Raw genomic sequence first — 60948 nt, 5'->3', positions numbered from 1 at the left:
ATATAAGTGAAATAATGTTATTTTTCTTTCTTCACCAGACTTTTTCACTGAGCATAATACCTCTAGATACATCCCAGTTGTTGCAAATGGCCGGATTTCTTTTTTGTGGCTGAATAATATTTCATTATGTATATGTACCACTTCTTCTTTACCCATTCATCTATTGATAGGCATTTAGATGTCTTCCATATCTTGGCTATTGTAAATAATGTGGCAAATAACATAGAGGTACTTATATCTTTCCAAATCAGTGATCTTGTTTTCTTTTGTAAATTCTTAGAAGTGGAATTGCTGGATCAAATGGTATTTCTATTTTTAGTTTTTTTGAGGAACCTCCATACTGCTTTCCACAGTTATACCAATTTACATTTCCACCAAGAATGCAAGAGTGTTCCCATTTCTCCACATTCTTGTCAACACTTGCTATTTATTGTCTTTTGGATGGTGGCCATTCTAACTGGTGTGAGGTGATATCTCACTGTGGTTTTGATTTGCATTTCTGTGATGATTAATCATGTGGAGCATCTTTCCATGTGTCTATTGGCCATCTTTGTTTTTTGTGGGGGAAATGTCTGTTCAGGTCTTCTGCCCATTTTTTAATTGGGTTATTTGGACTTTTGGTGTTGAGGTGTGTGAGTCCTTTATATATTTTGGATATTAACCCTTTATCGGATAAATAATTCATGAATATATTCTCCCATAATGTAGGTTGCCTTTTTATTCTACTGATGGTATCCTTTATTGTACAGAAGTTTTTAGTTTGATGTAGTCCCACTTGTTCATTTTTTATTTTGTTCCTTTGCCTGAGGAGATGTGTCCAGGAAAAAATTGCTCATGCTTATATTCAAGAGATTTTGCCTATGTTTTCTTCTGAGAGTTTTATGGTTTCATGTCTTACATTCAGGTCTTTGATCAATTTCAAGTTTACTTTTTGTGTGTAGAGATAGACAGTAATCCAGTTTTATTCTCTTGCATGTAGCTGTCCTGTTTCCCCAACACCAGTTATTGAAGAGGCTGTTTTTCCCCCATTCTATATTCATGGCTCCTTTATCAGATATTAATTAACCATTTATGTGTGGGTTTATATCTGGGCTCTCTATTCTGTCCCATTGATCTATGGGACTGTTCTTGCATGAGTACCATACTGTTTTGATTACTGTACCTTTGTAGTATAGCTTGAAGTCAGGGACCATAATAACCCATCTTTATTCTTTTTTCTCAGGATTGCTTTGGCTATTTGTAGTCTTTTGTGTTTCCATATGAATTTTAGAAGTATTTGTTCCAGTTCATTGAAAAATGCTACTGGTATTTTGATAGGGATTGCATTGAATCTGTAAGTTGCTTTGGGAAGGATTGCCATTTTGACAATATTAATTCTTCCTATCCATGAACATGGGATAGATTTCCATTTATTGATGTCTTCTTTAATTTCTCTCATGAATGTCCTATAGTTTTCAGAGTACAGATATTTCACCTCCTTGGTTAGGTTTATTCCTAGGTATTATTCTTTTTGATGCAATTGTAAATGGAATTGTTTTCCTGATTTCTCTTTCTGCTAGTTTGTTCTTAGTATATGGGAATTCAACTGATTTCTGTATATTAATTTTGTATCCTGCAACACTGCTGAATTCAGTTATTAGTTCTGACAGTTTTTTTGTGGAGTCTTAAGGGTTTTCTATGTATAATATGTTATCTGCAAACAGTGACAGTTTAACTTCTTCCTTACCAACTATAGATGCTTTTTATCTCTTTCTCTTGTCTGATTACTGTGGCTAGGATCTCTGGTACTATGTTCAATAAGAGTGATAAGAGTGGACATCCTTGTCTTTTTTCTGATCTTAAAAGAAAAGCTTTCAGCTTTTAGCCATTAAATATTATGATATCTGTGTTTGTTGTATATGGCCTTTATTATGTTGAGGTACATACCCTCTATACCCATTTTGTTGAGAGTTTTTATTATGAATGGATGTTAAATTTTGTCAAATGCTTTTTTTGGCATCTATTGAGATGATCATGTGTTTTTTATCTTTCTTTTTGTTAATGTGGTGTATCACACTGATTGATTTAGGAATATGGTACCACCCTTGCATCACTGGAATAAATCCAATTTGGTCATGATGTATGTTCCTTTTGATGTATTTTTCAATTTAGTTTACTAATATTTTGTTGAGGATTTTTGTATCTATGTTCATCAACAATATTGGCCTATAATTCTCTTTTTTGTGGTGTCTTTGTCTAGTTTTGGTGTCAGGGTAATGTTGGCCTCATAGAATGAGTTTGGAAGTGCTCCTTTTTCTTCCACTTTTGGAATGCTTTAAGAATGATGGGTATATGCTCTTTAAATGTTTGGTAGAATTTGCCTGTGAAGCCATCTGGATATGGTATTTTGTGTTGGGGGTTTTCAATTACCAATTTGATTTAATTGCTGGTAATTGGTCTGTTCAGATTTTCTGTTTATTCATGCATGAATCTTGGAAGGTTGAATTTTTCTAAGAATTTATCCATTTCTTCTAGGTTGTCCAATGTATTGGCATATAATTTTTTCTAGTATTCTCTAATAATTCTTTGTATTTCTGTGATATCTGTTGTGACTATTCCTTCATTTCTGATTTTGTTTATTTGGATGCTGTTTCCTTTATTCTTGATAAGTCTGGCTAGGGGTTTATCTATTTTGCTTATTTTCTCAAAGAACCAGTTCTTGGTTTCATTGATTTTTTTTCTATTGTTCTATTCTTCTTTATTTTATTTATGTCTGGTCCATATTGAGTCCCTCTTTCTACTGCCTTTGGGTTATATTTGTTCTTCTTTTTCTAGTTTCTTTAATTGTGAGTTTAGACTGTTTGAGATTGTTCTTGTTTCTTGAGGTAGACCAGTATTGCTATGTATGTCCCTCTTGGTACCACTTTTGCAGCATCCCACAAATTTTGGACTGTTGAAGTTTTGTTTTCATTTGTCTCCATGTATTGCTTGATTTTTGTTTTAATTTATTCATTGATTCATTGATTTTTCCTTTCTCATTTCTGATTCTGTTTATGTGTGTATATTCTCTTTTTTCTTGCTAAGTTTGGCTGGGAGTTTATTTGTTTTGTTTATTTTCTTGAAGAACCAGCTCCTGCTTTAATTAATTCTTTATATTGTTTTATTCTTCTCAATTTTATTTATTTTTGCTCTAATTTTTATTATGTCCCTCCTTCTACTGACTTTGGGCTTAATTTGTTCTTCTTTTTCTAGTTTCATTAAACATGGATTTAGACTGTTCATATGGGATTGTTCTTCTTTCCTGAGGTAGGCCTGTAATGCAATATACTTCCCTCTTAGCATGACCTTTGCTGCATCCCACAGATTGTGCAGTTTTGAATTATTGTTGTCATTTGTCTCCATGTATTGCTTGATCTCTGTTTTTATTTGGTCATTGATCCATTGATTATTTAGGAGCATGTTGTGAAGTCTCCATGTGTTTGTGGGCTTTTTCATTTTCTTTGTGTAATTCTAGTTTCTTACCTTTGTGGTCTGAGAAGCTGGTTCATACAATTTCAATCTTTTTGAATTTAGCAAGGCTCTTTTTGTGGCCTAGTCTATGATCTATTCTTGAAAATGTTCCATATGCACTTGAGAAGAATGTGTATCCTGTTGTTTTTGGATGGAGTGTTCTGTAGATGTCTGTTAGGTCCATCTGTTCTAATACATTGTTCAGTGCCTCTGTCTTCTTATTTTCTGTCTGGTTGATCTGTCCTTTGGAGTGAGTCATGTGTTGAAGTCTCCTAAAATGAATGCATTGCATTATATTTCCCCCTTTAATTCTGTTAGTATTTGCTTCATATATGTAGGTGCTCCTGTGTTGGGTGTATATATATATACACACACACACACACACACACACACACACACACATATATATATATATATATATATATATATATAATTGTTATATCCTCTTGTTGGACTGACCCCTTTATCATTATGTAATGTCCTTCTTTATCTCTTGTTACTTTCTTTGTTTTGAAGTCTATTTTGTCTGATACAAGTATAGCAACTCCTGCTTTTCCCCCTATTTGTTGCATGACATATCTTTTTCCATCCCTCCTTCACTTGTAGTCTGTGTATGTCTTTGGGTTTGAAGTGAGTCTCTTGTAGGCAGCATATAGTTGGGTCTTCTTTTTTTATCCATTCAGTGACTCAATGTATTTTGATTGGTGCATTCAGACCATTTATATTTAGGGTGATTATCAATAGGTATGTACTTATTGCCATTGTAGGTTTTAGATTCATGGTTTTACCAAAGGTTCAAGGGTAATTCCCTTACTATCTAAAAGTCTAATTTTACTCACTTAGTATGCTATTATAAACACAACCTAAAGGTTCTTTTTTTTCTTCCTCCATTCTTTATACATTAGGTATCATACTCTGTACTCTTTGTCTATCCCTTGATTGACTTTGTGGGTAGTTTGATTTGATTTTGCATCTGCTTAATAATTAATTCTAGTTTCTTTACTGTTGTTTTATTTCCCCTGGTGGCAGCTATTTAGCCTTAGGAACACTTCCATCTATAGCAATCCCTCCAAAATACACTGTAAAGGTAGTTTGTGGGAGGTAAATTCTCTCAGCTTTTGCTTATCTGAAAATTGTTTAATCCCTCCTTCAAATTTAAATGATAATCTTGTCAGGTATAGTATTCTTGGTTCAAGGCCCTTCTGTTTCATTGTATTAAATTTAAAATACCACTCCCTTCTGGCCTATAAGGTTTTGTTGAAGTCTGATGATAGCCTGATGAGTTTTCCTTTGTATGTGATCCTTTTTCTCTCTGTAGCTGCTTTTAAAAATCTGTCCTTATACTTGATCTTTGCCATTTTATTATATGTTGTGGTGTTGTTTTCCTTGGGTCTCCTGTGTTGGGGGATCTGTGCACCTCTGTGGCCTGAGAGACTATCTCCTTCCCCAGATTGGGGAAATTTTCAGCAATTACCTCCTCAAAGACAGTTTCTATCCCTTTTTCTCTCTCTTCTTCTTCTGGTACCCCTATAATGCAAATATTATGTCATTTTAACTTGTCACACAGTTCTCTCAATATTCTTTCATTCCTAGAGGTCATTTTTTCTCTCTGTGCCTCAGCTTCTTTGTATGCCTCTTCTCTAATTTGTATTCCATTAACCCTCTCTTCTACTACATCTAATCTGCTTTTAAATTTCACCATTGTGACCGAGGGGCAGAAGATGGCGGCGTGAGTAGAGCAGCGGAAATCTCCTCCCAAAACAACATATATCTATGAAAATATAACAAAGACAACCCTTCCTAGAATAAAGACCAGAGGACACAGGACAATATCCAGACCACATCCGCACCTGAGAGAACCCAGCGCCTCACGAAGGGGGTAAGATACAAGCCCCGGCCCCGCGGGAGCCAAGTGCCCCTCCTCCCAGCTACCAGCGGGAGAAGAATAGGCAGAGCGGGAGGAAGAGGGAGCCCAGGACAGCCGAACACCCGGCCCCAGCCATCCGGGCCAGAGCACAGGGCCCTCGATACGAGGAAAACAGAGCAGCAAGAACAGTGAGCGGGCACTGGAGGCTGGGCGCCAGAGGACAAAAGAAAAGAGCGCGACCATTTTTTTTTTTTTGCTTTTTTGCTGTTTTGTTTTGGGGAGCGCTTTTTGGAAGTCTTAAAGGGATAGAGACCCCAATACTAGGGAAAGAGGGAAGAAAGACCAGTGAGCAGAGGCCTGAGCCTGGCACCAGAGAATAAAGAAAAATGAGCGACCACCTTTTTTTTTTTTAATTAAAAACTTTTTTTCTTTTTTAATTAAAAATTTTTTTTCTTTTTTTTTTTTTGGTGGTCGTTGTTTTGTTTTGGTGGGTGCTTTTTGGAAGTCTTAAAGGGGTAGGGCGGGTCACTTAATCCAGAGGTAGGGAATCCGGGGATCTCTGGGCACCCTAACCCCTGGGCTGCAGGGAGCAGGGAGGCCCCTTACGGAGATAAATAGCCTCCCAGCAGCTCCTGCTCCAACGCGACTCCACCACTTTGGAGTAGCTGCCCGAGCCAGGCCACGCCCACAGCAACAGCAGAAATTAACTCCATAGCAGCCGGGCAGGAAGCAGAAACCCTGTCTGCGCGCAGCTGCGCAGCACAAGCAACTAGAGCTCGCTATTCTCCCAGGAGAGGAGGGCCACAAACCAACAAGAAAGGAAGTCCTTCCAGCCTTCACTTGTCCCAGCTCTGCAGACTATTCCTATCACCATGAAAAGGCAAAGCTACAGGCAGACAAAGATCACAGAGACAACACCAGAGAAGGAGACAGACCTAACCAGTCTTCCTGAAAAAGAATTCAAAATAAGAATCATAAACATGCTGACAGAGATGCAGAGAAATACGCAAGAGAAATGGGATGAAGTCCGGAAGGAGATCACAGATGCCAGAAAGGAGATCACAGAAATGAAACAAACTCTGGAAGGGTTTATAAGCAGAATGGATAGAATGCAAGAGGCCATTGATGGAATTGAAATCAGAGAACAGGAACGCATAGAAGCTGACAGAGACAGAGACAAAAGGATCTCCAGGAATGAAACAATATTAAGAGAACTGTGTGACCAATCCAAAAGGAACAATATCCGTATTATAGGGGTCCCAGAAGAAGAAGAGAGAGGAAAAGAGATGGAAAGTATCTTAGAAGAAATAATTGCTGAAAACTTCCCAAAACTGGGGGAGGAAATAATCGAACAGACCACGGAAATACACAGAACCCCCAACAGAAAGGATCCAAGAAGGACAACACCAAGACACATAATAATTAAAATGGCAAAGATCAAGGACAAGGAAAGAGTGTTAAAGGCAGCTAGAGAGAAACAGGTCACCTATAAAGGGAAACCTATCAGGCTAACATCAGATTTCTCCACAGAAACCCTACAGGCCAGAAGAGAATGGCATGATATATTTAATACAATGAAACAGAAGGGCCTTGAACCAAGGATACTGTATCCAGCACGACTATCATTCAAATATGACGGTGGGATTAAACAATTCCCAGACAAACAAAAGCTGAGGGAATTTGCTTTCCACAAACCACCTCTACAGAACATCTTACAGGGACTGCTCTAGATGGGAGCACTCCTAGAAAGAGCACAGCACAAAACACCCAACATATGAAGAATCGAGGAGGAGGAACAAGAAGGGAGAGAAGAAAAGAATCTCCAGACAGTGTATATAACAGCTCAATAAGCGAGCTAAGTTAGGCAGTAAGATACTAAAGAGGCTAACCTTGAACCTTTGGTAACCACGAATTTAAAGCCTGCAATGGCAATAAGTACATATCTTTCAATAGTCACCCTAAATGTTAATGGGTTGAATGCACCAGTCAAAAGACACAGAGTAACAGAATGGATAAAAAAGCAAGACCCATCTATATGCTGCTTACAAGAAACTCACCTCAAACCCAAAGACATGTACAGACTAAAAGTCAAGGGATGGAAAAACATATTTCAAGCAAACAACAGCGAGAAGAAAGCAGGGGTTGCAGTACTAATATCAGACAAAATAGACTTCAAAACAAAGAAAGTAACAAGAGATAAAGAAGGACACTACATAATGATAAAGAGCTTAGTCAAACAAGAGGAAATAACTATTCTAAATATATATGCACCCAACACAGGAGCACCAGCATATGTGAAACAAATACTAACAGAACTAAAGGGGGATATAGACTGCAATGCATTCATTCTAGGAGACTTCAACACACCACTCACCCCAAAGGAAGATCCACCGGGCAAAAAATAAGTAAGGACATGGAAGCACTGAACAACAGAGTAGAGCAGATGGACCTAATAGACATCTATAGAACTCTACATCCAAAAGTAACGGGATATACATTCTTCTCAAGTGCACATGGAACATTCTCCAGAATAGACCACATACTAGGCCACAAAAAGAGCCTCAGTAAATTCCAAAAGATTGAAATCCTACCAACCAACTTTTCAGACCACAAAGGCATAAAACTAGAAATGAACTGTACAAAGAAAGCAAAGAGGCTCATAAACACATGGAGGCTTAACAACACGCTCCTAAATAATCAATGGATCAATGACTAAATCAAAATGGAGATCCAGCAATATATGGAAACAAATGACAACAACAACACTAAGCCCCAACTTCTGTGGGACACAGCAAAAGCAGTCTTAAGAGGAAAGTATATAGCAATCCAAGCATATTTAAAAAAGGAAGAGCAATCCCAAATGAATGGTCTAATGTCACAATTATCGAAATTGGAAAAAGAAGAACAGATGAGGCCTCAGGTGAGCAGAAAGAGGGACATAATAAAGATCAGAGAAGAAATAAATAAAATTGAGAAGAATAAAACAATAGCAAAAATCAATGAAACCAAGAGCTGGTTCTTCGAGAAAATAAACAAAATAGATAAGCCTCTAGCCAGACTTATTAAGAAGAAAAGAGAGTCAACACAAATCAGCAGTATCAGAAACAAGAAAGGAAAAATCACGACAGACCCCATGGAAATGCAAAGAATTATTGGAGAATACTATGAAAACCTATATGCTAACAAGCTGGGAAACCTAGGAGAAATGGACAACTTCCTAGAAAAATACAACCTTCCAAGATTGACCCAGGAAGAAACAGAAAATCTAAACAGACCAATTACCAGCAACGAAATTGAAGCGGTAATAAAAAAACTACCAAAGAACAAAACCCCCGGGCCAGATGGATTTACCTCGGAATTTTATCAGACATACAGGGAAGACATAATACCCATTCTCCTTAAACTTTTCCAAAAAATAGAGGAGGAGGGGATACTCCCAAACTCATTCTATGAAGCTAACATCACCCTAATACCAAAACCGGGCAAAGACCCCACCAAAAAAGAAAACTACAGACCAATATCCCTGATGAACGTAGATGCAAAAATACTCAACAAAATATTAGCAAACCGAATTCAAAAATACATCAAAAGGATCATACACCATGACCAAGTGGGATTCATCCCAGGGATGCAAGGATGGTACAACATTCGAAAGTCCATCAACATCATCCACCACATCAACAAAAAGAAGGACGAAAACCACATGATCATCTCCATAGATGCTGAAAAAGCATTTGACAAAGTTCAACATCCATTCATGATAAAAACTCTCAGCAAAATGGGAATAGAGGGCAAGTACCTCAACATAATAAAGGCCATCTATGATAAACCCACAGCCAACATTATATTGAACAGCGAGAAGCTGAAAGCATTTCCTCTGAGATCGGGAACTATACAGGGATGCCCACTCTCTCCACTGTTATTTAACATAGTACTGGAGGTCCTAGCCATGGCAATCAGACAAAATAAAGAAATAAAAGGAATCCAGATGGGTAAAGAAGAAGTTAAACTGTCACTACTTGCAAATGACATGATACTGTACATAAAAAACCCTAAAGACTCCACCCCAAAACTACTAGAACTGATATCGGAATACAGCAAAGTTGCAGGATACAAAATCAACACACAGAAATCTGTGGCTTTCCTATACACTAACAATGAACCAACAGAAAGAGAAATCAGGAAAACAACTCCATTCACAATTACATCAAAAAAAAATAAAATACCTAGGAATAAACCTAACCAAAGAAGTGAAAGACTTATACTCTGAAAACTACAAGTCACTCTTAAGAGAAATTAAAGGGGACACTAACAGATGGAAACTCATCCCATGCTCGTGGCTAGGAAGAATTAATATCGTCAAAATGGCCATCCTGCCCAAAGCAATATACAGATTTGATGCAATCCCTATGAAACTACCAGCAACATTCTTCAATGAACTGGAACAAATAATTCAAAAATTCATATGGAAACACCAAAGACACCGAATAGCCAAAGCAATCCTGAGAAAGAAGAATAAAGTAGGGGGGATCTCACTCCCCAACTTCAAGCTCTACTATAAAGCCACAGTAATCAAGACAATTTGGTACTGGCACAAGAGCAGAGCCACAGACCAGTGGAACAGACAAGAGAATCCAGACATTAACCCAGACATATATGGTCAATTAACATTTGATAAAGGAGCCATGGACATACAATGGCGAAATGACAGTCTCTTCAACAGATGGTGCTGGAAAAACTGGACAGCTACATGTAGGACAATGAAACTGGACCATTGTCTAACCCCATATACAAAAGTAAACTCAAAATGGATCAAAGACCTGAATGTAAGCCATGAAACCATTAAACTCTTGGAAGAAAACATAGGCAAAAACCTCTTAGACATAAACATGAGTGACCTCTTCTTGAACATATTTCCCTGGGCAAGGAAAACAACAGCAAAAATGAGTAGGTGGGACTATATTAAGCTGAAAAGCTTCTGTACAGCAAAAGACACCATCAATAGAACAAAAAGGATCCCTACAGTATGGGAGAATATATTTGAAAATGACACATCTGATAAAGGCTTGACATCCAGAATATATAAAGAGCTCACATGCCTCAACAAACAAAAAACAAATAACCCAATTAAAAAATGGGCAGAGGAACTGAACAGACAGTTCTCCAAAAAAGAAATACAGATGGCCAACAGACACATGAAAAGATGCTCCACATCGCTAATTATCAGAGAAATGCAAATTAAAACTACAATGAGGTATCACCTCACAGCAGTAAGGATGGCTGCCGTCCAAAAGACAAACACAACAAATGTTGGCGAGGCTGTGGAGACAGGGGAACCCTCCTACACTGCTGGTGGGAATGTAAACTTGTTCAACCATTGTGGAAAGCAGTATCGAGCTACATCAAAATGCTCAAAACAGACTTACCATTTGACCCAGGAATTGCTCTCCTAGGAATTTACCCTAAGAATGCAGCAATCAAGTTTGAGAAAGACCAATGCACCCCTATGTTTATCACAGCACTATTTACAATAGCCAAGAATTGGAAGCAACCTAAATGTCCATCGATAGATGAATGGATAAAGAAGATGTGGTACATATACACAATGGAATACTACTCAGCCATAAGAAAAGGGCAAATCCAATCATTTGCAGCAACATGGATGGAGCTGGAGGGTATTATGCTCAGTGAAACAAGCCAAGCGGAGAAAGAGAAATACCAAATGATTTCACTTATCTGTGGAATATAAGAACAAAGGAAAAACTGAAGGAACAAAAGAGCAGCAGAATCACAGAACTCAAGAATGGACTAACAGGTACCAAAGGGAAAGGGACTGGGGAGGATGGGTGGGTAGGGAGGGATAAGGCGGGGGGAGAAGTAGGGTGTATTAAGATTAACATGCATGGGGGGTAGGAGAAAAGGGAGGGCTGTACAACACAGTGAAGGCAAGTAGTGATTCTACAACATTTTGCTATGCTGACGGACAGTGACTGTAAAGGGGTTTATAGGGGAGACCTGGTATAGGGGAGAGCCTAGTAAACATAATATTCATCATGTAAGTGTAGATTAGTGATACCAAAAACAAAGCAAAACAAAGAAAAAAAAAAGGCAGTTCCTGTGTGGTAACCTCCAATGAGTTCTACACAAGGGTATAAAGGGCATATAAAAGTGTAGGCAAAGGGTCTGTTTGTGTCTATACAGAAGATCAAAGCCTAATTGGGCTACCCCGAAAATGAACTAAGATACGATATGAAAGAGAACTTCCAACATCAGCACTCTCTGGAAGACTCATGCCAGAAGATGATCATCAAAAAACCCCAACAAAGATCCACGCACTGCTACAGCTGTAGATGCACTCATCCCACCAGTTCCTGGACTTGCCATGGGAATGAGGAAGGAGATATCTAAGCTGGCTTGTGCATACAGTAAAACAACAAATTTGACTGGATCTATACTGTTGGAACTCAACCAAGCATTAGGAGAAGTACTAATTGTAGCGCTCCAAAATCTTACAACTACAGACTATTTACTGTTAAAAGAACATATGGGATGTGAACAGTCCCCAGGAATGGGTTGTTTTAATTTGTCTGATTTCTCTCAGACTGTTCAAGTTCAGTTGGACAATATCCACCATATCATAGATAAGTTTTCACAAATGCCTAAGGTGCCTAACTGGTTTTCTTGGTTTCACTGGAGATGGCTGGTAATTACAGATATGCTTTGGTTATGTAACTATACTCCTATTATGTTAATGTGTGTGCGCAATTTAAGTAGTAGCTTAAAACCTATACATGCTGAAGTACTCTACAAGAAGATATGTCAAAGAAATAATCAATCTTCCCATGCTTTCTTCCGCCTGCTACTTCTATAGCTTTTCTTCTTCCTTCCTAATTACAACCCTTAAATAGAATTCGTGCCTCATATCAAATTTACAGAGTATCATAATTCTTCCAAGTGGTAAAGATACCTCAAGACAAATGCTGGGCATAGAAGACACAGGGCATAAATATGCAAAGAAGTAAAAAGCTAACCTTTTCAAACAATAAGGCTTCCCTCTCACTTACCAACTTCACATTTCCCTGTATGGCCCCGGAAGATGACTGGTTAGCCAGAGACGGGTAAGATTCCTCAAGGGAGGAACAACCTAAGACAGGCACAGCACAGGGGGGCCATCAGGTGAGAAATTGGGGATCAACAGAGGTGGGCTTAGAACCTCACCCCCCCTGTTCTGAGAGAAATCTTCTGCATACGTGGATGTTTTATTGCCCTTGTCTAGCTTGGATTAACACATAGTCTACAGGCACACACCTGATCTCTTACATTTGCTCTCTTACAACACTAAACTATGGTTTCTACCTACCACTTCAGCATTTTATTAAAAATAATAATAATAAAGAGAGAAATGTGGTATCCACATTAAATCAAGTATAAAAACCAAATGAGTATTCATATTTGAACTGTTTATAGTTCATAATGCATGAGCAAAACCGAAAGTTTCTGTGATGACTGCCCTTGTACTGTTCACTATGTAACTTATTCATTATGTAAGAATTTGTTCTACGTGTAAGAACTTGTTTGTTATGCCTCAGAAGATTGGAGACTGACGAAAATTAGCCTTGGGGTGGATTAATGATTGTGCATTGAGCATTGACTCCCCTATACAGAATTTTATTGTCATTAACAACCATTTGATTAATAAATATGAGAGATGCCCTCACAAAAAAAAAAAAAAAGCTACTGACTGATCAAGTGATTGCAAGAAAAATCTTCAAAGTTGTGACCTCAGCAACATTTGGTAGTTTAATCAGTAAATAATCAGCTAACAAAAAAAAAAAATTTCACCATTGTATGTTTCATTTCAGATATGGAATTTCTTAATGATTGAATCTCCATCCTAAATTCATCCAAGTTCTTGAATATTTTTCTGTACCTCCATGAGCACTTTTATGATTTTTATTTTGAACTCTCTTTCAGGAAGATTGATGAGTTCAGTCTCACTTGGCCCTTCTTCTGGTGTTTATGGGATTTTGGTTTGAACCAGATTCCTTTGACGGTTCATATTTCTATGTGGCGCCCTCTAGTGCCCAGAATCTCTAGTCTCTGAGCTGCTCAGCCCCTGGGATCATGTTGGGGGTCGCAGGGGAGTGGAGCTTGTGCCCTGTTTCATGAGATCTTCTCTTTTCTCCAGGCGTATGCAATCTGGCACAGCCTTCTTCCCTGTTGCTCTTTTAGGATTAGTTGTATTAACTATATTTTCATACTATATGTGGTTTTGGGAGGAGTTCTCTGTCTCACCTCTCATGCTGCCATCTTTAATCTTCTGCTTATTACTTTCTAACTTCTTGTTTGCTGCTTTTGTTACTTTTATTTTTGCCTATTTAATAATGAAAGCATTTGTTACTTCGAATTTACTTCTATTATATCTTTATCATGATCTTACAAGGTTGCTAAGTAGTAGGCTCATACTACTTTTTCCTAAATATCCTACTGTTGCATTTTGGTTTCATCTTTGACAACAGAGTTATTTAGGAGAGAATTCCTATATTTTCAATGGGGTTGAGTATTTTTTTTTGAGCTAGTGTAATTAATATGATTAAGAAAACTGATTACCTCCACAAAAATTTGGAGAATTCTTGAATAATTTGTGACTTAAGGAATTTACTAAAATTTTTTTGTTGAATAATATGTAATTAATTTCAAAGTAATCTATATTTTGTAGAAAAGGGGAATACAAATGTATTTATTAAATTGAGGTTTGATTAGATCATTCATATTTCCTATCAACACTATCCAATAGAAATATATGTGAACAACATATATGATTTAAAAATTTCCATTAACTGTGTTAACAGAGTAAAAAGGAAAAGGTGAAATTAATTTTAAATAGCATATTTTATTTTAACCCATTATATCTAAATATTATCATTTCAACATGTGGTCAGTATAAAACATTAATGAGAAATTTTACTATTTTCACACTGGTCTTCAAAATCCAATACATATTTTACATTTATGGTACATCTCAATTCATATGCTAAACTGTCATCAGACATAGTTGATCTATACTCAGATTCCATAAAATATACAGTTGAAAATGTTCTAAGCATTCCATAAAATTCATAGTTGAAAATATATTGTTCTAACCATCCTTAAAAATCTGTCAGTAATATCAAGGATCATTTAAAAATTAAATTTAAATTAATTAAAAGTACAAATACAAATCCAATTTCCTGGTTACACTAGTCACCTTTCAAATGCTCAACAGCCACATGTCAGTACTACCAGCTGTACTGGACAGTACAGCTTTATAACCTCATTTATTTTCACCTGCTATTATCTGTCAAAAGAGATGTACACAATGTCCAACTACTTTTAAGAAGTTACTGTTAATTTTTTACATGTGATAGTGGTATTTCAGTATTTAAAAAATTTTTTTATTGATATATAACATTATATTAATTTCCAGTATAGAACATAATGATTCATTGTTGTATATATTGTGAAATGATCACCACAATAAACCTAGTTAATGGTCATTACTATGTGAGTATTTTTAAAGCATCCTTATCTTTCACAAATGCATGTTGAAATATTTATGAATTAAATTATATGATATTTGAGAATGGTTTCAAAACAATACAAGAGAACAAAAAGTCGGTTGGTCTGTAAGTGAAAAAATACCGGCTCTGAGTTGTTGAAGCTTACTGAGGAGTACATGGAAATTCATATACTTCTCTGTTTAATATTTTACGTTTGGTCCTTTTCATAACAAAAAGATAAAGATATTCTATACAGTCTGGAGTAAATGATTTTTCCATTTATAAATTTTTTCTATCAAATTCTCCCTGTATATTGCTTATGTATTTCAATGCTATACTGTTATTATTTTTACAATCATAACTGAAAAATTAAACATGTATGACAAGTTACAGGTAATCAGAATGCAAATTTATTTTTTGGTCCTTAAATTTTTTTCACTGCAAAGTTCTTTGCTTCCTCACAACAATTATTTTTAAAGTCACTCTTAGAATAAAAAAGGCTTTGGTACTTGCTTCAGTAGCACATAAACTAAAATTGGATTAATACAGAGATTAGTGTAGCCCCTGTGCAAGGCTGACATGAAAATTCATCAGGCATTCTATATTTTTAAAAATGAAAATTGAGAAAAATCTTAGGATCACTCTAAGACACAAATGTATTGTGGTAGATTAAAGACAGCTGAATATTCTTTGCCATTCTTCCTGTGGAAAAGTGGAGTCTATTCCCCTCCCTTTGAATTGGAGCTGCCCTTGCTTTGATCAAGAGAAGGTGGCAGACGCGATGCTGTGTAACTCCCGAGGCCGGTCCTGAAGAGAGCTGTGGCTCCTGCCACATGACACCCACACCACATGGAGCGGCCCCATGAACGAGAACCAGGCCACTCTAGCTGACAGCCCCAGCTGAGCTCCGGCCAGCAGCTGTGCGAGTGAGCCATCTTGGACATCATTCAACTGGCTGTCAGGGTGGAGTGCGGTTGTTTCTCAAACACAGCCGTTTCCTCTGCTGCCATCAGTCACTTTTCCCCAGACATCATCAGTTGGGTAGAAGTCTATCATGTCCCCAGAGCAGAGCACTCCCACCTCTCTCTCTGAGGGTTCCATCGAAGCCACCTCAGCAGACCCGAGTGAGGGCGGAAGTCTAGCCATGTTGGACTGGTGTGCAGACAGAAACCTGTGAAGGGCTGGGGAGCAGGACTTGATGGTCACAGCCAGCAATCCTGGGCTTCAGCCTGGGCTGCCAACAACTAGGCCTGCCTCTGCCTAGGTCTTCTGCTCTGCCTAAAAAATGGTCACCTAGTAATGTCTTCCCTCCCCCACATCTAAGTTCTTAATATTTCCCACATCTGGCAATGAGCATCCTTAGTAATAAAAGATATTTTCATGTCAATCAGGCTATCTTCAATGTCTTATTTTTCAATTGATTTCAAATTCTGTAATTCAAAAAAGGTACTCCAATGAAGTGAAGAATATAAAACACAACCTCAGCACCAATGGGCAGATCCCAGAACCCTTTTGGATCCTATGTAACTAACCTGAGCCAAATGAGAAGGATGATATTACTTCATGCAGCATAATCTATGCTCTATTCAGAGACCATCCGTTAGCCAGTACCGGAGGAGGAGGAGGATTTATTCTGCTAATATAACACACTGAAGACAGTAAGCTGAAGCTCATAATTAAATAATGCTCTCCTGGTGGACCTGTTGGTTTGTTCCACCATTCCAGGCAGGAAATAGGAAATGTATTCTCTGGATTTAAACCAAAGGGGTTATGGTAAGAGCTGATGGTAAGAAACGAAATAGGCAGTAGGTACAGAAAAAAACATTAGACTGAAGTGAAATTCTATACTTTGGGCCAGTTGAGTTCTGTGTTAGTTATCTAGTGCTGTGTAACAAGTACCCTCAAAATTTAGTACCATGAAAACAACCACCATTTCTATTTGTTCACAATGTAGGTCAGCAATTGGGATGAGCTTCTTTGGGCTGTGGGGATAAAATAAATTTCCACCATTGCGTGGACCCAAAAAGTTTCTTGGGTAATCCAGGTGAACTGGAGAGTAAGAAATTAAAGCATGAACTCAAGAAAATACAGCTTCCATACTAGGAAAGCAGCAAAGCCCACAATGATAGCTGGTTGAAAGGCAGAGAAAACCACTCATCCATACTGGGTCAGGAGAATAAGAGTTTTTAAGAGAAAAAATATATATAAAGGAAAGAAAGACACCAAATGGTTTTCAGGCACTTTGGAGCAATTGGAGGAAAAAATATATAGGTATATGATGTCAATGATGTAAACAATTATAAAATAATGCCATTCCACTATTTTGTCCTGCAGTTTAGCAGTTATATAATCATAATAATGTAAATATTACCGGTTTGCAAAATGGGTGGTAGTGGGGATGTGGTATGGGACCTGAACCTCATTTACTGAAAAAGGGGTGAATAGATGCATAAGAAAAGCCCATTATAATCGTATGATTGTGAAGCAAAATATCAAAAGAAAGCCCTACAGTCGTTGGAAAGGTTTCCTTCTGGGGAACTAGACAGGAACATGGAGAGGGGTGGGGTAAATGACAGTATTGACTCTGCAACTATTGGATCTTTAACCTGCACAAAAGCAATGTGCAACCCTCTTTTAAACCCATGCCTGACTCTGTGGTCTAGACTGGGACTGGGAAGTGAGCCTCTCCCTGGAGGAGAGCAGGAGTTTGTTTCTAAAACATGAAGTGTTCTTTGCATCCCAACTGGCCCCTTGTCCAGTTCATCCTAATCATGAATCCAAGGCCAGTTCTGGCCTCCATGGCTTGAGGTGATATCAGCTTTTATAATTTGGTGTTTCACTTTGGAAATACCCAAGAAAGGAAATTGCAGGTCGGCATGGGAAGTGTATCATCTGGTACAACTGCATGCATGTTAGTTAGCCGTCTCTATCTTGACGCATGACTATATGCTGAGAGCATTTACAGTAAACCAATCCTGGGCTAATTATTTATACACATTACCCCATTTAAAAAGTCATAGGAAACAATGTGTTACTGTCCCATTTTCCAGAAGAGGAAATTCACGTTGAGAAAGGTTAACAGGTTTGTTAGTAAATGACAGAGCCCCAAGAGGAACCCAACTCTCCCAGCAATCCCAGCATCAAATTGTGTTGATTCGACCTTCTGCACATGCTTCAGCTGTCTCAGAGAGGACATCACCAATCTGTAATCTTTCTGCGTACATGTCTTAATTTAACTCAACTCTTCCTTAACAGTTTATTTGACCTGCATGGGGTGGTGGACCAGGCTGGCTTCTTGGGCATGCCACTACACAGGACCCCATCCTGAAAAGGACCTCATCTTTGGCTGAAATACTCTATTAGGGTCCTGAATTTTCAAACATTATCTTTTAACAGTTTTGTTAGCAAAGTCCAATGGCACAATGAAGCTTGCCTGTGAGCACAGAATGGACTCAATGTGCTCACTGTTCTCTGCCACTGTTCTCAATCACATAGAGCAATGTCCCATGTGAGAACAGAATTCCAGTAGACCCACAGCGAGTGGGAGCTGCAGTAAGACTCAAAGACAAGTACAACACAAGTGTGTTATGTCCGCACCCGAATAAGCTGGGCACTGACAGCCCTGAGGACACACTTTCCATTCAAACCACAACTTTCTTTGAATGCAGTAAAATGACTAAGGAGCCCCATCACATCCTTTCTCACTTGCTTTACTTCCCTGTGCTGGCCATGCACTTAGGCTGACAGCGACAATAACATAGGAGGCAAGGGCAGCCCGTACGTCTGGTCCCTTCCATGCTGCCTTGCTCATCAGGAAGGTAGAGACGGCTGGTAAAATGTACACACAGCGAGAAGAAATAAAAACAGCTGAGCTCATTTAGACCAATGTTCCTGCTGTTCTGGTAGAAACAAAATAGATGCTATTTCCACGTTACTTAGAATAGCATTGAATAGAAGACATTTTAAAACTCTGAGAGAAAGATGGTGGAAGAAAGGAAAACTTCTATTTGGTGCCAGTGATGGTCCATTTCTTCTGCTTTTTGAACAAGGGGCGACATAGCCATCCCTGGTGCTGCGGTCCAGGTAGTGATGTTAGGAGAGGGAAGAGACTTCACATATCTGGGAAACAGATCCAGGAGGCCCCTATTTCCTTGTAACTGAGAATAGACACTCCTTTTGGGTTTGATTGTTTTATTTCTCCCTTCCCACAACCAGTAAAAAATAAGGTCAAAGCAAGGAGGACGGTCCAATTTTTAAACAATCACCAGAGTGTAGAGGGCCGCAGCCCCAACCAGGTTTAACTTACATATTTAGAGGGTGTGGTGGGGGCATGGCTGCAGAAGCAGGGTGAAAAGGTGGCCTTACAAAATGTACAGAGGTGGTCTTTACACTTCATAGTAGAGCCCGGCATCATTTCCAAAGACAGCACCATAAAACACCAATCCCACGACTATTTACTGAATAACTTACGAAAAATGCTGTACAGGTGCATGACTATAAAAACAAGAGTATAAGTGGCTCCATTTGGGAATTGGTATCCACACTGGGGGAGTCAGGGTAGGGCTCAGTTTGTATTCCAACCTGTTATGAAAGATAAGCCAAGATGACGATACAGACCCTCCCGCCCCACCTTCTCAGAGTTGGCTGAAGGTCACTCACTCTCCGAGGGGAACTGGGATTGTTCAGGGTGACGAGCTGTGGACGGAGGAGGTGTGAAGTCAGCAGAAGGCTCTGGAGGGCGTGAGAGGCGTCCGGGGCGGGAAGGAGCACACGGACCCGGAGACACGCGCGGACCCCTCCTGCTGCTTGACCACAGTGACTCTGGGGGCGGTCCAGCCACGCCCTGCTTCCCACCCTCTGAGAGAAGGTGGGAGCTTTGCAGGCCTGGACAGACGGCAGGAAATCAAAGTTCCTCTATCCGTGGGAAATGAGAGAAGGTTTGGAAATCCACGCCTTCCTGGGTGAGGAAGACGCTGGGAGCAGGGGTGAGATGAAAGTACAGGGCGAGCTGTTCCGCTGGGCTAAGGGGCATGAGAGTCAGGACTGAGGTCACCTCCGCTCCTCAGGGAGGGCAAATCCCCGCGAGGCGGAGAGAGGCGTGCAGAGCCAGCAGGGAGCAGGCGCTGCGGACCTGGGGCCTGCTGCCTCCTCTGGGCGGCCCTACAGGGCTGTGCTGCTGGACATGGTCTCCGTGCCTGGGGCTTCCTCTTGGGACTTGGGGTCCACGTCCAGGGCATCTCGGCTCATGGCCGCGTTGTCAAAGGCCTCGGGGGCCTTGATGGGGGTGTCCTGCGCCTCCGGGAGGTCCTCGCAGCACTTGCTGCAGCGACAGCACCTGCCGCAGCCACACAGCAGGCAGCATACGCGGCAGCAGCGTCTCTGGCAGCAGCCAACGAGCAGCGAGATGACGTCGTCCCAGGGCTGCAGGGAGCGCATCCACAGCGGCAGGAAGTGCCAGCTCCGCAGCTTCGCGGGCAGGGCGCCGGGGCAGCGGGACTGCAGGAGCCTGAGCAGCACCACCAGGAGGAGCACGAAGATGACGGGCGCCCCCACGCCCACCAGCACGGGCCAGCCGGCCAGCGAGAGGCCGAACACCGCCAGCGGGATCAGGAAGAAGAAGATGATGAGGTAGAAGATGGCAAACCAGCGGTACTTGGCTGAGATGTTGCCCAGTCCCTTGGCCAGGCGGATGGGCAGGCGGGTGAATGGGATTGGGTACCACAGCAAGATGCCTGAGATGTTGAAGAAAAAGTGGCACAGTGCAATCTGAAACACAGGAGGTTGGACCGGTGAATGGGCTGTGGGCTGGGGAGTCGGGGAGAAGGAGGGGGGCGTCCAGCAGGCATGGGCAGCAGAACCACGGGTCTGCCTCGTCTTCATAGCTCAGCCCAGTGTGGGACCTGCATGACTTGGGGCCCCACTGTGGGTCTGGCTGGGAGGTGGCGGGTCCCATACACAGCTCAGCTTTCAGGGCGTGAAGCCCTTGAGGCAAAATCTAACCCTGGGCTTCGGGAATGTACCCCCTGCTACCTGTGCCTGGACCCTGCTGCTTCCAGCTGAGCAGTTAGTTACAGCTGTGGGGCAGAAGGGCTTGCAGGAGGGCTGGCTCTCCCAGCTCAGTGCCCCACGCCAGGAGCGGCGAGGGCGGGAAGGATGGTTACAGTTAATAAATTAGCAGCAGCAATATTTAGGGCTCACTGTGTGTGAAGCAACTATTCTAAGAATCTCATATCCTGTGGAGGGACAACCACTTGATGTAGTCGGAAATTGGGGTACCATGTGGTTCAGTTATTTTCCCAATGTCACATGGGTGGGACATGGAAGGGGTGGGATTCAAAGCCAGGTAGACTTTCTCCAGAGGACTTGCCTCACACAAAATTTGCCACTTTTATATGCATGCCCCCTAGGTGCCAGGCATCATGCTAAGGGTCTTGGACCAGTCCTGTCCAACACATTAGCCACTGGCCCCGTGTGGCAGCTGAGCACTCACAATGTGGCTACTCCACATTGAGGTGAGGTATAACTGTAAAATACATACTGGATTTCAAACTTTGTCTACAAAATAAAGAAAATTTTTTAAATGTTGCAATGATAATGGGTTAAATCAAGTACATTATTAACATTGATGTCCCTGTTTCTTTTAACTTTTTTAAAAGGTATGTACTAAAAACTTTAAATTACCTGGGTGGTTCAAATTGATATCATATACTCACATTAATTCTACTGGACAGCACGGCTTTAGACAGAGCAATATCAGGTCTGTAGACTAATCCTAACAAGATAGGGATCCCCTTTGTAAGTGGGGGAACTGATGCGCAAAGGTTAAGTCACCTGTCTAAGGTCAGTTAGTGTCTACATGATAGAACAAGGGTTCCAATGTCAAAGGTCTTCTTGTGCAAGGTCACCTAGTTAATGCAGGTAAGGCATTTCCCCTTGATTTTCTTAGTGTCAGGACCAGGACACATGCACCTCCCAACATCCAGCCAGGGTTCACCAAGAGGGGTGTCAAGGAGTTTGGGAAGGATTACCTATGCTTCCTGAATACTCCTTCCACCTCCATCAAGTGGCAACCAGCCTTTATTTATACAACCTTCAGTATTGAGTTTCATTATCTCTAAGGACTAGATGGTTTTGACTGTTCTCAACTCTGTTCTCCTGTGGCTTCTCCTCTACATCAGAATTTTGGATATAACAGACAAAAGCTTGGTTCTCGTTAGAAACCATCTGCTTGCAAAACCACAGAAGGGCTTGTATCCCACTCAGAGCCCCTGCCCCATGCAGCATTTCCTCACCTGGAGGGAGCTCCTTAGGCTATTGCCAGAACTGGCTAAGGCGGCCAGGATGGCAGTGGTGGTAGTGCCGATGTTAGCACCAAGCGTGAGTGGATATGCCCTCTCAATGCTTATCACACCGATACCTGGGGGAAAGATACAAAGCCCATAGCATCAGCTCTAGGGATGACAGGAGATGGTAGTGGTGGCCAGAGGGAGAAACCAGGGGGAAACTTACCAATCAATGGGGTCAGAGCAGATGTGAACACAGAGCTGCTTTGCACGATGAAGGTCATGCCTGCCCCCACGAGGATGGCCAGATAGCCTGTCAGCCAGGCAAAGGGAAAGGGGAAATCTGGAAGACAGAAGGAAAAAAGATCTGTCATACCCCTTCTATGGACAGCATGGATTGAAGACCCACCTGGCACCTCCACAGGACCTGGGCTGGAGAGTCACATTGTGTAGACACCCCCACTGTGGTGTAGGATTGCAAACTGAATATTTAGAATTCTTTCACCCTGCACATCCAGATGGTGGAACCAAATATGTGGGTTTGTTATGAAGACCAAAACATATATTCACTGGAGGTCACTGGAGTCACATTGGCTGCCCCAAGATGGTGATGTATTCATGTAGAACCACATTTTTTTCCCAAGAGTTGAAGGTGAGTGGGGAACAGTGAGCATCTGATACCCTTTTCCTAAAGGATCCAGATATACCCAGTAACATCCTGAGCATATAGGCAATCTGCCTGGAAGGAAGGCTGAGCTCACAGCTCTCTGGAATTGAGCTGGCTTTTTCTCAGGACCTTGCATGCAGGCAGTAGAAACTCATGCCTGCTCCCCAGGCCCCACCCAAGCGAAGATGGAAGATTAAGGATGAGTGTACCTTAATTTCTTCATCTTTTCAGATCCAACAGAGCAACTCTGAGCAGAGGCCATTGCTTCATGAGAATCTAAAGCCCCACTGGTGTAACCACAATGGTGCCCCCCCCCCCAGGAAGCCAAGGATGGGGGACAGTGAACCCACCTGTGTTGAGCATCTTCTTGATGATGACGGCTACCTGCCCCTCAAAAATGGAGGCCAGAATCTTGACGATCATGATCAGGCAGCCGCAGAGGACTAGCAGGGAGACCAGCAGCAGGATGACGCCCACAACCAGATCCGGGAGACTGGAATTCACAAAGATGTGCTGGCCTGAGGAGACCATACAAAGCCTGTGTGAGGAAGGCCTGGGGCCCCCGCGGCCACACATGGTTGTTTATTCCCCAGTGTCCTTCTGCCTCATAGTAACTTGTGGTTGTTAGCTTGATCTCCTAGCCACCCCAAGGTGAAGTGTAGACCCAAAGCTGTGTTCTGACCAGGGGCATCTGATGAGGCTGGAAGATGAGGTGACATCCGTAAATTTATACAGCTCGTCAGGGGCAGACCCAGGCCTCCAGCCCCACTCTTCCATCTCTAAACCCCTTGCTGGGTCTTCCTCTTGATAATGAGGGCTTAAAGCATCTGAGGAGTGACCTGGTACAGGATGGGGAAGCAGGATCTATCGCTAATAATAAAACTCTGTTTCTTGCAAGTCCCAATGCATCCCCATGACGAGTCTAGCAAATTGTGGTGATTTTAGAGGGTGTATTAGGGCTGAAACATGGGCAGTGTTAAGTTCAGTTGATTCTGTGAGGTAAACCATACCTGGAGAATAAGGTAAGGTATACTGCTCACTTAACATGCGAGAGAGAAGGAGGAGAGGCAGAGATATACAGATGGAGATGTAAAGATAATTAGGAGAACTAGGATGTTGGTCCTGAACAGATGCCTGGGGCAAAAGTATAGCTTCTTACTGAATCAGAGCATCCTGAGGACTCACCGTCTTGTTCAGGGTTACAGCCCCCGCGCCTTGAATGGGGCCTGTTGCACAGTAGGGGCTCATGACTGCAGGGTGAATCTATCTGCTCCGTGTGAGCCCCACATCCCTTTCCAATCTGGCTGCCATTTCCCCGGAGTTACTTCCACTCACATTTGGCGATATTCTCCTGGTGGCTCACATTCCTGATGGTCCAGGTGTGGGAGCCATTCGTCCAACAGAAGGAAGGCGAGGTGCAGTTTTCAGGTGCAGGGACGGTGACATTCATCTGAGTCTGGACGGCAAACATGAGAAATGGCAGGTATAGTCCACAGGACTCACTTTCGGTGGGGAGTGGTGGGCAATGTGGCAGCAGGAAGCAGACACAAATCATGTGCATCTATAAATGTAATGTGCTATTTCCATGGGCCCCTCCACAGATGGGAACAGAGGCAGCTGAGCTAATCCAGGAGACATGAAAACAACAAGCCGGCAGGGGAAAATGGGGTCCTTCTATCCTATTGCATTCTGTCTGTCCATCCAGCATTTAGGACTTGTTTTCCTAAGTATTCTTACCGGCCAATTTTGATTTTGTAGGAGTCTCAAGTTTTCTCTCACCTTGCCTTTTTTAAAATTCACATTCTTTGAATGAAACGTTTTGCTTAAAGTACAGACACAAGACTTTACCCACCCAGCAATATTCTTTGAGACTTACCACGTTGGTAAACGTTTTGCACCAAATCTTGATCAGACTCTTGTTTTTCGCTGCTTCATCATTCATTGCAATTTGGTGGAAAACTTTTTTATCCATCTGAGGAGGGCAGCAGACAGAAGACAATGCATCTTCAGAACAGATGTGGGAGGACACATAGGGGTTCCTTTTAAGATGGGTTCTGAGGGCATGAACTAAACTGTGAGCCCCTACAGGGGTGAGTTAGGACCCTCTCTACCTGCACTTCTGGGATGGAGTGCAGCACCTAGGCGTTAGCAGGTTTTCATAGATAAACAAATGATGTAGAAGCCATGGACTAGTATTAGGTAGAACCTGCAGGAGACCCTCACTGCATGACTGAGTGACAGGAAACCAGGAGGTAAGAGTGAAAGTCAAGGTCCAAGTGGCTGGTTCGCCTCAAGGCAACATGCACAAAGCCTTCCTTCACTGGTTTCAGTAGAATGAACAGACCCTAGTGAGCAGAGGGCGGAGTGAGAAGGAGAGGGCAGCAGCCTTCCTCCTTGGCTCCCAGTGGGAGAACCCTGTCAGTGTGCCCACTGGGGATGAGGTCAGTAGTGTGCACAAGTGGTGCCAAGTATCCAATGGAAAGCCCCTGAGAAGCACCTGCCACTCCACACCCCCAGCCCAATGCAGATGACACAAGGACTCAAGTCAAGGACAAAGGAAGCCCATTCCTCTATCAGGTGTTCCAAAGGTTATGCCTCCCTTGGCCTTTTTCAGAGGCAGCCATAAAGCACTGTTTCCAGCCTTACCATCTCTGCCCAGCTGAGTGGGTGGGGGTGCTGGCATGGAGCTAGCTCCTTTCCATATTTGAAGGAAGCGGGGTTACCTGGATAATGAGCTTTGTGAAGGGATCTGTGATCACTTTCAGAAGTGCCGGGGCATCCTCTCCATTCTTGAAATGGAAAGAGTCCACCACCAGGTTGGTCAGGATCTCCAGGTAATGGGTGGCAGCCTCCAGGGGCAAGAGCACAAGCACGGAGAGCCAGTTGAAGAAGTCGTGGATGGTGGCCCCTGCAAAAGCCCTGCAGGAGGGAAACCTGATTAGTCAATAAGGGTGTGGGCAACATTAGAGTCAGGCAATTACTCATACATACTGCCTGCCAGGTGTCACCTGTGTCCACAGGGGTACATTCTGTTTTCATTCTTACAGCAATCCCAGAGGGAGTGGCATTAATATCCCCCAGTCAACAGACATGGAAACTGAGGGCCAGCAAGCACAGGGGAGTTGCAGACTACTGCATGTGTGCTGGGTCCAGGGCTGGGCCTACTACCTGTCAGAGCCAACCCCACCATCTGGAGCATGAAGCTCTCTGCTTGGGGGAAAGGGAACTGGCCATGTCAAAGCTGCAGTAATTAGGTCAGAGGCCAAGGTAGGGAAGAACTGCATCAAGAGCACTTCTGAGTCTTGCATGTTGAAGACAAAACTTCTGTTGGATAGATGGGGACCAGTATGAAGGCAAAGATCAAAGCCTTCTCTACAAATGAAATCTTATTGATTTTTAAAGATCTTGAGACTGATGAAACATTTGCACACTCATCACAGGGGACAAGGCTAATCTACATCACAATGTGCAGCTATCTGAGAATTCACATCCCTGAGTTCTATCCCTCTATCTCCACACTAAGAAACTCTACTGATTTCTTCTGTCCTCAGTGAAAATCCTTTCCTTTAAAAAATTCTTGCAAAAATGCCCAAACTAGATGAGGCATGGGACATGAACAGACAGAAGCTAATAAACACATGGGAGAAAGTGTTTAACTTCGCTAGTAGTAACGGAAATTTAAATTTTATTTGCAAGTACAAATTTCCACCTACTGTATTGGCTAATGTTTAAAAAGTAACTTATTCTTCCTGGAGAGGGTGATTTAAGACATTTTCATACAGTGCTGATGTAAAGTGACACAAATATGTCTTAGGAGTTCGGAAAAATGGTTTAAAATGCTTATACGTGTTAAATGTAATAATTATTGTTTAGGAATCTAAGGAGATACTCCACACCACCAGGAAAGAATTATACACATCTCAAAAGGTATTTTTGATGGCAATCTACTTAAATATCCAAAGAGGGGGTTAGGTAAGTCAATTATAATCCTCTGTGGAGCAAACTTCATGAGTCATGTTTATATCTCATAGGTTGACCAGAGGCAACAATAAGTGTTAACAGGGAAAACTGCAATGTGGAATAAGAAAACTTGGACTGAGTCTCAGCTATGCCCCTCAGTGAACTTATTTAATCTCTTTGCATTTCCAAATTAATAAAATGGAACATGGAAAAGTCTACTCAGCTTCTGGAGAAAGTCAAATTATCCAATACCCTGGATGATGTGTATTATTATTGCGACCCTCAGGACGCTTTCATCAGGGACCAAGGAAGGCTCTGTGTGGCTGAGCGGAAATGAATGGCTCTGGGGACATCTTCTGCCGGCCGATCCCCCAATGGTTGAAGCCCAGACAGTGTGTAGGGCACTTTTCAAAGTGGTCTCCTGTGTCATTGTACTCACCCTTTAGACAACACAGTGGTGACATATACTATTATTGCAGCTGTGCAGATCAGGGAGCAGAGTTTAACCACTGGTAAGTACGTGACCCCAGGACCCAGAAGGCCTCCACTGTGTCTATTCTGAGTGCCACGAATGATAAGCCTGCTCTCACTGACTACTGCAAGGTAGCCACACAATCTGGCCAAAACCCAAGGGCCAATTGGTGGCAAAGGCTGGTTCTGAGCCTCTTACCTTCTGAACTCACTCCGGTCTCCTGCCTGCATGAGCGCCACCAAGGTGTTGGTGATTGAGGTCCCAACGTTGGCCCCCATGACAATAGGGATAGCGAACCGCACGGTCAGCACTACAGGGTGGGAAAGGGTAAGTTAGCAAATTAGCAAGTTCAGGAAGGTGTTGTGGCCACGTAGACCTCATTTGGGCTGGTGATCCCCTAAAGTAACAGTTCCTAATTGCTCTCAGGGCAGCACCTCACTGTGAATCTGATGAAAGCCAGGGCAGCTCACCTGGAAATAGGTCCGTGTGTGTCCAGCCCATAATTCGGGGGAATCTGCAGAGTCCATGAAGCCCGCCTATGGGCCCCGGCGTAAAGTGACTCTAAGTTTCTCTGTCCTCCCTAGGGCAGCAAGGCCAGCTTAATGGAGACCATGAAACAATGCCTACGGGCATGTATGCATACTATGGCAATTGCTGGCAGCACTTCCTTTTCTTACAAAACTGCCAAAATGTTCTAATGTATGAAAGTAAAGTTATTTGAAAGAAGTAGTACCTCTTCCCAACTTGATCCAGAAAAGTTTTAGGTGATTTTGGCTGGAAGGTTTGTTTGGACTGAGAAAGAACCTGTTTAAATCGTTCCCCGTAGAGTGTTTGTCCCAACTTAGCCAGAGCAAGTATCAGCAGGTTCAAGTGCGGAGTGCTAGCTCCCCAAGCTCAGTTCTCCCAGAGCCAGTGGATCATGTGATTGGATGTCTTTATTCTTAGCACTAGGCAGGGACAGAAATGTTCTATATCCTTGCTGTCAAACATAGCAGCCTCTAGCCACTTCTGACTCAGATCCCTTGAAATAGAGCCAGTGCAACTGAATTATTTATTCTAAATTGAAATCAATTAAGGTTAAATAACATTAAATAGCCACATGTGCATAGTGACTTTCAGATTGGGCAGCACTGTTCTAGAATTCAGAGCTGAGTTTTAAGCATCTGGGTCCATTGGCAGACTCGGACACAGGAATGGAAACAGGAGGCTGCCTGGGATCAAAGCAGAACACATCCTGGTTGCACAGGATGGCAGGATAGTGGTGACAGGCCTGGACATATTCAGAGTAAAGTCCAGCCTCCCCAGCTGCACAGGGAAATGCCTACATGTCTAAATTCAAGGGTTTTTGGACTCACACGAGGAGGCCACCATGCTGACGATGATGGATGTGGAGGTGCTGGAGCTCTGTATCAGGACGGTCACCAGCACACCAACCACCAGCCCGGCCACTGGGTTGGACATAACAGAGTTGTTGCTGAAGAACTGCCCGGCCACCTTTCCTGAAAGACAAACCCAGGACCGCACGATGAGGGGTTAGATGGGTGCTGAGTACATGAGTCTCCAGCCAAGGCCAGCTGGCTGTGGGTGAGGAGCTGAGCCTCCAGCCCTGTGGGTACCACTGGATGGAAGCCACACCCTCTTGCTCCTTCCCAGGCTGCCTGACTCCACATTTCACCTCTGTGACTTGGCTCCCCACACACCCCATGCTCTTGTTCCTCCTATCCCTTCACTCTGTGACCCTCCCCCAATCCAGGAAGGGATCTTCTCATTCTTCTCTATCCTAACCAACACCTCCAACCCCGACTCCAAAGTACCCTGCTTGCATTGCATGCTGGGAGCATCACTTTTGCAGAGTGTTCTGCTGCAGCCATTGACCTACTCTCCCCAATCCATTATAAGGAGACTGAGGTCCAGAGAGTGGAGGTGACTGATCTGACAGAGAGCAAAGCCCTCGCTGCAGCTGCCTCGGATAAGGGGAACCAGCAGTGGCTTCCAGGTAGTGAGACTGCCGCTCACACTCCCAACAAGTGCCTCTCCCCCAATTCTCCCAGGTAATGAAGATGACTTCTCAGGAAAGGCATCAAGGGGTACAGAGATATATGATCTTCTGTGTGTAAATCCCACTAGGCCAATTACAGGTTGTGCTCTCTGAGCCACAGTGTCCTCATCTCTAAATGGAAAGGGCTTTGGGAAGGAATATTTAAGACACCCAGTAGGCATGCCAAGTGGCAGCTCTCACTGTTCTTGCCCATTAGAGGTTCACAGGTGACCAAGCACATGGCGATTTCACTTCTGGGTCCCCCTCACACCCACTCATACTGCCTAGGCACGGTCAGTCCTGGGAGATGCTTAAGTATCTGATAATGGATGTAGAATCTCCCAACTGGTGATGCCTGTCTGTCTCCAGCACAGGCTAGTTTTGATTTGGGCATTTGTTTTAGCCTAAGAGAGCATCTTTATCCAATAATCCCCCCAGGTAGGGAGGCCAAGCACAGCAGAGCTCTATTAGATAGCCTTTATGTCAAACAGCTTCCTGTCCAGGGACTGTGGACAAACAAAATGGTCACTGGGTTGGAAGTGGCTCGAGCCCTGTCTCTGGGTCTAAGCTATCTTAGCCTGCCACAGCTCTTTTGTAGGCCTCACTCAGTTTTCTGTTCTGTGACATGAGAGCATGGCTTTACAGGATGATCTGAAGTGGCTTTCAGTCCTAAAACATTTCCAGGAGGCTGTTGCTGAAGAGGGTTTGCTGGGCTGTGATGGTCTGAAGCAAATCCAGGGAGAACACCCCCACCGCACCCCTCTGACCCGTTTGCCCATACCTCCAACCAGCTGGAAGGCACTGCTGAGCACATCCAAGGAGCACACGAACAAGTAGAGAAATCCCAGGAGCAGAACGAATTTCCCAATCCTTTGGAAGACACAGAAGAGCTTCCCTTTGGTGTCTCTCTCTGCGTGAGGGGATTTTAGTGTCTAAACACTGACAAGTTTGAAAGTGAGCACAGAACTCCCCCCCACCTTTTCCTCCCTGCTAAGTGGCTGTAAGCTGTTCTGTATACAAGACGTGGGATGCGTGGCATACGTGGCTGCAGTTTTGAAAGTAATTACCAGTGTAGTCCATTTAGCTGAAACGTGTGAAGTGTCTCTAAAGGCTTTGCATCAGGAGGAGGGTTCAGTGTGGTCTGGAGCACAGAAAGGAAGCCATTCTACATGCTAGGCTGAGCCAGTGTCACTGGGAGAGGCAGTCTAGAGCACTCGACACCTGCTAAGTGCAAGAGTCCGACACAACTGCTCTACCAGGCACTCAGAGCAGCACAGAATATTTTCTAGAATGTGGCTGCAAGATAGAATCACAGGCTGCATTTGTATTGCTGCTTCTGTGGCTGCTGTTTTCTCCACTCTTTAAAGAGGCTCTCACCGCCTCCCTTCCAGCTGCCTTCCCCTCCCTCCCTTCTGATCTGCAGATAGCCCCCCCACCCTGCACCTGGAAAAGAAGTGCCGTGTTTGCCTGTACTGTTCATGCTTTATATTCTGTCTTCTGGAAGCCTTCCCTGCTGCCTGCAATTAGGAAACAGAGCAACCACCCAGGGGCGCTCTCCCCAGGGACCCACTCTGTTCACTGTTGCCTCTATAGCAGCTCATGATGGCCCAGGACCTGGTCAGCACACAACGGATTATCCATACATAAGGAGCAGCACAGTGGCTGGCCTGCTTGTAACCCCAGTGCTGGCACATTTGTTGAATGAAAAAAGGAACAAAAAATAATTCCCTAATCCTCACATTGTGCTTTGGCTCCAAGTCTTAAAGACTGCACAGTGCCTCCCTAGCGAAGACCTCTGTTTGAAGGACATCCATACTTTGGAAAAGCGGGAGATGACATGGAGATGATACATGAAGGTGGTGTCCTCAGGCAGTGCCCTCCCGCCTGCTCCCGCGGGCCTCGTTTTTACCTGACCACTTGATCCCAGTGTTCTTAAGTGCAGGCCGGTCCCAGGGGTCTGCATCCCCTGTGGGCTCCTCTATCAGTGCGACAATAGAGTAGGATGGCAGAAGTTCAATCTTGGTTACTGGGGTCCCCGTGTCACCTGTCCAAACAAGCAGCAAAGGCCGTGTGGAATGAGGAGCCAGACTGGGTCCGGTGGGGTCACACAGGAGCCAGCCTGGGGCTGATGGGCGGCACTTACTTTTGTCAGTCTCCTTGCCTTTCGCAGGCCCGGTGGACTCCTGACCTGTGGTCCCTTCGATGTATTTACTGGCATTGGGCTGGGCATTTTCCAACTCCGGCCAAGTCGCCATGGTCTGTGCATGAGAAACCAGAGCTTAGAGGCAGCCACTGAATTGCTGCTGTGACAGGAACAACAGGTGGTTGCAAAGGTCTGGCTGGGGGAGAGATGGGGTGTTGTACTTATACCTTCTAGTGCCTGCTGTGTGGTCTTTTAAGCACCCTGTGATTTCACTGTTCTTAGGCTTCCATCAACTACTACAAAAAAAAAAAAAACCAGGAAAAAGTTTCAGATACATTGTGAATAAAAGGCATGCTTTTTGTCCCATTCACACAGCATGATCTCTATATGGATAGAGAGAAATGTTCCATGGGGTTCAGATTTGTTGGGATTGTGGGTAGATTTTTCTTTTATCTAAAATTTCCAAATTCATTTACTGATGCAGCCCAACCCCCAAACCCACAAAGATAAGATGGTTCAGGGACACCTGTATTGCTCCTGTTATTAGTATTGATAAAGGTAGGACTTAAAAGAAGCTGACTCTGTGAATTCCTATCATGATGGGTTTGCATGAATCTGTTTATCCCAAGGAAGGTTCTCCTTTCCCCATGCAAATGCAGGCATGGCACATACTTGCATGATCACAGGGAACATCTTGCAGCCATCAGCTTCCATGAAGACACAGACCAGGTCTTTTCATGTCAGCTTAAGTGGCTCCCAGCTCAGGACCTGGTACTTGATTGGCTTTTCTGAGTAGGATGCTGGGAGGTGCCTAGTCAGCAAGAGCCAGTGTTTAGTAGCCAGGTTGTGCTCAGCCTTCCAGGCACGTGGAGCCTAAGTGACCTGCCCGAGTGGAGGAGCCCTGACCCCGGTCAGCTGGGACTCGGCCTTCTCCTGCAGCCACCTGGGCTGGGTGAGCTCCGCGTGCCACTCAGGTGGTGGCTGGGGAAGCTGGGTGGGGGCGGGGCTGTGGGGCCTGTCCCAGGGGTCAGGCTCCTCCCTCAGGTTCAGGGAACAGCCTCCTCAGAGCTGACCCTCAAGGGAGGGGCAAAGCCTGCTCTGAAGGCCTACCCTGTGGCTCCTGCCTGGGTGAGCTGAGAGGCAGCTCAGGGCGGGGCCTGGCAGGGGCGGTGCTGAGGAGCTGGGTGACTGGGGAGAAGAGACCAAGGCTGACCTGGGAGGGACCCAACCTCAGCTCAAGGCCACTGTGGGGGGGTCGGGCTCAGGTCTGAGACGCAGAGGTTAGCAAGCTGGCGGGTGTTTCTGGACTGTAGCTGACATGACTGCTTCTGTGACTCCCCTCACACAGGGATCCCTGTAGTGTACGGGGCTCTCAGTTTCACCCAGACACCAGGCGGGGGACTTCACACAGCACAGACGTTCACAGCCAAATTCCAGGTCTGCCCCAAAAACACTGTGACCTTGGGCAAGTCATCTGGCTGCTGTGCCTCAGTTTCCCATCTGTAGAATGGGATTCGCACTGAACAGCTTATACCCATTGGGTTACTAGGGTGCCTCAGTGAGTTAATTTCTGTGAAGTGCTTGCAACAAAAAAATGGCCAATGAATTGGCCTGTGTCACTCCTTCTAACAATCCCAGGAGGGGTTAGTGTCAGTCCCATTTCATACACGAGCCCCACGCACCCAGAGGGGAGAAGGCCTCTCAGCCTGAGGCCACAGGCACAGCGAGGTTCTCTGACCGCAGAGCCCTTGCTTGCCTCTCAGTTGCTACATGACCTGGGACACTCTTAGGAGGGGTGAGCCAGGCACTAATAGCACCAAATGTGAGATGTGTCTGACTAAGGATCCACTACTAGGCAAATGGGAAAGATGCTTCAGCATCCTGGGGTGGACGCCAGTGTCCCACTTACTGTGTAAGAATCCAGGGAGGTGAGGGTGCTGTGATCTGGATCTCAAGGCACCTCCCAGCTCAGGTACTCAGACTAAAGCACTTGTCCTGCATTTGATCTCTGGGCTTCCCATCCTCACTGTTCACGGACCGTTTACAGCAGTCAGCAGCACCTCAGGGCCACTCCGACTGAAATCCCACCCATTCCTCATCACCCCAAACCGTCCCTTCTGTGGAACTGCTGTTTACAGGACTCTGCTCTCGTCCTCCCACAACCTCACAGTCATCTCCAAACCCCAAATCCACCCAGCGCCAGGACCCCCTGGCTCTACCTGGGAGCATCTGGTCTGTGGTCACTGGGTCCCGTCACCTCCCGCGCTGGGCCTCAGCATCTGCTGCCTAGACAGACACGGCAGCCTCTTTGACTGGTGTGGGCCCAGGTCCCTCCCCGGGTTATCAGTCCCAACACAGAGCCATGGTCGGGGAGCTCCTCATGTCTTTATTGTCACGGTCCCCCCAAATGATCCCTCCTGGGGTCACACTGGCTTCAGGTCGGGACCCTGAGTCCTCTCCATGAGTCCCCACCCTCTGCTCTTGCCTGACAGTGTCCGCAGTAACAGCCACCCCCTCATCTTTCTTTTCCCCCTTTGGGTGCATCCCAATTCCTCCCTCGTCCACCTGACTTTTACAGGCCTCTCTGGTCTTGCCCTCCTTGTGCCCATTGTACCTGTGAGACTCATCCAGCAGCCTATCACACCCCACGTGTGTAAGTGACACCTTATAATTGATTTGTAACAACAGCAATCATTGAATGAAAACCAAAGAGGTGCTGGGTGCTGTGCTGGTGCGTGACAATATTCATTTTTATGCAAGAAAGGGATCATGATCTTTCCCAGTTGCAAATGGGGAAAATTGGAGCTCAAAGACATTAAGCAGCCTGCTGCAGTCACCCACTGGGTCAGTGACAGAGCCAGTGTTCAACACAGCTCTACCTGTCAGTGCGGTTGGGGCCCTTATCCCCCACATCCTTGGCCATGAGATGAACATCTTCCTGCATCACTCATTTTACTCCCATAACTGGGAATGGGGATATTGAGTAATATGACTGGGAGGTGCTTCACATTCGAAATGATATTTACATGGAGCAAATGGTTTCACAATGTTGGTACTGAGACATTTGGGACTAGATAAGGCTATTTGGTGGCAGGTCGTCCTGTGAACAGTAGGATATTTAGCACATGCCAGAAGCATTTCCCGTCCTGAGTTTTTTCTCCCCAAAATATCTCCAGACACTGCCAAATGTCTGTCCAGAGTGAAGAACTCCTGGTCTAGAGGTTAAGAGATCAGACTTTAGATGCCAACTGCTTGGTTTCAAGTCTCAGTGGTGCCGTTCCCTCTGTGACTTCAGGCTAGTTCCTGTGCCTGTGTTTCTCCACACATCATAGGAGGATTACAATACCTGCGATGAATTACTGTGAGGGTTTAGTGTTATGTTTTTAAGTCTCAGAATAGCAACTGACACTGTGTAAACCTTGTGTGATTGTTACCTATCGTAATCAAACAAGCATGGGCAAATTATACTATAGAATGTAGAATGCAAGATTTAAAAGAATAAAATAAAAAACTTTAAAGACCAGTACAAAAAGTTCCTTTGAGCTTGCAATGGGCTCAAACCTCCAGAGATTCACATACCTGTATCTCTGCTGTTGGGGTCAGTTTGAAGGAAAAATCTGATTACTGTGACCCTCTACCACCTCTGTTTTATAATCTACATTCACTCTGGAATTGTTATCCTATTTCTCATGCACACTTAGATTGCCTTCTCAACATGAACTGAAGTTATAGAAGGAAGGAATCGTCTGCCATGCTTTCTTTCCCAGGGCTTGGAAGATGGCTCATAGTAGGCACTTTACATTTGTAAAGGGAAGAGTCCACATATAGTGTGCCTGAAGGAGTGCGCTAGATCCATGCTGGTCGTGTATAGGAAACAATCAAGGCTGGATCTCACTGACGGTGGTTGTTTCTCACTCCCATATGCAAGGTAGGTTGGCCAAGATCTGTTGCATGGAGCAGCTGTACCAAGAAACTGCAGTCTGGATGTCACATTTGGGAGATCCAGGATGTAAGGTGTAAGAAGGATGATTTGACTATTATTTAAATTATGCTTTTGTTGACTGGGTTTCTATGATCAGCATAATTTTCTTGCAAGGAGTGAACAAAAGTATCTGTGAATACAGAAGCACAGTCTTCCATGGCTCAATGCCTAAGTGATATATAACACTACTAGCAGTGGAATGGACATTTCTATTGAACTGAACAGAAGGAACAGGGAATGATGGCAAGGGGCCAAACAAGGTAAAATGTCCTAAATACTCACTCTCGGTGAAGACCTGTGCTGGCATCATTCACCTCCACGTCCAAATTTACTATTAGTCAGCATCACCAAAGGGCAATGATAGATTCTTACTAAATGTCTCTACTCCTCCTGCTTGGAAGTCCTGCCTTCCCTAATCTGAGTTCGGCCATCCATCACAAGCCCATTTCCTCTTTACAGACACTTCCCTGAGGAAGCAATGGCCTTCCCCCAGGCAACTTCGTTTTCTGGTACATTCATGTCCCCACCACCCTTTGTTGAGTGTTCCCTGAGCTGGACATCTGCAGGTAAGAAAGGAGGTTCAGGTCCCCACACCTAAGCACCGCCCGTTGAGGGGCAGGCAGCCAGGAGAGCCATCTGAGCAAGCCCAGCATTCTGAAACTTCCCTCCGCTCCTCTCAGGACTTGGGAAGTAGGGGGAAATGGGAAAGTACAGAGCACCTGGCTCCCAAACACGACAGTCAGCCGGGTGGGTACACAAGCCCCATTCACTGGGCACTCCTGGGAAGCAAAGCCCCAGGTATCGTGCAGGATGACCCCACAGATCTGCAATAAAAAGAGGGCCTGGAGCAGCTCTGAGACTAGGCACTGTTCAGGGCTCCTCCAGGCCCCTTGAGTTGCTACACCCACTGCTCATGAGAGTGTCTGCCACACAGTGCCCAGCACCCCACAGTGGGTGAAGACTGGCTTTGCAGATCCCTGCTGCTCACTCAGATCCTGCCTCTCCCAGCCTGTTTCACCATCTCAGAAATGGGGGTGATACCGTCTCCCTCACTGAGCTATTACAGAACTAACTGACCACGGAGCGTAGGGGAGGCCCTGAGCAGAGTGCCTGGCAGAGTGAACCCTCACAACTTTGTGAAACGAATTGCATGGACAATAAATAGCCTAACTCTACTTTGACCTAGACCATAAGCCCTTCATCAGGGTGCTCAGCACAACAGGGGGCCCTCAGTAAATACTTGTGCAATAAATGAACTCAAACCATGTGAGAGGAAGGAGCTGATATTCTTTGTGTGATGGGAAAGTGTCGTATGTCATCTGTGACCTCATTAAGTCTTATAATAAGAAAATCCTCCCCAATTTACAAACAAACTGAGGTACAGAGAAATTAAGTCCTGTAGCTATTTAGAGATGGAGTGAAGATTTGAACCCCAGACTACTAGTTGCAAAAATGAGGCTTTCCCAAGGACCTCTCAGCCAGGTGCTGGCACAGAGGGAGGGGTCCCCCCGACCCCAGAGCAGCCAAGGCACCAAGGGGCACAGGTCCAGGCCCTGGGGGTCCCGGGCATTCCTGGCATCACTGGCTGGGCTTCTCCCTGTGCAGGGGTTGCTCCCGCCTCGTCACTCAGCCAGCTGGAAGTGCCAGCCAAGGATGCTATGCTGGCAGGCTGCTGAGTCCCCACAAGGCTCGGGCACACCAGAGGCCTGGACTGGGCGGAAGCCCAGCCTCTCAGGAGTCTCAGCTGAGCAGGGGCAGCACTGGATGCACTGGATAGAGAATGCAGTCTGACTCTGAGGCCACTGATCCTGGGGTGTGGCAGACACCCCTCTGTGGGGAGCCAGCTTCCCTAGGGAGGGGGCTTGAGACCAGCAGGGGTCCTTGGAGCCCCTGTGCCCCTCCACAGGCTTTTCCCCCAAGCCCGTTCTTCCAACCCACCTGTTCCCTCTTCCTGCCTTCCCCCAAAGCCATCCTCAGCGCAGTGCTGCTACTCACCAGAAGAAGCAGAGAAGGAAGGGGAAAGCCATCCACTTGGGCACTTTGGCACTAATACCCAGAAAGATAATGTTTAATGCCCAGCCACAAGATTAGGGGCTGTGGTCATGCATCTGCTCCCTTGCTTCACACCACTCTGCCCTACAATCCAGCTGGCTGGACTGATAACCCTTTGGGCTCAACTTCCTGCACCCCCATGGTACCCAGTGCCAAAAAGAACTCTTGCAGGCCAAGGAGAGAAACTTTTCTGGTCTTCTCAGACCTGGGTAGCTGGTAAATGCAGGGCCCCTGGCAGTCACCCAACTCCCAAGCTTTGCATTGTTTGAGCCTCTCTAACCAGGACCTGTTCTGGGGCCACCTGTGCTCAGAACAACAGAGCCAAGAGTTTGAGAAGAAGTGGGGAGAGGGGGAGGCATGGGCCAGTGTCCTGCAGAGATGGAAACATCAGGCCGTGGCCTCCCCAAGCACAGTGAGGAAGTCCTCTGCAGCCCCTGCATGTAGGACGGTGTGTGGCACATAGTAGCCTGCCAGGTATTATTAAGCATTTTGTGCCAGGTGCTGCTGTAAGCCCCACACATCATTAACCCATTTAATCTCCCATGCAATTTATACTTAAGTACCTATGTTATTCCCATCCTACATAGGAGGAAACTGAGGCACAAAGAAAAGTTAATTGCTTCAAGTCACACAGACACCACACCTTCTGTGACAATTCAAACTCAGCTAGTCTGACTCCAGTATTCTCAATATGCTCAAGAAATAGTTGCTTATACTTTGAAAGAATGACCAAGACATCCAAAATTCCCAAGGGGTGATGGCTGCTTTTCTCCAGCTTCCTTTAGCCATCACAAGGCAAAAAAACCACCCCCACCCAACCCCCAAGGGTATGGTTTCAGTCAGAGGGAGGTGTGTGGCACAAGAGAGAGAAAAGCAATTGGTCTGGATTTTACATTGATAAGTGGCTTTTGATTAGACTTGATGATATGCACTAATAGTATTTTAAAGATATTTACCTTGTTACTTTAATAGAACCCTAATACAAAACCACACCTTCATAATACATTTCAATTTCTATTTGTGATATTTTAAAATAATCCTGTAAATAATTTAAATTTGTTAATTCTTTTGAATGTATTGGGGGTAAAAGGGCTAGTAAATAAAAATAAATGTCTTAAACAGACTGCAATCCTTTGCAGTCCTGACTTTGTACTCTTGTGCATTTTAGTTCACTGGGATGTCCTGACCGTGCCCTGTGGATACTGCCTTTCTGTCCCCAGGATGAAGAGGGGGCCACTCAAGTAAGGATGGTGGGCGGAAGGTGGCTGAAGTGGTATTGAAAGTTTATTCCAAATCACTGATCCTGAGAAGCTAGTTTCTTCATTAAACTGAATCCAGGCTATTTTGATGTTGGCTTTGTGCGTAACAGCAATAATCCACACCACAGTCCTCCCACCCCTGGGACCTGTTTCAGTGACATGGTTGAGTGATTTGGGGTGGATTGTGGAGGGGGCAATCGGTTTAACATCCAAACCTTCTACAATGCATGTCCTTCTTGCCACCAGTTCCCAACATTACAGAAATACAGAAGAGATCATTATCAGCAGGTTGGCTGGCACAGCGGAGAGGTTCTAAAAGTTTTAACAGCCTGAATCAATGTCCCTTGTATGAGGCACCACTTTTTCAGGAATACAACACAGACCAGGCTAAAAGAACTCCAGCACCGAAAAGGGGAGAAAGGAAGAGAGACAATCAGGGCCAGAGCAGCAGAGCTAACACAGGAATCTCTTGAGGACCCTAAACAGGATGGAGAGGGGATTCCAAGTGAGGAAATCCACAAGCTGCCTCCTTGTCAAGGAATATGCTTCTGTTCAGTGCCAGCTGCCCAGGCAGGCACCTGCCCCAGGGAATCTGATGACTGCACTGACTCCTGTCCATGTGCCACCTTCTTTCCCTGGGAAGCTCAGCCCAAGAGCACCTGCACTCATCTCCTTGTAAGCCATTTCCCAGCCTGCTCGCCTGGTGGCCTCTGAATCTGAAAACACCAGAAAACTGTGGGCTCTGCTCTCCCAAGCCAGGCTGAAGGACAGACCCTTTGCTGATCTGATGGTCACAGCAAAGTAGGACTGTGTGGAGCAGTCACTTTAGGTAACTCTGCAAACAGGAATGGTAGCACATGGAAGTCACACCTGGGGACATGGCATCACTGGCAGGCTCTGAGGTGGTTCCATCCCCGTCTGGGAAAGAGGGGCATGCTGAGGCCAGGCGGCTCACAGGGACCTGTCTTAGGTCCACAGCTAGTTACTGAAAAAGAGGGCCCAGTGGTACCTTCCAGTCTACCATTTCTCTTCCTGAAACCACGAATCCCAAAACATCCATAACTTTAGAGCCCCCAGTGTGGCTCGTTAATAACACAGCCAGCAGCAGTAGTTGGGTCCTGAGAACAGTAATAGCTGCAACATTAAGAAAAAAGTCTGCAAATTTGGCCCTAAGCCAGCCGATTTCTTTGAGGTCAGCATGTAGCGATATCTAAAAGAATTAATTAGAAGCCAGTTAGGGCTGTTTCGAGAGCGAGAAGGGAGGAGGAGGCGCCCTGGCCCCGCGGTACTCACCAGCGCTCTGCGCAGCCCAGGGCCCAGGGAGGCACCCAGGGGGAGCGCGGCGGCCCGGGTATGTATATAGCCGAGGTGTTGGCAGAAAGGCCCCCGGCAGCTGTTGTCATCACGCCCCTCGCACATTCCAGGACCGCCCAGCGCCGCCACTGCCGCCACTGCCTACCTGCCGGCTTAACCAGCCCATCGTGACCTTGACCCCTGCGCAGAGAAAGGCGGATGGAGTGAGGTGGCGGCAGAGCCGGAACCCAAGGCCTCTCCCACGCCCTGGGTGGCGCGCGCCCACCCCGCCCCGACACGGGACCCCAGCGAACCCAGCAAGCCAGGTCAAGAGGTCTCCCCGTCCCCCGCTCTTCTCCTGGACTACCTGAATCTCCTAGTCTAGCTCCTCTGAGGCTGAAGAAGTTAGAGACATTGAAATACAGATAAACGCCAACTAGAAACTCAGGGAAAAATCCTCCCAAAACAAAGCCAGGATTGTTTGGCCTGGTCTGCAATAGGCCAGGGCTGCATTTGCCAGGCTGACAAAAGGGAAGGGGCGCTGCTCCCCTCCAGGAGATCTGCTCCCCAACAGCTTGGTGGGGCTTCGCAAACCAGGGCCCTGTTTCCCCTTCTGCGCTGCCCTGTGTGTTCCCTTGTGGCCACACAGCTTTGCCCATCCTGGCTGGGAGAAGACCTACCTCTGGGAGAGCCCATCGTGACGTTTGTCATAACAGCCACCCAGTTCTGAGCAGGGGGCACCTTCTCCAAGCCCAGAGAAACACCTTCCCTGGGGCGAGAGGAGCCCCTTCCTAGTTAAGGCTAGGAGGCAAGGGGCATGCAGAGGGTTACTCAGGGTTTGCTGAGTAGGGATCTAACCTGGTCTTACTCCCAAACCCAGGCCCTTTCCCGCTGCTGCCACGCAGCCCTGGCTTTATACTGAGGGCGGTGAGCCTCGGGGAGCTCGCGAATTGCCCAGCTGCCCACAGCTCATGGCGGAAGTGCCCTGCTGGAATGGAACCAGGCTGATTTCATTCCCAAACCAAGAGCTCTGGCCTCCGTCAGAGGGAAGAAGTCAGGAGGGCTGCCTTCAGGAACACGCAGGGCCAGGCTGTCTGTGGGGCTGAGTTAGTCCGTTAGTGGTTACACCCACTGACTCGGGGGTCAGAGTGCCTGAGGTCACTTTCCTGCTCGGCCCTTTGCTTTCTCTGCCTTTATTTGCTCGTGTGTAAAATGGGAATAATAGCCTCTACCTGTTAGAGTACAATGAGCTAAAATATGTATCACATATCACATAAATATTTAGCACATAGAACATACCTGGTACATGAGTACACAGTACATGCTAACAATCATAATTTTCACCTGGTACCTCTGGAGTCGGGAGATGGGTAGGAAGCTTTGATTGGACTCATCTGGAAGCTTGGCACTCTGAGGTCATTAGTCCCCAGCCTCAGATGCTGGTCACATCAGTGAAAGGGCCAGGACATTGTTTGGAAAGTGGGTATTAGAAATAATTCAAATTAGCTCAAGGTGTTCTCATTAGGGTGATAATGGATTTGCTAGTGGGTCCTGGACTTAAAAGCCAGCCCTTGGAGACAGTGATCAACCAGCACCTTTCCTTGGAGGGACTTGTAAGCAGAGTTCTGGGTGATAGGGATCCCCAGGGCATATGTTCATTGAACTCAGCTCCACCTCCAGCTGTAGGGGGCTACAGACACCACTTCAGGGGTTCACAGGGCCTGGCCTTAATTGGACATTCATCCCCACAAGCCTTCTCCCAGTAAACGTGGGCTTTGATGTGGGAACAGATCTGCCTTCAGATTGCTTTTCTATCCCTCCAAATAAGGAACATAGACTGAAATTTCAAAAGTCTTGAACAAAAGATTTCCCTTTCATGTTGGCATGAGGCCGGTTCAATCAGACCTTTTTTATTTTATTTTAAATGTGCATGGATCATGGTAACAGATCAGGACATTTGTTTGATTTTAGGTTTGAATTGTAGATTTTTATATTACTTTTTGTACAATGTGTGGAGGAAATGTAGATGATGTGGGAGAGAGACTCTAGAATTTCTCCTTTTAGGGGAACACAGTCCTTGCAGCTGAATAGTTTCCTATCTTCATTCCATCTCAGATACAGAACGCTATCACCATTTAGTACTTTAAAAACACAGCCTATGTTTACACACTAACTTCTAAAGTACCTTCATTCAGCACATTTTTGTGCATGCTGTTGTCCTATAAGGTAGAATAGATGGGATTAAATGGTATCATTGTGAAATTGAGGCCCACCCAGAGGCCATACACTGGCTGCCCAAGCTACAAAACTAGGGGCTAATATAGGCTCACGTGTTACTAAGCCTCTGGGGCCGGGTGTGATTCAGAATTTAGAACTTTCATTTTTAGAAAGTATGGTGTAGACACTCCACTGGGACCTGGATAGTGCCCTGTAACCAAACTCATTGATATCTTTGCAGCAAAAATGTATAAATATGGAAAGTGGAATAAATTTTAGTTTATATTATCAATTCAGTTTAGAGTTTGGCACTAAATGAGTTTTAAAATTATAGATTACATATCATGACTGCTATCTGAGTGCTTACCCTATGCAAGTACCATTCTAAACACTTTACATATATTGTCATTAATCCTAATACTACTATGAGCTAGATACAAAGGCCAGGAAACAGGGGTCCCAGAACTTCTAAGTGTGTTAGGATCTTAACCCATTTATCAATTTCACACATGCAATCAACAAGTTCTTTGCTACTTTCTTGTCTCCTTTTCCTCATTGGGATATTTGGATGCCCAAAGGACTTCTATGATGAGTGGAATGAAAGAGAGAACCCAGAGATATATGTGGGCCCTCGGTTTACAACAACATGCAGAACAGTGGTAAAGATAATCTGAAATAAACAGATATTCCAAAAGGAACAAATTTAACTTGACCCCCAACTAACACACCCTACACACAAAAGAATTTATCTAAATAAATGTAGAAGACAAAATAATAGGATTTCTAGAGGACAATATAGACAAATGTTCATGAAGTCTGGATAGGGACAGGCTTGTTAAATAGGAGACAAGATGCATTAACCATATCAGGAAAAGGCACTTTTAAGAGAGTGAAAAGGGACCCCAGAGTGAAAGGAGAGATTCAGAACACACAGTTGACCAAGAGATTATTCTGGAATATGTAAAGAATGCCTTCTAGATCCAGAGCAAAACCCAGTTGAAAAATGATTAAGAGACTAGAACAGGCACTTTGCAAACGAGGACAGTTAATAAACACATTAACAGGTGCTCTGTATCACAACTGAGGGAAACACAGATTAAACCATAGTGAGATTCAAGCCCAGTGTATATATGCCCACTCCTGAGCATATGGCCAAGAGAAACGTGTGCATATGTTCACAAAAGACACACACAAAATTGCCCAGTGCAGCACACACAGCCCTAACAGCTCAGATGTCCATGTCCATTAACAGAATGGAATATGAACTGTGAAGCACAAAATGAAATACTATTATGAAACTGTCATTTTTGAGTCAAAAGTGGTCAGATAATATACATCAATGAAAACGAACTATTTACTTTTTGCTTCATGGAATTGAATGGATAGGTGTCATCTCACAAACATGTTAAGTTAAAAAGGGTTTGTGTATGTCTACTGTTTGATTCCACTTGTGTAAAGCTCCCAAACCAGCCAAACTAAACCTTAGTGTTCAGGAATGCATGTGTAGGTGGTAAACCTGAGAAGAAGCAAGGATGTCCCCATAGAAGTCAGGTGGGGGTGAGACTGAGGGGACTTGGGGACCTGAGGAGCTGACAGTGTTCTCCTTGGTTGTGGTCTTTGGCTTTGAGATAAATCCTTAAGTGATACTAACCCAACATACTGTTTTTTTATAAAATATCACAATTAGAAGGTTAAAAAACATTAGTGGTTTTGGAGAAGCATGTGGGCCAGAGGGTAGGCTCTGGGTTGTACCACTGAAATGAGTCCCTTTGAGGACTGTGAGCCACTTATTGGCTCTGTCGCATTAATGTTTACCATGATCATCAGCCTCGCGCTTATACATGGCTAGCTCTGTCCCAGATGTTTAACCAATTATGTGATAAACTTTTAAAATGAAACACACACCGACTCTCCTGCCAGGAGCAAACTGAATGTAATGAACTCCTGATGCCTTATGAGTGTTTCACAAAATCCAGTGACAATTTCATAATACCTTAAGTGCCTCAGAGCTATTTTTCTATCCTAAATAGGCTCAGACAGCTACATTTTAAAACTTCTCCTGTGTGTATGTATGTATGTATGTGTGTGTGTGTATATATATATACATATATTTTAATTGTTCTGCTTCTCCCCTTGCTGCGGAGTGTTAGCACTTGGTTCTTTACAGACACTGAGTTATCTCTGTAACTATACACAGCAATAACTCCCTTGCTTTATCCATCAGCTATAACATTGTTACTTCTAAGCTGCTGTGGATTAAGAAAAGAGCTCACCTCATTCATTTATACATTTAACTAACAGTCATTAAAATGGCATATAAAACAATAGTAAGTCTGGATGGTATGATGAGTCTATTAATGTGCATGTTTTACCGCCTCAACTTCACATTTCCTTTGGATACAGAATCTTTTACTTACTGCACAGTCCTGGGCTAGATTCTAAATAGTTGATGCCATTGGCACTAACTCCCACTTTACAAGGGCATCCTATATTAGGAATAAGACCAATAATTTGGTGCCACACACAGGGCCTGGGATAACTGGTACGGACAGGATTGTCACTTGGGCCTCAGCCTAGGTGGTGTCCAGGAATCCAGTCTGGCGAATGAGGTGGTTTCCACCCATCTGGCCTTTCTGCCTCTATCATCATTCTTACCCCAGGGCCTTTGCTCTTGCTCTCCCCCTGCCTGGAACATTCTCCCAGTCTTCAAATGAACACTCTTGATTCAGGAATCAGAACTTCACTAAGCATTTCCCTTACCTGCAGCCATTGTCACCCTATTTTTGTTTCTTTCATACATTGTTGTATAACCTTTTTTTTACAAAAGTTCCCACTGATATGGTTTCTTCCTGGGTAGGGGGATTGGGACTTGGGGTCCTGTGCCCCACTAGATATTTCACTTTTGAATTAAACATTTTAATCAAGGGCATTTGAAGTTATTAGCATATATACCTTTTTTCACATTATTTAAAATGAATTTTCAATTAATTAAAATCAAAGTATCATAAAATGACTTGAAAGTAAGGAGGAACTCAGAGCTGGGAACTTAAGTCTGGACGACATCGCAGTTGCTTGAATCTCCCTTCCTTTCTCTCTTGCGTCTGGGTCCCACAGGCCTGGTGAGAGATGCCAGAGGAGGAGATATGAGTGGTTCCAACCATGCTGCCCACCCAGAAGATCTCCCCACGGCCCTTCAGGGCATCTCATATTCCCATGATATGCAGTCAGCTAAAGAGAAGGGGAAAGTTACAGAACCCCATGTGGGTGGAGTCATGGATAAAGGGTGTGTGCATCATCTGGCGGGACAATGCTGACAGGGTGACAACAGTGAGTAAAAATGGGCTTCTACTCTGCTTTAGTTCCAAGCCTGCCCGATGACCCTCCTCCAAGAGTTCAGATGTTCCTAAAGATAATGCTTGTGGTGGCAAACAATCGGAAAGCATTTAAGTGAATATAAAAGAACTTCAAGCTTCGCAATCTTTCCACATGGAGATATGTCATGCTCTGATGTTGGCTGAACAATATACCCACTGTTTCCATACCTTCATGACAAAATCCTAATATCAAGCCAACCATAAGCCAGGGGGTACCACTAAAAAAAACTATGCAGAAAGTAATTATGGATAGAAAAATGACTGGAAGATATAACAATCTTAACAAGGATGGTCTGAGGATGAGATTTAGTATTTTATTGTTTTATCTCTATACATTCTCATTTGGAAATTAGAAAAGATTTTTAATTTTCATGCATCCATTTAGTTCTCTCAGTCATTGGCTAGACAAGCTGCATGATCTGAGTCTCCATTTTCTCATCTGATAAATGGGGGCAACATGTAGACCTGCCTTACCTAACTCATAGGTGATGAAAATTTAGTAAAATAACATAAGAGCCTTGATACTGTGTAAAGAGTTACACAAAAGCATGCTAGTCAGACTGTATTAACATACCATATACACACACATATTGTTAAGTCAAATATGTAGAAAACAGGGTAGCCATGGGCAGCCCATCCACCCTCCCTCCACCCCAATTAGTTGTACCATGTGTATTCGTGCATTGACAAGGATTAGAAATTACATGTAGGACATTTCTGTCAGCTCTATGTCCTTTTGTTTTGCCTGAAAAGCTGCTGAAATGTATGGTAAATTTTAAATAATAAGGATTCTGTCCCTTTTGGGGTACATATTCTCATGCATATAACACAGTCTAAAAGGACTTAACCTGAGGTTAAGGGGAGGCGTGGCCTGTGCCAGGGTGACACTGCTCTTTCTCTTCCCCTGGCAGTGCTTCTGCATTAACCCACCCTGCTATCCCCTCACACTTTACTGTTGTCAGGGCAGCTGTGTCTGGGAAGGACTCACACTGAGCTCTAGGTGAAACTCCAACCTGGAGTGGGGAGGCTTCTTGACTCAGATTGAGAAAGAATTCTTGCTTAGTTTGGAAGACTGTAGGTGAGGAAGGAATTCATTAAAGGGAGAGTAGTAGCAAATGGCAGCAGCCATGCAGGAAGTAGAGAACAGAAAGAGCAGAGGGAGGAAAATATAATTGAACTCCTGCTCCGCTTAGGGTAAATCCCTTGCCAGCTCTTAAAGCCAGGGTCACTGGGTGTCCAGTGTAGGCTTGAATCTGCAGGGCATGGGAATTAAGTCCCTGCCACCCCAGGATTTGCGGGAGCCGCAAAGGACTGGATGGAATGATAATATGTTCTGAAAACTTCCCAAAGGTAAAGAAAGGAGATTCTCAGGCAGGCTAGTAAAGAGCACAATTCCCTTTCAGGTCACCCAGGTGATGGGAACTTGCAAGCCCTAAGCCCATCACTACTTGTGTGAAGTGAAACAGAGACTGAAGATTGGCGCTTAAGTCTAGAAAAATGAATGAAATATCAATGTCACAAAGATGCTTACTACTGGAAGAGCACAGTTAAAACGTAGTAAGTTGAGCAGTGAGAAATCTTTATTTAAGGCAAAGCACTTACTGGGAGAAAGGAGAGTGTGGGCAGCCTCAGAGATGAAGCACACTTGAGGGCTTAGGGTTCTGTCTTTTAAGGCCTTCAAGAATGGGGCAAAGGACAGGGCAGGGGTGGGGGGGTGGAGGGGTGGCATAGGCTTGACATGTGGTCTCATGATATCTGTCTCCAGTGAGAGACATTATGTCACCATCCATAATCTGTCCTCTAGATATTCTGTCAGATAAACTTGATACTAGGAATATCTTGATCCTGTTCTTCTCCAAGATAGTGGTTACCTTCAAGCAGTGGGAACATATCATTTAGGATTACTTGCCCTGCCTTAAGATAGGGTCAATTATGGTCTGATTACCCTAAAATATGTTAGGAATCTTACTTCCTAACTCAGTTTTTTTCAAATGGAATCTTAACCTTAAAATGGAGTCCCTCCTGTTTTGACTGTATTATTTATATCTTGGCATTTTCATCATACACATGAAAAATTAATCATTATGCTTGTCCCATGTCCCTGCCCTACCTTAAAAGCTCTCCTGCCTCAGCACAAATGTGCCTCCAGTTTATGGCATCTAAATCCCCAGGCTACGGGCTAACAGTTGGTGTCAGGGCACCAGTGGAGGACTGCGGGGAGCAGAGACCTGTGCCATCACCCAGGGCCACACGCCCGAGTGAGGCCTCAGGCCGCCCCCCGTGAGTCCCTGCTCCCGGCCACTCACTGACCGCTGGCACTGCCCGGTTGGCTGACCCAGACTTCAGGGCCCTGGACCCTTCCCACATCCAGCACAGGGAGATCAGAGGAAGAACCGAATTACAGGTGTCCTCTCATTAAGCAGGGTGGAGGAAGCACTGAGAGGCAAATGGGCCCTGGGAATCATTGCCCAGGGGGCCCTGCCCAGTAGACAAAAGGTCACCTGCCCCACTAGGAGCCTGGGAGTTGTCCTACTTCTGCCCATGGGGATGGGCAGGCAGGAAATGTCTCCTGTAGGTCCAGCCCTGGGGTAGGCTCCAGAAATTTGGGTAAAAGCACAGCGTGCAGTGGGGCAGATCAGGCGTGGCTGCCACAGAACTAGCTCCCTTTCCTCTGGAGTCTGGGTCAAATGCTACAAGCTGAGGAGGCCCCCTGTACCCAGCAAACAGGACCAAAGGTCCCAGGTCAGTACAGGCCCCAAGCCACTCGGGGCAGTGACTTCATGTGCATCACCCAGGCCACTGTGCTAGGTTGGTGGATGCACAATGAGCGAGACCCAAACCCTGACCTCAGGGGGTCTCCAGCCAAAGAGGGGAAGGTGAGAGAGCTGCAACAGACAACTGGTGGAGGGGAGAAGGGCACAGACTGGAACGCCCTGCAGGCGGCCTCCCCACGGCCTCATCATGCAGGCCTGGGCCTCACCCCTGGCTGCACAGCAGAACCCTGGTGATTTAAATGCCAGCTCTGTCCAGGCCCCACTCTCCCAGGGCTGCAGAGGTCATGGCTGGGTTGGCCCAAAGTTTCCCAGGTGACCCTCCTGTACAATCAGCTTATGACCAGTGCTCTGGAGGGTTTTCAACTGGGAAGAGACATGGTTGGATTTGCCTTTTGAGGCCAATTCAGCAGCTGGTGTGAGACTCAGACGAGGAGGGTAAGGCAGGAGTCAGGGAGGCCAGAGAGAGGTTGCAGAGAAAGGAGCCCTCCAGTGGTTCAGTTTTAAGGGGTCTGCAGCCACCTGCCCAAAGGACATCCAGGGAGCAGAAAAGAGGAGGAGGAGGAGGCATCCTTGCCATCTAGTCCACGCTTTGCAAAAGAGGAAACTGAGGCTCGGAGTGAGGACTTGGGTAAACAAGCCAGGCTCCTTGACTCTTCTCCACTCTCACTGCACAAACAGCTCTGAGATCAAATCAGTTTTATCTTTGTTAATGTCTCAGGCAAATATTTGAGAGTGGTGAGGAAATGAGCTTCTCTGGAACAAGCTGAATGTTAGGAGTCATGTGCCACTTAGCTGTGAGGGTGGGGGCCTCATCCTAACTAAGTGCATAGCTCCCGGGGAAGGCGGCAGTGAGCCCTGGACCCAGGAGAGGCCACTTGCAAACCTTTCTCCAGGTGAGAAAGCCTAAGGACTCCATTTCCCAGCCTCCCTTGCAGGTTAGTGTGCCTCCATATGCGGTTCTGGACGCATGAAGTTTCCTTGAGGGCTAAGGGAGGCTGGTCTTGCTGAATACAAGAGGGGGCCTTTAGCCTTCTGCATTCCTCTTTCCTGAAACTTGGAAGTGATTCAGCAGGACAAGAACTATGTGGATGAGGGCTGTAACAGATTCTTGGTGTTTGTGACTGAGAACATTTCCAGCTGGTTGTATTAATTTCCTGTGGCTCTTACAACAAATTGCTGTAAACCGGGTGGCTGAAAACAACAGAAAGGTGGTCTCTTACAGCTCTAGAAGCCACAAGTCTAAAATCTAGGGTCAGCAGGGTTGGCTCCCCCTTGGAGCTTCAGAGAGACTCTGTTCTCTGTCTCCTAGCTTCTGGTGGTTGCCTCAGATCCCTGGCGTTCCTTAGCCTGCAGCTGCATAACTCCAGTTTCTGCCTCTGTTGTCTCATGGCCTTCTTCCTTCTGCATTTCTGTCTCCTCGTAAGACACCTGTCATATTGGATAGGGGCCCACTCTATTCCAGCATGACCATATCATTACTTAGTATATTTGTAATAACCTTATTTCCAAATAAGTTCACATTCTGCAGTTCTGGGAAGGACCTGAATTTGGGGGGCCACTATTAACCCAGTACATTGTGCAGGGCTCAGTGACACCATCCACGGCTTGACAGTCAACAGCCTGACATCGTAGAAACCTTCAGGTGGACTTCAGTTTGATTCCTGACTTTGTCTTTTATTTGCTCTGTGACACCTTAGACAAGCTCTGTAGCCTGTTAGGAACTGATTTCCTATGAAGTGGTGATAGTACCTCTCAGAAGTGGGGAGAAGACCCCCAGGTTAGCTACAGGGTTGAGTGCAGGGGATCCTGCAGAGCCCCCAGCGGGGTGCTGGGGACCTGCCACGCTCCCAGCTCTGTTCCGTGCTCGCCTGTCTCTCCTTCTGCATGTCCCAGCTGCCCTCTCTGCCCTGGATGCTCTAAGGCAGACCTGTGTCTGGCTCTCCCAGTAGTTGAGGACACTGAGAAGTAAATAATGACTGTACAGGGTGGCAAGTGACATGCCGGAGGCCCGCAGAAGTCCCATAGAAGGGCTAACCCAGCCAGGAAGATCAGGAAGGAAGGCTTCTTCAAGAAGAGAGACTGGGCAAGACTGAGGGGATTATTTAGACAAGTGGTCTTCAAAGTGTGGCCCCCTAGCCAGTGGCATCAGTGCCCTCTGGATCAGAGGGGTCAGGGGCAGGGTCCCTGCCCACAAGGGAGGCTAGGGAATGGAGTGGACAAGCCTTCCAGGTGATTCCAAGGCACACTGCAGTGTGAGAACCACTTACCTAGATAAAGAGAGGGTATTTTCACCAGGGGGTCGGCCTCTGCACAGCGCTGGGGCTGCAAGAGGGGGGCACTTTTACAGCCTGGAGCAGGCATGTGGCTCAAGCTCTGGGGACCTCGGGGGCAGGTGGGGAGGCCGGGCGTGGACAGGAGAGCAGGGTGAGGAGTTGGGGTTTCCCTTAAAGTGGGAGGTCTGTGATCCTTGCCCCAAGGAGCTGAGCTGCAGGAGGGATTGCTTTGGTGATGGCAGTGAAATATTAGGTACTGGCAAAGGACCTTGACAGAGGAAGAAAGCCAGCCCTCTCCAAGAAGATGCAGGTGTGATGGGGCTACCCACCACCCCTGCGGGCTTGACATCCTGCAGCCCCAGAGCCTTACTGTGGACCCCTCCCAAGGCCACACCTTCCTAAGCTTTGCTGTTTTCTTTTGTGAGTTTAGACTTCCAGGTGACAGGGTATTGGAAACCCCGTGACAGTTTGCTCAGAGTAAAAGTCCAGACTGGCCGAGGCACACTGGGCTCAGGACACCTTTCCCCCTGTTCAAACCCAGGCCTGACTCCACACTAATGTGTGACATCCTGCAAATGTCTCCTCTCACTGGTCCTCCTGACACTAGCATGAATTCTGCCCCACAATCTTCATTTGAAGCCGCAGCCCATGGGAGTCCTGGGAAGTGTCTGGGTGGCAGCAGGAGCCTGGCTCCTGCCGTGGGTGCAGGGCATTCACCTCAGGGCAGGGAACGTGAGGTCTACCTGGCCTTGATCCCGCTGGGCCACTGACCTCCTGAGCGACCTAGTGAGTCCCTTCTCCATTGTACAAGTACTTTCCTCACCTGTAAAATGAGGAGGTCAGATCAGGACACCTCCTTGACCCTGAACTCCCACCTTCCACATCCTCAAGCCAAGGTGCCCATATCCCCATAAGCAGTGTGTACAGGCTATGCTGGGACACCCAGGATTTTAAAAATCTTTTTTTAGATTGGGAAACTAACAGGAATTTTCAAGCAATAACAGGAACCCTTGTGGGGAACACTTGGTTTCCGTCCCAGGCCACTAGCCGTGTGGTTTGGGGCCCCGACCTGTGTAAGCTGACCCCATAGTCCCCTCCTGGCTGTGGTCTTGGGTGGGCACAGGGCCGAGCGGTTTGAGAGCAGTGAGGAACCGGGGCTGTGAGGTGGAGGCAGAGAGGCCGTGTGCTGGCTTCAGTCTTGGTAAGCCTAAGGTCAGCAAGTCTTGCACTGGCCACCTCTCCCCTATACCACACTTCCCAGCCCCACCAGGGCCAAGTGTCCCCAGCCCTCTGAGGAAGGGCCTTGAGTCCTGCTCTGCCCTGTGCTGGCTGGGGACCTCCGTGAGCCCAGGTTTCTCTGTGGGATGACATGAAGTATTGCTCCAAGAGTAGTTGTGAGGAGAGACAGTTGCCACCCACAGGCTGCCTCCTGTGGTTAATGTTGTGTGTCATCCTGGCTAGGCTATGGGGCCCTGTTTCGCCAAACACCAGTCTGGATGTCGCTGTGAAGATATTTTTTAGGCATGATTAAAATTTCAATCAGTGCACTTTGAGTAAAGCAGATGACCCTCCATAATGTGGGTGGGCCACATGCAGTCAGTTGAAGGCCTCAAGAGAAAAGAGTGAGGTTTCCAGAAGAGGAAGGAATTCTGACTCAGGCCTGCAACACAGAATCCCTGCCTGTCTCCAGCTTGCCGTCCTGTCCCTCAGGTTAAACTTGCCAAGCCCCAGTGATTGTGCGACCCAAACCCTTAATATCTGTGTCTCTGTCTCTCTACATCTTCTTAAGTTGGCATCCAGACAATCTGACCACATTGGCTGTGTCTTCCTGCCAGAGCTGGGCAGCCAAGCCCCTGCCACTCTCCTTGCCCGACACTGCACCTGTGCCCCCATGGCAGCTCTGCTTGCCCCTGGGCATTTGAGTTTTCCCAAGCTCTGGCCTTCTCCGGGTCCAGTTTAGCAAACATCTGGGAAGGAAAATCCTCCTGCTGGATCCTGGCCATAAAGGGAGGATCAAATCTGACTCCTGCTCTGGAGCTGTCGTGGTGCCATCAGGGGGGTGACCCCTCACCGTGGGACAGATGGAGGGGAGCAGGGCAGGAGGGGCACAAGGAAGGCCTGGGGTGCCGTGGGCACTCACCTTCTCATGTTGGGACAGCAGAGCCAGGGGCAGGGCATGCTACTCCCAGGACAGCTGGGCTAGAGAAGCTGTCTTGGATCTGGGGCCAAGATGGGGCTTCCCCTCCTCCTCTCAGAATGGAGGCTGGAGGTGCAGCCACTCGCCATGGGGGCAGCGCTGGCAGCTGGAGAGGGTGAGCGCAGTGTGAGCAGGGCAGCGCCGGGAGGGGCGGGAGGGGACAGTGAAGTCGGTGCTCTGTGCACAGGCCATTTCCCCCAGGTACCAGAGGTCACAGGCTCTGCAGTTGCCAGTGCAATGACCCATGGGGCTTCATTGTTTCCAGAGGTGTGTGGAGAGAAACCCTGCCACCGCAGGACCCACCCAGCCCTGCCAGCTCTCTTTCAACTCCGGCTCACAGGAGTCACAGTAGGGGCAAAGGAGCTGAATGTTTTTGAAAACTGTTTCTACTTTTCATCTTTTATTTTTACTATTTTTAATAAAATATATATTTATTATTTATTCACGAGTGCTTTAAATACAGGGAAATGTATAAAAACAAAAAAGGACCATAACCTACCCACTCAGATAGCTTTTGGTGAGGTTGACAATAAAGTGGCTTTTGAGCAGGTTTGAAAATTCCAGCAAGACTGAAAGGCACATGATGGGACTGAAAACCTTTGCCATACACAGCCACCAGCCCCCCATTCTGGGGAACTCCTAACAGTTGCTTGTGATTCCTTTTGGAGGAACGTTCTGTATGCCCCAACTTCCGGAAGCCAGCGTCTGGAGATGTGGCAGTACGTGTCTGCATCCTCTCCAGGCTCACGAGAGCCATCGCCATCACCCCCTGTGCTGCAGCCCTCCCAGCAAGGGTCCCACGTGAGCCCCAGCCAGGCAGCTTCATCCTGCTTCTCCGGCCCTTTGGTGAGAGCATCTCCTCAACCTCCTTACCCCTACTTGTCCTTCTGGCCTTCCTCTAGAGCCTGTCTCTCTCCTGGCACTGGTTCCACAGCACTGCCCTTTCAGGGGCCTGGTTGATCCACAAGGCTGGAGTGGGGGGCCCAGTCCTCCTCCGAGTGCCCAGAGGAGGGACCCAGGGCAGGGACCCCGTTCCTGAGAATGTGGGTGGTGCCAGGACAGGGCTGGAGGTGGGGAGCCAGGAGGCTGGAGGCAGATAACAGCAGCCAGGGCTGAAGGGGCCATGGTCAAGGCAGAGGCCAGCGTCCTGTGAAATCCTGCAGCCCTGGCAGGCTTGCGGAGCTCTGGGTAACTAGGTGAGGAAAGCTGGCTACTGCTGCCACAACTCCAAGTGTTTCCCCAGGTACATGCTTGTAAAGATTTAAAACAAGTTTTCTTGTTCCAGTGCTTCCCATGCTCCATCTTTGTGCTCCAGCTGCGTATCTTGGCCTTCTTTTATATTTGATGACCTCATTTCATCATCCAGCCGACAGAGAATGTTTGCTCTTCTGGTTTTAAGTAGATACCTTCATCCTCACAGTGCAAGCAGGAGTTTACACATGAACAGGTGTTTTGTTGGGTTGCATCAAGTGCTTTTTCTGAGTCTATTGGGAACTCAGTATTTTTTTCCTTCTCTAATCTGCCAGTGGGGTGAATTGTATTAATGGACTTACTGAGGGCTTACTTAATGGACAGAGACCTTAGGGTCTGCCAAACCTAAAACATGCTTTGTGGCTTCTTACAGAAAACACTGGCTGAGCCCTGGCCTGGGGCAGTTTTTTCCAACCAACCAGTTCTCCCAGCAGCTCTGGAATACAGGGCAGGGCCATCACCCCCCCTTTCTGATGAGGAAAGTGAGGCTCAGGAAAGTCTGCTCCCTCTGCCAGGGCCAAGACAAGCTCACAGCTGCAGGGGCCACAACTGCAACCTCACCTGCCAGACTCACCCCCACTCCAAGAGCCCTGTGTTAAGTAGGGCTGAGAGGACAGCAGGGACTGTGTTCTTGTGACCAGCTCTGTCCCTCTTCCAACAGCCAAATAAAACTTCAATATCACAGTAAAGAGACACCTTGGGAGGGATTGACTGGAGAACCCTAAGTTGACTAATGAAAAAGCTGGGAAAATTTCAGACTGGTCACTGATGAGAACTCTGATTCCTTCTCTTGATGAAGTGGGACATGTTGGGTGACAGTCTTCTGAACAGACATCCATGGATAACTTAAGTAGAAAACATGGTTCATGCAAAAGGCTGTGCATCTGGCATCCCTCCCCAAAACTGGGCAAAGAAGGATCCAGAAGCCTTCACCTCTAGTCTATGCTCTTTAGGAAAAGCCTTGAGAAAGCCCACTGCCTGGGTTCTGAACATATGGCTATCCCGAGGGTGGCCCTTTCATGGAAAGTGGGGAGAATGGATTCATAGAGGCAGAATCTATATTGACATGTGCTGCAGTCAAGTCAGGGCTCTGGGGCTCCCCTGGCCCCACGACCTCTGTGCTGGTTGTGGACTGTACCCCCCAAACACCATCGTGCCATGAGTGTACCTGCTGGGTAGTACTCAGGGCAGGTTACAGCCCGAGGCTGCTGAATGGAGGTCAGGTCCCTACACTGTCAGTGGGGGGCTGCCCAAGGACTGCAGCTCTGGCACTGCCAGGGGAGAACCAGGAGAGTGGCTATGTGACCAGAAAGCCACAACTCTGCCTCCTGAGTGCTTCCCAGGCCACCTCCCCAGGAGACCATGGGGGAAGGAGCCAAGAATCATGGTTCACAAACCCGTTATCAACCAGCATAGAATTTTAGAATGAAGTAGACTGCTCCAGGAGGGAGAGGTACCCGGGAGGTCCTGGAGACACAGGTGAGATAGGACAGGTTCCAGCCTGGAGTGGACAGGACTGTGCTGCGTCAGGAGTGCCTACGCTGGGCTAGTGCTTAGGCTCTTAGCACCTGGGAGTTCAGGACTCTTGGGGGGAAGCAGGGAGGGTGCAGGGCACTGGAGAAGGGGCAGTTGGACCATGGTTAGAATGGTCCCAAAGGAAATATTGCAAAATGAAATGTCAGTCCTGATGCACCCTTGCTGGCTTCAGAGAGAACTGGAGGGAAGCTCATATGTTATCTGACAGCCAGTGGAGGCTGAAGCCGGTGGAGTCTAGCTGGGTGAGGAGGGAGGCATGGACCTCGTGGACAGCCAGAGGGGGCAGGCTGCCCCAGGTGTGCCAGCCTGGATGGTCCATCTGTCCTACTGCACCAGGTTGGTGGCATCTCTGAATCACACATCACCAAAGGAAGAAGCCCTCCCTTGAGCTACCCTTTCAGTCACATCATTTCCATATTCCACTCCACAACAGAAGTCCTTCAAAAGAGTTCTCCACATTTTTTCTACTTTTACCACCTTTCAGGTACAGTGGAGTTCAGGTACAGATGAATCAACATGGGCAAAGGCTCCAAGACCATTATGAGCTCATCGTGGTGATGCCTGTGTGGAAGCAGCAATGAGGGAGTGCTAAGGAAACGAAACTGCAAGATTGCAGATGTCTGCTCCCTCTGCACTTTGTGGTCTATGGTCCAGACTTTGGATTTTGTTCTAAAGGTCAAAAATTGGAATGATAGCTGAATTCTCAACAACAGATGCCAGAAAGTCACTGAAAGAATATCTTAAAGGTACCAAGAGAGAACAATTTCTCAACCTAAATTTATATTCCCAGCAAAATCATCTTCCAAGAAAAAGAGCATACAAAAACTGAGCAAGTTCATTGTCATTATTGCTCACAAAAGATAATTCTGAAACATGAATTTCAGGGTGAAAGCTGAGGCCTCAGAGAGAAGGACTATATGCAAGAAATAATGGTGAGCAGAGATGTCAATAAATAAATGGGTAAATATAAAATAAAGTGGATTAAATATAATGTTATTTCTCTTTTGTCAGGTAAAAAAGACTGCAGCATATCAGAAGTTCTTAGATACCTGTGTATTTTACTAGAGTAGAGACATGATAAACTTTACATTTTCATAAGCTACACATATATGTTAAAATTTTGATGGCAATAATTGAAGGAACAGAAAAAGTTTATGACTTTTAAATCGGTAGGGAGGAAGAGTAAAAATACATTTAAGAACATTTAATCCATGAAAAAGCAAGAAAGAAGGGGAAAAAAGGAAAATGGGAAAATGGAACAAGTCAAAATAAGATAGCAAAAATAAATTCAAATATATCAGCAACTACAATAAATGCATAAGCATCAAATTCTCATGTCAAAAGGAAAAGATTATTGACCTGGATAAAATAAAACAAAACCAAACAAAATCTAGATATATATAGTATTAAAAGGAACACACTTAAAATATAAGGGCACAGAAAGACAAAAAAAAAAAAAGGATGGTAAATAATTACTAGGCACATATGGACCAAAAGGAAGCTAGGGTAGCTTACATTAGAAGCAGACAAGTATTACTAGAGACAGAGGGTCATGATATAATGCTAAAAGTTTCAATTTAACAGGAAGAAAGGACATTTCTAAACTTGTATGTACTTAATTACATAGCTTCAAACTGTCCATATCAAAACTTGTCAGAATGATGAGGGGAAATGACAAATTCTCCTTAAAAAAAATCAAAACCCGACAAGGTGAATTCAACAGCCTCTCTAGGTGACTGGCAGCTCAAGCAATGAAGAGGATTGCTTTGTTAGACAGGAATGATTTAAGGCACCACATTAGGGAACTCTTCATTCATTCTTCTCTGAGTCACAGAATATACATGAAACTGTGACTGTGGACATTACAGAAGGCAGGTGAAATGTGTGTGACTGACAGGACACTGAATAAACGATCAGACCATACACCCTGACCCAAGTTCAGGATGCCTCTGATTACCCAAGAATCATGTCAGGGGTGTTACAAGATGACCATTGAGAGGAAAATCAAAAATCATTTCCATTTGTTCAGCCGCCTTTTTCCAGTTGGGAAGAATGTCTCAAAGCCTTTATGGAACCAGGCATCTTCTGCTGCCTTAGGAGACTCTTAGTGCAAATATATTTGGAAATCCCAGTGTAGTAAGTAATAAAATTAAATTCCAGAAGACTATGAAAGGGCCTGAAACACCTGTCCTCAAAGCTCTGCCTCAGGGGTAGGGCTAAAAGTGTCCAAGAGGTAGCTGGTTATTTTGTATGAATCTGAGACAGATGGAATGCCAAGGCCCAAAGAAGCGCAAAGACAAGACAGTGCAAAACCATCATTTCATGGTGGCCCGGAAGGAGACAGGTACCTGCCCAAGGTCATCACTGTGAGAGCCAGTCTCCTGTGCCATCCACTGTCTGTTGTACCTTCAGCAGAGTCAGGAGTTCTTCTCCCTCAGCTCTGGGCTCACACAGCAGATATTGCCATTGGGTCCCAAGGTGCAAATCTCATGCTCTTGGCTGTCACCAGTTTACCATCATGGTGCCCAGGATCCAAAGTGCCTTCAGTTGCATCAGGAAACACCCAGATACACAGGCCTCAGCAATTCCATACTGACAGAGGATAGGGGCCGGCCACTTGGCTGCTGCAATTCCAACACCGAGAGATGCCATAGCAGGCACAAGGAGTTACAGCCAGGACGTGGTCAGGTCCTCATTCCCCTTCTGTAGTTAAGGCAGCGATACCGCCACCCTCCCCTCACACCCTTGCCCCACTCATTTTCCATAATCCTACAAGCAGTTCCTAAACCACAAATACGAATGTGTCATTGAACCTCCTCAAACCTTCCCGTGGTCCCCATTACTCTGCTTCTCAAGTTCTCAGCAAAACACCCTTAACCTCAGAGGCCCTTCCTACTCAAAGTGTGGTGCCTGCATCCAGCCTCATAGGCCTCACTTGGGAGCTTGTTAGAAATGCAGAGTATCGGGTCCTCAACCACAAGATTAGAATCTGAATTTTAATAAGACCCCAGGGGTTGAGATGCACTTTTAAGTTTGAACATTACTGCCCTAGGGACCCCGGACAGGGCCAGGATCAGCCCCAAGTGTGAGACTCCTTTAGCCAGTGGTTATGGCATTTTAAAAAGTAAAAAATATTTTTGTCAAGCATTTTAAAAAGTTGGTTATCCAGAATGCACCAGGAGGTAGTCCAAGAGGCACCAGGGGACTCCACAGAACATCTCCACAGTTGAGAGCAAAACGACCCCAGCTGAGGAAGCATGGACACACGGGATCCAAGTCACACGAAGACCTCCGCAGCCGCGTCTCCTTTCTCCCTCACTGCCTTCCGTTCCTCCAAACACCCACAAACCCTCTCCTACATGTCCCATTTCTACCTGCTGAGGCACCTCCAGGGCCAGTTCAGGACCTGTTTCCTGTGCATAGGGAGTCGTTCAGGTCACTGTGCTCTTCGTGCTTCCAGGCCCATCCCAAGAGTCCCTTGTTCTGAGAAGCTTTCTCAAACCCCCTGACCCTTGGGTGACTCCCTCCTCAGTGCCCTCGCCACGGTGTAAACACAGGGTGTCCACACCTCTGCTTGCCTGCAGCAGCCCTAGTTTACACTGTGGTCCCAGACTGATGATGGCAGGACCATGTTTCACTTCCAAAACTGCCCCAGTTAGTTTGGCAAATGATATGGGGACCCTACACAGGTGCTTAGGCCATGAGATTCAGAACCATGGCAGAACCCTGGCACAGCAACCTCCTCCTGTTGCTCAGCACACCTGCAGAATGCAGTCACATCCTCCTGTGCCTGCAGCGGCTGCTCTGCCCCAAGCGTCCCCAGCTGTCCAGGGGTTGCCTCCCCACTCTCATCCCTGCTCCACCTCCAGCTGTCAGTTTTCAACCCAGCAGTGGCCAGCTTCTTCATATGTGGTCAGATCCTGCCACCTGTCCGCTTCAACCTTCAAACCACTTCCCAGGCCCCTCGCAGTTGGAGCTGCTCCTCCCAACCATGCCGTCTACCACTTGGGTCTAATGCTGCTCATCACGGTTTTGCCATGTGTGTTCCTACCCACGTAGAGTACCCTCTCCCTAGATATTCCTGTGTATATTCCACACTTGCTCAAGTGTTACCTGACTATCCTAAACAGCAACACCACCCACTCCCAAACACCCTATCTTCCAACACCCCATATCTGTTTTTCCTACAGAACTTGCTACCATCTGATACATATAATTCTTTCCTGGCACTGTTCTAACTTTCCTATGAATATCACAGCCAAGTGTACAAGCAATTTATCTGTTCACTGATATATACCAGCATCTGTGGGTACCCAATTTATGTGTTGAATTAAAGTCCAGCACTGGGGGCACTCTACTTTAATTATGCTTATAGACCTTTCTCAATCCACCAGATCATCTCTCCTATAAATTCCTATTATTCAGCAGAGTCTAGAACAGCACATGGTCACAGTGAAGGTTAAGTGACTGTGTGAACTTCAGCTCCCTGAAGGTAGGGGACTGCTTTCATGAGGCTTCTTCCTGTTCTGCCTTCTATCTCCTCCTGTCACATTCTCTGCAGATCAAATGTCCCTCTGGGCTACAGGCTTTGAACACATTCCTAAATCAGAGGCATGTGACCTCCCTTTGACAATCACAGCAATCAAGGAGAAATTTTCATTCTGAAAAAAATTTCTTTACTTCACCTTTTCCTGGTCAAGTCAACAGCTTTGGTCATTTGCACAAAGATTCTAAAATTGACTTTCAGCACTTATTTTTCCAGGCAAATGAACTTCACCACAACAAGCTAGAGCTCTGACTTTAATGCCTGTGAGGTCTGCTCTGATGACTGAGGCTGGACATCATCTAAGCCTGGAAGATGCCTCCTGCCTGAGTCTGAAGCCCACCGTGGCCTTCTCCATGTTTTCCTCCCTGAGCCCTCCAGGGCCTGTACATCTGTGGCAGAGAAGCCCCTGAAATGAATGACTACATTATATGAAAGAAGCTGAGCCCAAAATCAGCAAATGCATGTAGTACCTAAAATGCATCCCCTTTCCTAGGTTACTTACCGAACAGGTTATGTGATGTGCACCAGTTAACATGCCACAGAAAAAATACATTTCTGAAAAAAAGAAACAAAGAAAATCAAAAGAACACAGTTCTCCTTTGATCTGATGGGCTGCAGAATCCCAAAACTCATACCGGCTTGCTCTCCAGGCCTAACAGTGCTCTGGACCCTCTCACTCTTATCCTAAGTAATGTCATCCACACCTTTGGGATTTGGGTTCTTGCTTCAGCAGCTG

General features: G+C 45.7%; 1 protein-coding gene and 1 non-coding gene across 2 annotated transcripts; one reads left to right on the top strand and one right to left on the bottom strand.

The window, feature by feature from the left end:
- Positions 1-15400: 15400 nt before the first annotated feature.
- Positions 15401-15504, top strand: LOC118920129 (U6 spliceosomal RNA). The gene has a single exon (XR_005027774.2). It is a non-coding gene; the product is annotated as a U6 spliceosomal RNA (small nuclear RNA).
- A 3565-nt stretch (positions 15505-19069) lies between these two features.
- Positions 19070-31573, bottom strand: LOC118920116 (sodium-dependent phosphate transport protein 2B-like). Its single transcript, XM_036900541.2, has 12 exons — positions 31459-31573; positions 31225-31359; positions 30097-30225; positions 28633-28776; positions 27476-27587; positions 25569-25764; positions 24722-24817; positions 24181-24301; positions 23196-23363; positions 22405-22521; positions 22188-22312; positions 19070-20661 (listed from the first exon to the last, which is right to left on the bottom strand). The coding sequence occupies exons 1-12, from the start codon at positions 31568-31570 to the stop codon at positions 20056-20058; spliced, it is 2061 nt and encodes a 686-aa protein (XP_036756436.2). The 5' UTR covers positions 31571-31573; the 3' UTR covers positions 19070-20055.
- Between the last annotated feature and the right edge of the window lie 29375 nt (positions 31574-60948).

Source organism: Manis pentadactyla, chromosome 5, assembly GCF_030020395.1.
Source record: "Manis pentadactyla isolate mManPen7 chromosome 5, mManPen7.hap1, whole genome shotgun sequence".
Taxonomy (NCBI): domain Eukaryota; kingdom Metazoa; phylum Chordata; class Mammalia; order Pholidota; family Manidae; genus Manis; species Manis pentadactyla.
Note: the sequence above shows the minus strand (reverse complement) of the source record. Positions and strands in the feature narration are given on the sequence as shown.

Coding starts and splice junctions, on each gene's coding strand:
- LOC118920116 (XM_036900541.2), bottom strand. CDS start 31,570: ATGGCGACTTGGCCGGAGTTGGAAAATGCCCAGCCCAATGCCAGTAAA. Junction 23,364..24,180: donor CCAGGAGAATATCGCCAAAT/GTGAGTGGAAGT, acceptor TGGTCTCCTCAG/GCCAGCACATCTTTGTGAAT. Junction 22,522..23,195: donor CAAGAAGATGCTCAACACAG/GTGGGTTCACTG, acceptor TCTGTCTTCCAG/ATTTCCCCTTTCCCTTTGCC.